Source organism: Barbus barbus, assembly GCF_936440315.1.
Source record: "Barbus barbus genome assembly, chromosome: 30".
Taxonomy (NCBI): Eukaryota; Metazoa; Chordata; class Actinopteri; order Cypriniformes; family Cyprinidae; genus Barbus; species Barbus barbus.
In genome coordinates this window covers 27,620,636-27,692,724 of record NC_136758.1, presented here as the reverse complement: position 1 = coordinate 27,692,724, position 72,089 = coordinate 27,620,636, and the positions used below count along the sequence as shown (strand labels likewise).

Genomic DNA, 72,089 nt, shown 5'->3' with positions numbered 1-72,089 from the left:
ATTACGCATCTCCTGAATGAGTCTAGAATGTGCCAATCAAAAACATAGAAGAAGAGGCAGTCTCATATGTATGCATGTATATGAATAATAGTGCCATCATCAATGCAAACCGCATAACCGTGAAATGTCGATCCAGGAAGAGGCCTGTGCAAGCTTTGGAAGTGCTGATGGAAGCCATCTACTGCATCTTTGCTTTGATCATAGTACTCAATCCGATCCAGAAGTAGAATATGATAAAAATGCAATTTTCTTAGCTTTTTGCTCAAAATGTTGCTTTTTTATGAAACCTACCTACATTCAAGTGGTGATTAAAAAAGAATGCTTGAAGCTTGAATAAAAACAGATTTTATTTGTTTGTTTGTTTAAAAGTAGAGGTCCTGTTCTTTATTTTGGCGCATTGCAAATTCAGATATTGATAGAACAAAATATTCTGGGGGCCATGAAATTTTAGTGAAAATCATCAAAAATGCTGGTGGTGGCTGGCAACTTTACTCAAAAAACATTCTAATAATGAATGTTATTGGAGGAATGTTTGTTCATAGCTTTGAGAGAACCTGGCTAGAAAGTTCTGAAAATATTTGCGCTTTCATAACACCATTCTGAACTAAAAACTGAAAACGTTTTATGTGTTTTGGCTGTTTGTTTACACAACAATGTGTTTTGGGGGCCTAAAAAGCAAACTTTTGAAAACTGTTTCGGTACTGTTATCGTCTCTGTGTAATCTACCAGAAAAATATTTTTTTTAAATAGGATGATGTCATCCGCATCTGTATTACATGTTCAGGTATGTGCGCAGACGTGTATTTTTCCTTTACAAAGTGACTGCCAACTACTGGCCTGGCATGCATAGTATAGTGTTTTTAGTCGTTTTCATGGATCTGTGTGAACAACAAAACTTTTCAAAAACACAAAGAAAAAACTTTTCCGTTTTTTAGTGCATTGTTGCTGGGAAAACATGCCCTTATTTTCAAATCGACAGAATGCCAGAGAAGTTGCAGATGACCCAAAATACTCATTAAAGCCCACGTCTCTCCTGTTTTCCTTACATTTCAGCATATCAGAGATTTCTGAACTCCAGCGAGACTTATGCATGAGCAGTTGTGTGTCTGGATAGTTGTTATACGCTCATTCGGCCTCAGGAAAGTCTCCGTCCCTGAAGAGAAACACTGTTCTGTTCTGTATCTGCAAGCGGTTCTTACTTCAGAGCGAGAGCTGTTCGATAAAAACACCAAAACAACAGCTAACAGTCACAAATGGAAAAACATCTTACAAATGAGGCCAGGTTTACTTACATTAGCAAGTTAAAGGAATAGTTCACCCAAAAATATGATTTCCTCACCATATAACTTAAAAAATAATAATAATAAAGAAAGAAACATTTGAAAATGTTTGCATATATATCTTTCAAAAGCAAAATGGATTTGGAAGAATCTGTCAGGTTCTAGCTGAATGATCTGGAGCGAGCAGATATTACCATAAAACATGAATCTGTCTTACTGCAGGATTAGTGCAACACAAACCCAGATACATCTGAAGATTCTGGGTATTAAAAATGCTATGAGAAATCCCAGACCACTGTGAATGTGGGATAATTCTGAGGCTTTAACAATGCTACTTCTCCAGGCGAGATAAGGCTCGTCTCTCTCAGGCTCTGAGATTAGAGGATGCGAGTTTGGCAGCGGTTCAATCCGCTCCTCCTGATCTCCAGTGCGTCAATACCTCAGCAGGTGGAGTATCGACTTTCACACCAGAGAACCGCCTGAGTTTAGCCGGAGGAAACCTGGAGATGTTGGAGACACAGAATGAGGTTTTTCTGTTTTCAAAACACGCACTGATGTCCGCTGTCAGAAATAAGCACTACAATGCAAAGGATTGTGTTATTCCAGAGCGGTTTGTTCTTTCACAACTCAGGAGACAAGACAAGCAAAAATGCAAAATCTCGAGGTGCGTTTTACAAAAGTTGAACGTCTTTTAACTTGAAATGGCCTTGAGTGTGGAGCTCTTGAGCTCTTGAAAGTGAATTGCAATTTTGTAACACTGCCTCATCCAGCTTCAAAGGTCTTATGAATCTTTTATTTCAAATCAGTGCTTCAGAGCTTGGGTTAAACTCGGCAAGTCATGTGATTTCAGCAAACGAGGTTTTGTTACGTCATACTGTTTCAAACCTTGGTTTTAGGTTGGTTTTTAATAAATACTAATGTGTTTATAATACGAAAAAATTTAATGTACTTAATGGGTTCTGATTGGCCTTGTTGCCAAGCCCTGTCTAATAACACTCAAAACAACCTTCAAACTTGATGGTATTTGATTATACAGTATGTTATATTTAATATATATAATCTTTATTACAGGCTCTAGGCCCAATAGTAGGACATACAACACAAAAAAAAAATTATAATAAAGTAATAGATTACACTTTAATGAAAACATTTGCAGTTAATTACTTGTCACACTTGTTTGAGTTTTCCTTGCATTCATGCCATTTTTACCAGAAGATGCCAGTCTGTGGTGTTTCGAGCTTTATGTAACAGTGAATCATTTCACATTTAATTGATTCAGAGCGTCGAAAAAAGGACAAAGGAACAAACAGAACAAAGGGTGAGCTGGCATGTCCGTTTCCATTCACGCAAACTGATTCTTTTTAATGATTCGGTTCAAATATTCATGAAACAGCTTCAAACTCTTGTTTGCAGTTTGAATCAGACTCAGTTATTGTGTTCACAACTGACTCACTCAGTGAACTATTTCCACATCAAAATGAACCAGGAAGCATATCATTGAGGTTCACCATATTTATGCGGCTTAAGTGGCTTATATGTGGTTGAATGAAACTGGAGAGATATGGTACAGAGGGAAAGCTTTTGCCTGGATAAAAAGTTACCTCGATAACAGACATCAATTTGTACAAATTAATAATGTTAAATCAGATTTAATGAAAGTTACTTGTGGTGTGTTCGGTGCTAGGCCCTAAGTTGTTTGTACTGTACATAAATGATATTTGTGAAGTGTCTAAAGTATTAAAAATGGTTTTGTTTGCTGATGATACTAATTTATATTGTTCTGGGAAAAGTTTGGAACAGCTTCTGAATACAGTGGAAATATAACTGAGGGTTTTCAAAATATGGTTTGATGATAACAGACTGAATTTAAGCAAAACAAAGTTTATAATATTCAGTAATCGACAAAGTAACAATAAAGTGAAACTAACGATTAATAATGAGGGAATAGAAAGTGTACGAAAATACATTTTTGGGTGTTATAATTGAAAATAAATTATGTTGGAAATCATAATCATGTGAAAACAAAAATGTCTAAATCCATTGCAATATTAAATAGAATAAAACATATTTTGAATGAAAAAACTTTATATATATTGTATTGTGTGGAGGTGTGGGGTCACAAAACCAACTTAAATTCAATATATAGGTTACAAAAGAAAGCTATTAGGATTGTTAAAAAGCTTGATTATTACGAACCAACATATAAATTGTTTATTAATTTACATGCATTAAAATTTGTCGATTTAGTACTTTTCAGTTAATGTACAAAGTTTATAATAATTTACTTCCAAAATAAGTACTGTTCAAAATAAGAGAAAGTCAGTATAATTTAAGAGGATTGTATATGTTCAAAAAAGTAAGGGCAAGAACTAATGCAACAAGTAGGTGCTTGTAGGGTAAATCTATGGAAAAAATGTATGTAATTACTAAAAAGTATGTAATTCACTTTTCCTATTTAAGAAAATGTATCAAAACAAGGTGAACATTTATTATATGACTCAGTATAAATAAATTGTGGTTGTATTGTTTAAAAAAGTGTTTATTTTTATGTTTATTTTGAATTATGTTTGTACATTTTGGGAAATATTTTTGTTATATTGTTTATTTTGTGTTATTTAAAAGTGTCGCCCATTCAGTTAATTATGTATAAAGGGTATAATAAGCAAGGCTTCTGCCTACTCCTTTTTCGGTAACAAAGTATTTTATTTATTTTGTGAAAATTTGTTTGTGCTACGAAATGCTTATAGAGACACTTAAGTTAATCACTCTTTAACATTTGACTGGTGGAAAATAAGCATGCATAAGCAAGACACAGAAATTAAATTAGCATTACAAGAAATAAAATCTAATACAAAATTATAGAATATTTTGAAGGTAATAAAAATGAATTCCCAAGTTTGATATAGGAGCTTATTAGATGAGCTTGAAGATAGTATTATATCAGTTTATTTTGTATTAAAATACGTATAACTGAATTTTACTGAATACATTAATAATTTTAAACAAGAATAAATATTCAAAATACAGTGGTATTTATGTGGCACAAATAATATTAATTAGAGTGATAGCATCATTTTGGGATTCATTTATAAAAATTAAAAACCCCTGGTTTATAGAATTTAAATCATTATCTTCATACTAAAGACAATTAATGAAAAGCAGCTGAAATCTTCAGTTTCTATGGAGTTCTGAGGATTTTTCCACCGCATTATGACTTTATATGGTTGCTAAAGTGCTTTTGGTGATTGCAAGTGGTTGCTAAGAAGAGATTAATAAATTAAAAGCTCAGATAATTTGCTGTTGGAAGGATTTGATTGGAAATGTTTAACTTCATATTGAAATCTCAGATTTTTGATTGCAGTTTTTGGCGACGTTTTGGCAGTTTGAGATATTCAGATCTCTTTTGAAACTCTAGAGGAGACACATGTGAGATACATTTTTTTTTTCTCAGACTTCAGCAAAATCTCCACTGGCTCTATCTTGTAGCTGCAGGAGAAACAATTAAGACATTAAAGAGATCTCATTTGTGATTTTTCATTCCTGCAGGAAACTTCATAAATGAAATCAAAACTATTGTTTTGGAGCAAAGTGACCCACTTCTTTTTCAGACGGCTGCATTTTATCTCATTACATCACATAAAGGCTCATCCAGAAGTTTTTATCGAGCATAATTCACCGAGCTAGCGATGCATATTGAGTGAAAGACTTGCTGAAATCTGACCATTTCTTTGTGTTTCTCCAGGGAAATCACATTTCTGGATCCTTTTGCCGAGCTGCTGAGCACATTAAATGTAAATCTTTATGCTTTATACGTCATTTTCTGAAGTCTTTAAAGGCATCGCGGGCATGAACGAGACGTGTAATTACGTCCTGTAGAATATGCTGCTGATTACTTCACTGCCGTCCACTTTGTCAGCACTGCCCATTTAATTACAGGTCTGACAGAATGGATGTCCCAGCACTAAAATTTCATCCGTTTTGCTCGTCTGGAATTATAACGGGATGAATTCTGTCCATGCCGCGAGAGAAATGGCTATTCAGCCGTGGCTCAATAAAGAATCCCAGTATAAAACATGTCAGTTTTTGAGATGATAAACATGTTTAATTCCAGCATGCTTGACAAGATGCGGAGAATATGCATGAGTGAGTATGCATTATTAAAGGTGCTGTGCTGCGGTAAGCGCTGGTTTCTCTGTTAATCTAGCAAGCGTTCCCTTGTGCTGACTGTGCTTGTATCTGAAGTAAAGCGCTGTGATTCCAGTCTTATATCAGAATCGCATGCAGCGCTTGCATATTTCATAGCCCTAAGCGAAGGGGAGAACTGGTCATCTGCTTTGATGCGATGCACTGCCCTGCAGCATAATAACTGACCACTGATCCAACCCTGAAAAGACTCCAGTAATCTCACACACATCTTCTCTAGAGTTTCAGAAGAATCACAAACTGTGCTCAGATTTGCCAAGATGCCACAGTCAGCAAAGGAAACTCAATATGAATTCAAACTTTTCTCAGCAAAGCTGCTCTTTATATCCATTTTATGACTCTAAACTCTTACTGTATGAAAACTTTTGACTCGTTTGTGTCCATTGTTCTTAAGAAATATGCTAAAAATATAGTTTTTCAAGATGAGTTTGTTTCTTCATCAGAAATGTAGCATTACATCACTTGCTCACCAATGGATCCTCTGCAGTGAATGGGTGCCGTCAGAATGCAGCTGATAAAAACATCACAATAATCCACAAGTAATCCACACCAGTCCATCAGTTAACATCTTGTGAAGCCAAAAGCTGCCATTTTGTAAGAAACAAATCCAGTGTTAAGATGCTTTTAACTTCAAACTTACTTTTTTCCTCCAGTGGAAAAGTCCATCTCCTGTTGTCTCTCACTTCAAAATTAAGCCATATACACATTCAGCCATTTAGAGCTGTTTTTGGCTTGTAAACTGTGCTTGATCTGTGCAGATTTATCAGCTGTTCTGACGGCACCCATTCACTGCAGAGGATCCATTGCAGAGCAAGTGATAGAATGCTACATTTCTCAAAATCTGATGAAGAAACAAGCTCATCTACGTCTTGGATGGCCTGAGGGTGAGCACATTTTCAGCAAATTGCTATATTTTTGGGTGAACTATTCCTTCAACATTTACTCATTTTCATGTTGCAGAATGTTCATGGTGCTCTTTTCAGTAAGTTCCCTAAGTTCACTGATTTTGAGGTGTTTTTTCCTCCTTTTTGGAGATTGACAGCATCTGTCGCCATTTATATTCATTGTATGGAAAAGACCAAAAACACCTACTTTTGTGTTTCATATTAGGATGAACTATTATTTTACATTTGATAGATTTTTGGGTGAACAATCTCTTTAAGCCTCGTATTTGCCCAAGAACTACCAAACTAGAGTCATATCAATATATGTGACCCACTATGTGATTATATTCTCCAGACATGCACTAGAGAAACTATAAAAAGCAGATGATATTTCGATTGCACACAGCACAGGTGAAACAGCTTGCAACTTTTGCACTTGCTCTGTGTGTGTGTTCGGAGTTTTAATGACGTCCTGAGACAGCAGATGCTAATGAGACGGAGTTCTGAATATAACTGCATTTCAGGTGAGCACTTGCTACATGAACAAGCTTTACTTTAAGCTTTAGAGTCCTTATCCATTATTTATTAAGGGCCAGAAATTAAAACCTGCATTAGCAATAACCTTTATTAATATTCATCGCAGAATCAGGAAGAATTTAGTGTGCTTTTTAATGCGGCGTTGTTTGGCCAAATCATTTGTGACATCTGGTGACTCCTTTCAAATGAGCATATTCTGCATTGGACTGTTAAATATGAGTCATAAATAATTATTTAATTTGACCTGAAGTCGTATCTAATGACATGCTGGTGGTTTAGAAACTGGGATAAGCTCAATAACGGCTGAACAATGTCTATTCTTTCCTCAATGTTCTTAAACATCTCAACCAGGGTGAGCTGTCTGGACAATCTTCATTTAACATGTTTGATTAGAAGCTTTTCAAAAAGTTGAAAGTGTCTCACGGCGATTTGAGATTCTGTGCACGTCGCTTCTCTTTTTCATAAAAGCCAGCCTTTGAGACTCTTGAACTGCAAAACTGGTTTCATCAGCACCTTTTAAAGAATTCATTAAGGTCCATGGGTCACATTGACTGTCATAGCCCTCCTTTTTTATAATTTTTTGGAATCCCATTAAACTGTTTATCTATTTTCATCCTTAGCCTATCTGTGGTCAATGGATATTTGCAGTTACAGTCCTGAAATTGAGTGTTGTTTGGACACTGAGTGTTGTATTGTCTATCATTGTCACAGTTTTGCATGCGTTTAAATAAAAAATGCCATTAAAACATGTGAATTGGCATGCTTTTATACTTGAGTTGTGCGAAACCCTCTCGTATACGTGAGTGAAACTCTTTGAAAACATATCCATGAGCAGTGCTGGGTAGTAATTGATTACATGTAAACTGGATTACATAATCAGATTCCAATTTAAGTACTTAAAATGCTCATAATCAGATTACAGTTACTTTTTTATGGATTAGCCTACATGATTATATTATTCACACAATGGAAGTAAATAATTCATCCTGGAAGACTTTGGGCATGTAATGTCAATGTTATGTTCATGTTTATTCATGTAATGCAGGGATTCCCAAATGTTTTTGTCAGCCAAATGCCTTAAAATAAATCATTTACTTGAAATATCTCAGAGGTTTATTATTTTGAATAATTAAACAACACACTTGCATGTTTACAGGACTCTGATGTTAGTTAATGGTCACATAGACATGCAAGTAAGCAAAATAAATATTTATATTTTCAAGTGTATAAATGATTTTTATTTTACTTTTTATTTTAAATTTAATTATTCGTTTTTTATCAACTCACTGCAAACCCACTGCAATTCGTACAATAACCCCAGTTTAGGATACCTTTGTGTAATGTAACATGTAGTGTAGGCTATTTTATGATGTTGATATCAAAAGATCAATATACCACATTTAATGGTAAGTTTAAAACCGTTTGATTAAAAAAAAGTAATCAGATTACATAAAACGAGTAACCTAGGTTACGTTACTAAGTACCGTTTTCATCATGTGATCTGTAATCTGTAATGGACTATAATTTGTAAGGAATATACCCAGCTCTGCCCTTGAGTGAACTCTTCTTTCTTTTTGTAAATTAATGGAAAAACAGATATTTGCAAATCACAGGTTTTCCAAAGGAATCAAAAGTCTCAGATTTCAATTAAAATGTGACATACACCTGTCTGAGTTACCGAAGACGTCCCTTATTGAAGGTCTGTCTAATGAAGAGATGACTATTAGCACATCTCCACTGAGAATCCATGAAATTGGTGGAGAAACGGAGCCAAACAAACGGCAGGCGGGCATGTCAGTCAATAACACTAAGCCAATTAAAATCACTCTTCATTTGGGCTGTGATCTCTATTGATCTGCCTTTCAATTCTCATCCATCAGACCCCTGGATTCCGCCAGAAGGTTCTGCGATTCCATCTTAAACCGCTCACAAGCGCTCACGCTCATCAGCCGCTGTTTAGACGCTGAGTTTATGTCCCAAGGTTGTTTTAGGCTTAGGAAAACAGAAGCATGGTGTTGTCCAAGAGTCATTGTAGTTTATTGGCCTTCATTGTTCCAATTTTCTTTGACATTCTTTTGCAAAGTCTTCTAACAAAGAGATGTAGATGTGTGTTTGGAATACGGTATTTTGCAATGGTGCATTTCAATACTGAATCAGGCTGAGAAATTTATATTCTGAGAAATTTATAGTAGTGGCATTTGTAATTAAATGCAAAGTTTGTCAAAGTAATCTTGATCTTGATAGCTAGATAGATAGATAGATAGACAGACAGATAGAAGGATGCATAGGTGGATGGATGGAGATAGTAGGACAGATAGTCAGATGAATGGAAGGATGGATAGATAAATAGTCAGATAGGTGCACGGATGGATGGAAAGTAAGATGGATGGAGATAGATAGATAAATGGATGAATAGATAGTCGGTTAGTCAAGATGGATGGATGGATAGCCAGTTGAATCAGAGGGTCGAATAGATAGTCGGATGGGTGGATGGATGGATGGATGGATGGATGGATGGATGGATGGATGGATGGATGGATGGAAAGATGGATGGATGGACAGCCGAATGGTCAGATATAGAGTCGGATAGATGGATGGATAGATAATCAAATAGGTGCATGGATGGGTGGATAACCAGATGGATGACAGAATGATAGTCGGATGGATGGATGTCAGGTGGAAAGAAGGATGGATGGATGGATGGATGGATGGCCGAATGGACAGATAGATAGTCAGATATAGATGGATGATAGATAGTTGATAGAAAAATTGGATGGATGATGGATAGATAGTCAGATATATAGTTGGATAGATGGATGGATAGATAATCAAATAGGTGCACGGATGGGTGGATAACCAGATGGATGACAGATCGATTGTCGGATGGACGGATGTCAGATGGAAAGATGGATGGACAGTTGAATGGATGGATAGATAGTCAGATAGATGGATGATAGTTAGAAAAGTGATGGATGGATGGATCGATAGTCAGGTGGATGAACAGATAGATATTCAGATAGATGGATGGGTGGGTAAATAGATAAATATATAGATGTTAGAAATTCCACATATAGAAGTTTGACTTCAGTTCAGTACATTCCTCTTCCTGTCATTCCAACTGAAGTTCCTGTAGACTGTTTACATATGAATTGAAAAGGAGGCAATTCTAAAATCTGAATTTTGCCCAACCCTGGTTTATGAATGTATTGTAATAACTGTCCGTTTTTTATTTCTCTGATAAACAAGTTTGTTGCTGTGTTGAGTTGCCAGGTGATGTCCAATGTAAAATTGGATGTCCAGTAGCATAAACACTACTGCCTGCTGTAGCGCCCCTTGTGGCCATGCAGTAAATGCAACGCTTAGTTGTGTTGTTTTATGAATTGTGTTCCGACATCCTGTAATGCGACGACATGTGAAATGAAGCTCGCATAGCTGGAAGCGTTTATGTTCATGTAATTGTGTTCACACGTTTCAGCCTATGATTTTAACATTCAACACTGCCATCTCTAAGAAGATTTATCAGATATATGAAAAGATTACTGGTGTGTGAATTATGAGGGACTGTCGAGGGAAATTATTCAGACGTTGTCTTTAGAGGGTTTGCGAAAGCATGCGAGCGTCATGATTTACAGCACTGCAGCCCTTCCTCTCTTTTTGCTTACAGTTTTTAATACTCCACACCTAAACGTTAATAATCATTTTTTTGCCAATGCCAAGGTCTCAGACTGTCAGTATCTTTCCCTTCAGGCGCGAAAGCAAGTTTCTGCTTCAGCAAGTTTGATAATAATCTGACCTCATCTGGTTTGGTTATCCGAGAGTTCACAGCTGCAGTGGGCAGGTAATGAATTCTGTGCCATTTTAAAATTCTACAGATATCACTTACGTGAACCTTATGAACCGCCTCCATCTGTTCCCATTAAAGGTTGCTAAACTATCAGACCCTGTGAGTTGTCTTTCTGAAGTTATAGAATTAATTTTCATCATGTTGCGACCTGATCTCTTGTTCTATGCAAAGTAGAAAAAAAAACATGTCCAGATGTGAGAGGTTACCGAGTGGAATCACAGTCATCATGAGTGGTTGTGTGCTGAGACTAGCATCACTAGTGGTCATACTGAGCAAACCTCCAACTTTAAGGGAAACCCTCAGGCCATCCAAGATATAGACTTTTTCTTTTTTTATAAGAATTGGAGAAATGTAGCATTCCATCACTTGCTCAGCAATGCAGTGAATGGGTGCCGTCAGAATGAGAGTCCAAACAGCTGATAAAAACATCACAATAATCCACACCACTCCAGTCCATCAGATAACATCTGGAGAAGACAAAAGCTGTGTGTTTGTAAGAAAAAAAAATAATTAAGTTTTTGACTTCAAATTGTCACTTCTAGCCCTTCTGTTCCTGCTAAACTCAGCTCAGGACGAGTTGATGTGTCCCTACAGCTTGGTAAAAAGCTTCCTATGCATCTGAACAGAAAACAGGCCAACATCATACCACAGTGTCACTCGAAACTAAGAGTAATTCAGTTTTTTTTTTTAATATTGTCAGTTTTGCTTTATTTGTAAACGCTTCCTACTGTACTACTTGCACTATTTCTACGCCATACTGTGTTAACAATAGTAGTTTTTACTTCAAACTAATTATTTAAATAAGTAATCCAGTAATATCAGCCATGAAACATCCTTGACTCATTATTTCATCAGGCTACCAAAGTTCAGACTTTTTTTATTTTTTATTGAATATTTATATTTTGTATTTAAAGTGACTTGAAGCATGGAAGCTTGTTTCCGCCACAGAATAAATAAAATAAAAACGATAACTGACTTATCTCAAAATTATGAGGATAAAGACGGTGCTAATTATCTTAATTGTATGACATTGTCAGTTTCCCAGCATGCTGAAAATAAGCATGAATGAAAGAGGCGAGCAGAGGAACAGTGTGAAAGTGGCTAATGAATAAGAATGTCGGTGGAGGTGAGACAGCGTGACACGAGGGCGCCGGATTTGGCGAGGCTTTCACTGGCGCGGCGTCGCGTGGCACAGCAGACCTGGCAGAGCCCGCGTTCTCCTTGTCATGGCCAGCGCATTGTTAGAGGGCTGATTAATTATGGTGCTGATGAAACGTGATGGCGGTGAGATGTCAGCGAGATGACAGCGCTCGAGCCACGGGAGGGACATCTGGAAGGATCCTCGGGATGCGCTCGCAGCCTCCACACCAGCGCTGCTGTCTCTGTGAAGCCCTTCATGTCACGGACAGCAGCTATTTATGTCTCTAATGCAGGAGCGGCCGGTCAGTGTCAAGGTGACACGTGTAATGCGGCTTCATTTACAGTATAATCATGAAAATAGCACTCCTTTTCTCATTTGTCTCATCATGGGACCTAGAGATGATCACCTCCTTACAGAACAGACAGGGGCGTAGATCACGCGGGGGACGCGGGGGACGTGTCCCCCCCACTTTTTATAAAAAGTAAATTTGTCCCCCGCACTTTTTCATTGGACAGTTGTGTTCTCGACATGTTGAGGTTTTAATGGAGCAATGTATATAAATGCAGAATGATTTAAAATTCAAAAAGACAAGATAATTTATACATGACGTTTACGTTTCCATGGCAATCAGTCACTCAGTTTGTGACGTCACGACATACCCAGGCTCGCGCCCGCGGTCCCGCGCTGTATCCATCATTCATTAGAGGTCGAGATGAGTTCAAAGCGGCAAGAAACTCTTCACTCCTTTTTATGAAGAAGTGAAGCAGCGTAAGTTGTTATGTGGGATCCGAATAGTGTTGCACGGTGTTCAGTGACTCTGCCTATTGCTCTTGTTGAATAATTAGCCAGTTTTGATGTTAATTATATGGAGGGGAAAAAGCTGCCTGGACAAACATGCACTTATTTATTTTCAGTGTATTTTTCCGTAACTCTTTTGTAACGTCTTTTATTTTAACACGTATGTATGTTATCAGAACCCTTCAAATAAGAATAAAGATAATGTTGAACTGAGATTTTACATAGTTTGCAGCATTGTGACATGTTTAACTCTGCCAATTCTACATGATGTATTTCAATCAAGTATGCAAGCACTGATCTGATACAGGACCGATCTTCATTTAGGGGTGCTCTGTCATTATTGCACTAATTTGACGTTTTTATGTGTTGTCAAGAATGAACAAGAAACAGTCAGCCTAGGTTTGTTAGGACAGAATCAGGACGACACACAGTGACAGGTGAGAAGAGTGGCTTTTAAAACCTGGCTGTTTTTACATTGTATACAATCTATTAATACATAATCGTTTGTAGGATTATATATGGACCAATCATAGAAAATAATTAGTCAAATATAGAAAAATAAAAAATAACATTAGTATGATGAACAACTTCTCAGCTATCATTTTTAACTACAGTAGGTAATTATTAGCTTGCATATTGGTTGTTTATTAGTACTTAAGCACATATTCATTCTGTATTCTGCATGACCATATTCTGCATCCCATAATCCTAAACTTAACAACTACAACGACTGCCTTACACGCTATTAATAAGCAGTAAATGAAGAGTTTATTGAGGCAAAATTCATAGTTAATAGTGAATATGTGTTTATCATTCTAAAGTGTTAAAAAATAATTTAGGATAAAAATGATTGGTTATTGTCCAGCAGTGTAATTAGTTATTTTCTTCTGTATGTCACTATTCCCTGTATGTATGTTTCAAACACTACTTTATTTGCTGTAGACAGAGGCAGAAGTGAATACAGAGTTGAGAGTGAATGAGGCAGACAGTTTCAGTGAAGCTTCAGAGGTAAAGATTATTTACAGCATTGTCTATGATAAGATATTTCTTTTAACAGACTAATCAGACGAATGTATAATAGAACAGAACAGAATAAAGGAGTATGTGAATGTGCAAGTATCCATTACTGTGTGCCATGTACTGTACATACAACACACACAAAATACAATCTGAAATATGTAAACAATAGTACCCTTATAAGGACATCTTTGTAACTTATACTCAAAAAGGTGCATATTAGTACATTAGAGTACCAATATGTACCGTAATGACTTTTGTACCGTTTGACTTATATTTCACTGCTGGTTATACTCTGTATAATGGTGTATGACGAATAAAAATCTTGAATCTAATGTACAACTATGAAACTTTTTGGGGTAAATAAGGTACAAAGATGTCCTTTTAAGGGTACTGTCCCAGTGACAAGCTGTTGTATTCTTTCTTTCTTTTTATTTTTTCTCTCTTTCTTTCGTTCTGTTTTATAATCGTATATAATAATATAATCATAAAGCATATTAAGCAAAAAGGTATGATTAAAAATAAAACCTGTCAATTAGACAAGGGTTAACTGAAAAAACAAACAAACAGGTATAACACTAGACATTCCGTCCCCCCCACTTTTGAAATGATGGCTACGCCCCTGAGAACAGATATGTACTTTATAGTCAACAATCTTTCATATTCAGCAAGGATGCATTAGTTAAATTGATCAAAAGTCACAGTAGATGCTGATAATGTTATAAAACTTTTTTATTCATCAAAGTGTCCTGAAAATAAAAATGTATCACGGCTTGCACAAAATGTGAAGCAGCACAACTGTTTTCAACATTGATAATAATCAGAAATGTTTCTTGACCAGCAAATAAGCATATTAGGATGATTTCTGAAGGATCATGTGACACTGAAGACTGGAGTAATTATGCTGAAAAGTCAGCTTTAAATAACAAAAATAAATTATATTTTAAGGTATATTCACTTAGAAACCAGCCATTTGAAATTGCAATAATATTTCACAATTTTTACTGTATTTTTGATCAAATTAATACACAAGGGACTTGTTTTCTAAAACATTAAAAAATCTTGCCAACACCCAAATTTAATCTGTAGTATAAATGTGACATGTTTGAATTTCTACCTAAATCGTTTACTCACCCTCATGTCTTTCCAAATCTGTGTGACTTCATTTCTTCTGTGAAACACAAAAAAGATCTTTTGAAAAACATCTGTGTTTTATGTCTGTACAATGACAGTCAATGGGGTCAATGTAATTTTAGTTTGACAGAAGACTGAATGGAATAAGGGTGAATAAATGACAGAATGTCTTTTTTGGGTGAACTATTCTTTTAACTAATCATTCATGTTTAATATAATATAGTTTTACATTTGAGTAAATAAACTCATTTTGGATTCTGACCTCAATTTCTTAAAACCCTTAAAGTCTACAAAATTTTTAACCCAAACATTAAATTCACGAGGACGTAATTGAATATCTTCCTTGATGAAAAACGCAGTAAATTTCCCAGATGAATTGTTCTGTTTACCGAAATAAATGGAATGGATGTTGGAAAACCCAAAGGTGCAGTTGAATCTCATGCTTAAACCTTTCTTTTCCATGCTGTCTGGATCTATTTCTGTCTTAAAGGTGAAGAGAAACTCCAAACCTGCATGTTTATTTATTTACATCTTCAGCCTTGTATCATCTCTTTTTTTTATGCATTAGGAGGACTTTGCACAGACAGAAATGGTGAAAATGTGCATTAAAAAGCTTTGTTGTCTTCAGGTCTGGGGCGAAATATGATTTTCTCAACACTTTACATGAGATTAAGACAGCTGAATATATTTCTGGCCGCAAGTTGAACTCTGTGTCAAACAGCAGGTGAGCATATGGACTGGTGTTGTGCTGCGTACTGTAGCTCCTCGTTGAGTCATTAATTAAGAGATAAGCATTTCTGTCACACGGCGAGTGTCTGTTATTATGCGTGCCGCTGCATTATTTCTGGTGCCATCGCATCATGTGTGGACACTGTGCTAAATCCAGACTGACACTCTGTGTTAATTTTAGCAGCTGTGTTTGTCTAGAGGATCTTTGCAGTGGAAAGCATGGCATTGATTTGGTTTTTTTGGACTTTGAGTGAGTTTGAGTGAAAAACACGCAGGTGTTGCATCAGAAAACAGCAGACAGCTGCCTACACAACACCAGCCCAGAAACTGCTGCTCTATAGTTATGCGATTTTCCAAATGGAAATTCTTGCCCTTCGTTCTTTGCTGTTTTGCTTAGAAATATCTCATGTTATCTTTTTGCACATTGACATGAATCTTTGTAAATATAATATTCTACAACCAAAAAAAAAATTGATTTAAAGGGATAATTCACCCAAAAATGAAACTTTGCTGTCTAGGTGAGCTCAAACTGTGGGTTTTTGGGCCTTGGTGATTCATAAAATGCAAATCAGCAGCTCCCAGCACTTTGAGAGTCAAAAAAAGCATATCAGGCGACACAAAATTAATACCTGTGACTCCTGACGATATATTGAGATCTTATGAATCATGCATGAACCCATTGAAGGAGGGGGCCACGTGAAGGTTTTTATGGTTTCTCATTGTTTATGTAAAAAGATGAGCTAATATTAAACATCTACATTTCACATCATTATTGGGTGCGTTCATGTTTGCTTATGTGTGACGTCATTACGTAATTACGTAAACAGACTAGTGAATTAAATCAGACAAACTGTCCAAAAGAACCAGTTTACAGAAAAGAATTGGATTTCCCTGTTTGCCTGAGGCTCTACATTACAGGTAATAATGTTGTAAATAATGTTCAATTTCTTAAACAGAGCGAATGTTTAGCTTCATAAGACCTTGATATATCATAAAGAGTATTAGGTTTGTGTTCCTTTACATGCTTTTTTTATTCTCAAAAACATGCAGCTGCTGGCTTGCATTTTATGAATAACCAAGAAACACGGATTCAGCTAAAAATCTTCTTTACTGTTCTACTGAAGAAAAAAGTCCACTACATCTCGGATGGCCTGAGAGTGAGTAAATTACATCACATTTAGATTTTTGGCTGAACTACACTTTTTAAGTTGAAGTTAAGTCATGTAAATCTACTCATAGTTGAACTTCTTTTCCTAATTTCACCACCAGAGTGACAACAAATCCTCAACCTTACGCCACACATGCCGCTGGGGTGTTTGGCCCTTAACTGCTGTTTGCAGTTTTGTTTAATATATATAATTGGATATGACTCTCATTAGGGCGTTTATGATGGGTAGAGAGTGAAATCACTAAAGCACCTGCTCCAGGTGTGACAGTGGGATACGAGCAGATGTTATAGGTTGATTGAAGCCCAACTGATGAGTGTGTAACAGAGCATCACACTGCTGTGTGTGTGTTAATGAAACAAACGCTGATTCGTCAAACTGTGTTTTTCCTGATGTCAGGAGGTCATAAATGCTGAATGGTAACATTTATAAAGCATCTCAGGAGAATCGCGCCTTCAGTTGACCATGCATACTTTGCAGTTTTAAGCCACTTTTTTAAAAAGTGTTAATAGAATAATATTTAAATCGCATAGCAACCATTTGGAACACTCTTGTATCCACATAGCAACGCCCCGGCAGCAACCTACTTCATCCTGTTTGGCCAAAAACTTATTTTATTTCAGCTAGTTTCTAAGGCAACATTTATTTATTTAGTTCTCGTTTATTTATTTCATATAATTTATTTAGTTTAATTTGATGCACTTAACTCTTAACTCCGACTACTTAAAGCTCTTTAGCTCTTGACAGGGTTATTATTGTTAACTAAAACTAAAAGCCAAAAAAAAATCAGTTACTTTAAATAAAATAAACATTAACAAATAATATAAAATATATATTAAAACACTAACCCCTGGTTTCACAGACAAGGATTAAGCCTAATCCCAGACTAAAATATAAGTCTGAGCTGTTTCAACTGAAAAAAACTTGCTCTGACTGATCTTAAATATATCAGTGCCTTTATTTTGTCTCAAAATCCCAACCCGATCTCATGAAAGTGTGTATAAATAGTACGCCAAATAAAAATGAAAACTTGTGGTATTGATACGCAAAAATGGACTTTGGCGTGTATATGCTACGCGATTAGGGTTGTGCGGTAGATGCGTATCATATGCACGTGAAAACTGCGTATTATATGCACGCCAAATACATTTGTATCATATATATATATGCCAAAGTCCATTTTTTCATATCAATACCACGAGTTTTCGTTTTTATTTGGCATACTATTTTTATGTATTTTCATGAGACCGGGCTCCAAAAATGCACACCAGTAGTGTTTTTTTCTAAGATATGCTTATAAAAAATACTTAAATGTCCTAATTGAACTATGGCCTAATCTTGGCTTAGTCTAAAAGCAGGCCTTAATATTATTTCAGCTAGTTTTTTTTCTCATTTTCATTTAGTTTAACTTGATATACTAAAATATGTCAAACTAAAACTGAGATAAATATTAAATAGCGTTTGTTTGTTTTTTAAAAGTCCTTTATCTGAACATCTGTAAATAACAACCCAGGCTCATTCGAAATATGTGCCTCTAAATACATTTCTGCATCACCGTTATTATGTACCTTACTGCATGTTTCGCAACAGTTTCAAAGTGAAACATCCAGTGAGTGGTGCTAAAACGCAGGTTCAGTACGTGACCCTGGCACGTATTTCTTACGTTGATATAGGTATGTATTGCAGTGGTTCGTACTTCAAATATCCGAGGAATGTCGCTAAAAATGAATGCTCTATCATGCTGGAAATATCCCCTATACCAAACCCAACCCTAAACCTACCCAATAATGTCAACAAATGCAAAAGTGATTTAAAAACGCATTTGGTGATGCAGTCATGCTATTTTACATACATTACATTACATTTAGTCATTTGGCAGACGCTTTTATCCAAAGCGACTTACAGTTGGGGAATACAAAAAGCGATTAATCTTGAAGAGGCAATCAGACAGAGGAAGTGCTGGTAACACAAGTCTCAGTCATTGTTCAAATAAGTACAAACTAGTAAGTGGAGAGAAAGATAGAGGGAAAGTTTTTTTTTTTTTTTTTTTTGAGTTTAGGATGAAGTCAAGTAGTGCCGAAAGAGATGAGTTTTCAGTTGTTGCTTGAAGATTGCCAGGGATCCGGCGTTCTGGATAGGGGTGGGAAGATTATTCCACCAGCCAGGAATGGTGAAGGAGAATGTTCTGGAGAGTGATTTTGAGCCTCTCTGTGATGGTACCACAAGGCGTCGCTCACTAGCAGATCTCAGACTTCTGGAGGGGATGTAGGTTCGTAATAGTGAGTTTAAGTAGGAGGGTGCTGAGCCTGTGGTAGTTCTGTACGCAAGCATCAATGTCTTGAACTTGATGCGAGCTGCCACTGGTAGCCAGTGCAAGGAGATGAAGAGAGGTGTAACATGCGCCCTTTTGGGCTCGTTGAAGATCAGTTGTGCCGCTGCATTCTGAATCATTTGTAGAGGTTTGACTGTGTTTGATGGCAGACCAGCCAGAAGAGCATTGCAGTAGTCAACAAGGGCCTGGACAAGAAGTTGCGCAGCATGCTCTGTCAGAAAGGGCCTGATCTTTCTGATGTTGTGTAGTGCAAACCTGCAGGATCGAGCAGTCTTTGCAATGTGCTCTTTGAAGGTCAGCTGGTCATCAAAGATTACACCAAGATTTCTGACCGAAGTTGATGGGGTAATCATTGATGAGCCGAACTGAATCGTGAAGTTATGATGTAGAGTCGGAGTGGCAGGGAAGACCAGAAGTTCCGTCTTTGCCAGGTTGAGCTGTAGGTGATGTTCTTTCATCCATGCCGAGATGTCCGCCAGGCAGCTAACATCCTTATGCGGATTTGAGCTGCTTTGTCAAACCGTATAGTTTCACAGGATTCGTAGCGGAGCTCTTCATTGCTCAAGTGCAACGCCGAATCGGGTGAGCTACCGAGCAAACCTACTGAATTATAAAACTCATGCATATGAATCTGTACATGTGACGACACGTTCAGTTTTCAAATCTCGCAGCATGTTAAAAGTGTTTTGAATTCATAACATAATATTCCTCAAGTAATTATGCGAAAATTAGGCTTTATTGATTGAAACTGTGGACCAGCAAATCATACTTTGTGTGAAAAGAAATAAAAGTTGTGGGAGTTTTACTGCCTCTAGTGTTAATTTCAACTAGAAACTACAGAGATTGGTATGCGTAGGTTAGTTTTTTCAGTTTTGCAGAAATGTATTTAGAGTCATGTATTTCCAGTGAGCCTATGTTGGTAAATAAAGCTGTAGTAATGATGCAGAACTTGAACTCTTTCTAGGTTTCTCTTTCATCAGCTGGTTCCCTAGTAATTGACCAAATGGAGAAAAGATTCGTCTGCTGAGCAGGTTATCCAGGTGGGGTCTGTAAACCACGACATGATGAGCAGTAGGTGCTGTTTTTGTGGTTTTAGTTAGAAATCAATGTTCATTAATCACGTCAGAAAACCGCTGGCTACAGTTCTGAGCGCAGGATCGCTGACCAGAACGGCCGTCATCTGGCCCAGCACAGCGTTTGTACACCACAGCACATTAAAACACGCCACCCTTAACCTGTGCTGATGTGCTGATGTGCTACTGTTCATTTAGTTCTGTTCACCAGGATTTACTGGATTAGGCACAGAATAAATCCAGATGCTTTCCAGATATCCAGATATTTGTACACATCCTAATTATCGCTTTGAGTACGCAGTTGAGTCTTAAAAATTGACTATTTATTTTCCTTTGATTTTGACTTTATTTATTTGTAGGGATGGTACAAAAAACATGAGCTTTTTAGCACAAATAAACTAAAAATGATGCATGGAGATTATACCACAGGCTAATTTGCTTCCATTTTGCGCTTATTGTGAATTGAAAAAATATGGCCATTTTCAAAAAAGATAAATGCAAATAAAATGCCATTTCATAGTTGCGTTAACAACGTGCTGGTCTTTTATACTGATTTATGTCACAATGCATTAAAGACTTTAAAACACAACCTGGTTGTGTTGAATCAAATGTCACATGATCTACAGCACTTTAAATGGATTATTCAAAAGGTCATTGTTTTAATTCTCAGTAAGACTCACATTAACAGCTTCAGCTCTGCTTGGGCGTTTAACAGCGTAATGCTAATTGAGGCTGACGTGACACTGTAAAAAACGCAAAGGTGCTAAATTGAGAGTCACATGGAGGGCAAAGTCATAACTGCTCACCTTTACATCAGAGGAACTCTCACAAACAGTCTTTCATGGAAACATTATGGATGTTTAGAGGGGGATGATGCTACAATCACACCCAGAGATGAAAATGTGCTCCCCCTCAGGCCATCCAAGATTAGGAAGAGTTTGTTTCTTCATCAGATTTGGGGAAATGTAGCATTGCATCACTTGCTCAGCACTGGATCCTCTGCAGTGAATGGGTGCCGTCAGAATGAGAGCCCAAACAGCTGATAAAAACATCACAATAATCCACACCACTCCAGTCCATCAGTTAACATCTGGAGAAGACAAGTCCATAATCCATAATAATGATTCCTCCAGTGTAAAAGTCCATCTTCTGCTGTCTCTCACATCAAAATCCAGCCACATATTTGTGACCCTTTCTGTAAAATCCAGGCTAAAGTCTCAAAATCTAATTATGAGATAACAAGCTTCAAGTTTGATTTCAACCATTAATTTCAATCTTTGACATGGCCTTACTCAGTCAATATTAAAAACATAAATGTTACATTATCACAGAACGTTCTTTACCTTGTGAAGTATGATTTTATGTAGAAACTTTAGCTGGGTTTTCACACAGTGAAATTAGTTTTGAGCTGTTTAGAGCTGTTTTGTCTTGGAAACAGTGCTTGATCTGTGCAGATTTCTCTCCTGATTCACACCAGACCACTTTTTCACTGGAAGAAGTGTTATTATGGATTATGGACTATTATTATTTTAGCAGGAAGCAATAGTTTAAAGTTAAAAACATCTTAATGATGGATTTATTTCAGCTTTTGGCTACTCAAGATGTTAACTGGTGGACTGGAGTGGTGTGGATTACTTGTGGATTATTGTGGTGTTTTTATCAGCTGTTTGGACTCTCATTCTGACGGCACCCATTCACTGCAGAGCATCCATTGCTGAGCAAGTGATGCAATACATTTCTCCAAATCTGATGAAGAAATAAACTCATCTACATCTTGCATGGCCTGTGGAAGAGTAAATACTCATAAATTTTTCATTTTTGGGTGAAATATTGTTTTAAGATTAAAAATGCAAAATAACTATATATTTTTAAGATGTTATTAACATAAAACATGCAATACGATTCAACCGTGCACCAACAGTATTATACTGTCAGTATATGCTGTTTGAAATGTTTATTGTTGCATATTGCATACTCTTTCATATGCTATTTTGTAACAATAGCAGGCAGTATGCAGTGAGGTGCAGTATACAAGTAGCCATTCAAAGCACATGGATGCAAACCCTCACACACGCGTCCTAATGTGCTGACAGACAAAAATCAAAAGAAGGCTGAGGCGAGAACACTACATTATATCTAATAACGTCAATATTACATGTCATGCTTGAGAAAAAGGGTTTGTAATAAATCAATGAGGATAAAAATAATAAGTGTGCTCTGCTCCTTCAAATTACCGCTGCCTAGATTTTGTCATGTTCACCATTTTTCCAATGTCATTAAAGCCCGAGTGGAGAGCAGTTAAAAGCTCTTTGCATTTATTTTGACACAAAGGCAGATGGTGTTGCCGGCTCCAGAACAAAGCTGACTTTATTGGAAATTGCTTTCTAAAAAGGCGACGTATATTGCAGAACCGCAGCAAAAATGCAAAGAGGTAACAGCCTTGACAAGATGAAAGACCAGGAGAGAAAAAAAGCTAAGGTAGTTGAAAGCAAAAGAGATAGGCAAGATAGAAAATATCATCAATTAATTTACATATACATGTTGAGTGGTTAACTAAAATGAAAACTAAAACTATTGTTGAGATTTTCATTAATATATTAATTTTAATAAAATAAAATGAAAATGAAAACATAAAATAGAAAAATTGAAACAAATTCTTATTCTTTTTTTTCATCGAGTTGCAAAGGCTAAATTTCTTATTTTCATTTAGTTTGACTTGATGTACTAAAATAACTAAAACTAAACATGAAATGAAAGTTAATAAAAACTAGACATTTTTAAAATAAAAAAATACAAAGATTTGTCTTTTTTTATAAAACAGAAAAAACTAAAATATATCAATAAAATATAATAGTATCTCAATTATACTATAATAACACCTGATATGCAAATTTAAAGATGCACTTAGTGGTTTTTATGTTTTACTGGCTGATATGGCAGTGGTTTTATGTGGATGAAACTTTGTGCAAAAATGTAAAGTTTTTGTTTACTTTGTATACATCTTTTGCAAAGTCAGTATTTTGTTGAGGCTTAAACAGTAGAGCATGGTGCTCGCAACACCAAGGCTGTGGGTTTGATTCCCAGGGAACACATGAACTAATAAAATGTATATGCTGAATGCAATACAGGTCGCTTTGGATAAATGCATCTACCAAATGCATAGTGGTCTCATTACTAATATGCATGGACTAAATGCCTATTTTGATTTAATAGGTTCTTTAAATACTTTTCATTAATGTGAAATTAAGTCGGACACTCCCTAGTGGCGACCTGCTGCTTTAATCAAAAGTGGCTTCCAGCTAACATGGTCAGACCCGAAACAAATCCAGTCTTAGGCAATGAAAGCTATGAGCTTTCTGCTAATTTAACAGCACTGGATCTCAAATGCAAATATGGCAGGGTTTTAAAGAAATCTGGTGTCAGCGGTGTGTCCCTGCAGGTCTGGCTTTCTGAGCGGTCAGCGGCACTGGGAAATAAGAGAAATGTAAAAACAACGCTCTGCGGGAAAGCATTATTGCACAGTTTCAATTAAAGATCGAGTTCTCGACCTCCCATTATTTCAGAGCTCCAGGAACAGAGTGATGATGAAGAAATGAAAGCACAGTATTAATGACTCCAGAACAAGCGCATATACAAGCTTTTGTTATTGCTGAAGTGACAGGCTTCCTCACGGTGCTTTCATATCTGCTGCATGGATGTATTTGACCAGATCCTCAGGGAATCGGTGTGAAGTTTTTGAGATTATATATGATATATTATGGTTCATTGAGAGGCTTGTCTGCAAGAGAGCTGGTTACACTGTTAAATATCCACAACTTTTGATGTTACAGATCAAGGAGGTTTATAATAACTATCTATTAATAGCAGTTGCTCAGCTTTTACTTCATACAGATGCACTACTTTAAGGCTAGTTTTGAATGGTGTCAGTGGAGAAGAATGATGTTGCTAAAGAATCTACCAGCAGAGACTGAAGATAACCAGTCAAGCCATGAGCCCTAGGCACAGATTAAAGACTTACAGGAGAACCCAGGTAAATTAAATAAATATTGTAGCATCTCAGCATAACACTGTACATAGTTCTTATTGGCTGTTCGTGCTGCAACGCATTATGGGAGTGTGCTGTTTTTGTCTCCTCCTCCTCGAAAGCGTAGTGCATTTAATGAGATGCTGCTGTGAAAGTTAAACATAAGCTTGTGTTTTCAGGAGTTCATGTGTTGTTATGGTTTTGAATTTATTTTTTATTTTTTGTATTAAAAAATTATCTATTGATTTAATGCCTATGATATAAAGTAAGAATGTAAAATAAATTATTAACACTGTATTATTAATTAATTAATTAAATCATTATAAACATGATTTATTATATTTATCGTATTATTTGTTTATTCATTATATACTTGTTATTATTATTATTTAAATAATTACTGTTAATACCAGTTATTAATTTATTAATTATTTATTTTTATTTATACATACAGTTTACAGAATTGTATTTATGAAAGATGCATATCAAATAAAATACGTAATACAATATATAACATTATTTGTAAGTCACTTTGGACAAAAGCGTCTGCTAAATGACTAAATAAATAAATATACATCATGCAATTATAATATTTGATCATTATAATTTATTAACACAAATCTTTATACATTATTCAATTATATGTAGGTTGTCTTGAGAATGATAACTTCAATTGCATTGAAAAAACCTTTTAATTTCATTCTGTTGAGCATGTGACCAATTAATTAATAAAAGCTGTCAAAGGGAATCTGACATATTCACACAGACAGATGTGAAGGGCATCGCAGGAATAAGTTATTAACACAGACACATATGAGATGAAGTGATGTTCATACATTCAGAGATTTTATTAATGGCTTGTAAAGAAGACTGTTTGTTCGTCTCACTGTGTAAAAGGCTAATGTGCAATAAAACACATCATGAAAGACCTTCGGCATTTACTCATCAAACCGCTGTTACACAACGTTACATTAAATATTGTTAAAAGAAAATGAATTCATCTCAGGAAAGGTCGATGGCTTCTGTTCTTCATGTATTATCAAATGTGACTTCTATGTGATGACATTTCCAGCCATTTGTTACTAAATCAAACCGATGAATACATGTCGTTTATCACATTTAACATTTTATAACATTCATCAACAGCTCATTAGAATACACCATATGATGCTTAACAGATCAGTTATTAATTTACAATTATATAGATAATTATGCGGTTGCTAAGGTGTCCTGGGTGGTTACTAAGGAGTTGCTAAGGTGTTTTCCAATTCTTTTTAACATTTTTCACCATTTGAATGTAAATAATGATCTTTTGAGGTACTATGGTTGCTAAGGTGTCCTGGGTGGTTGCTAAGATGTTTTCACTTTCAACATTTTTGAATATTTGAATGTAAATAATGAACTTTTGAGGTGTTAATGCAGTTGCTAAGGTGTTCTGGGTGGTTGCTAGGGAGTAGCTAAGGTGTCCTGGGTGGTTGCTATAAGTTGTTAAGGTCTTTTCCACTTCTTTTCAACATTTGTTCACCATTTGAATGTAAATTATGATCTTTTGAGGTACTATGGTTGCTAAGGTGTCCTGGGTGGTTGCTAAGGTTTTTTTCACTTTCAACATTTTTGAATATTTGAATGTAAATAATGAACTTTTGAAGTGTTAATGCAGTTGCTAAGGTGTTCTGGGTGGTTGCTAGGGAGTAGCTAAGGTGTCCTGGGTGGTTGCTATAAGTTGTTAAGGTCTTTTCCACTTCTTTTCAACATTTTTTCACCATTTGAATGTAAATTATGATCTTTTGAGGTGCTAATCCGATTGCTAAATTGTTGCTAGGGAGTTGCTAAGGACATCTGGAAATGTTCTTAATGTTTTGTACATTAACTTTTTTTTTTTAAACATGGAAGTTGATGTGCATTATGTAGCTAGGTAAACGTGTGTGTGTGTGTGTGTGTGTGTGTGTGTGTGTGTCTGCATGTGTTCATTTTCACCAAATTAGCCCTTCATTCAGAGCCTGAGACTGTGAATGTAGTTGTGGCAGGTGCCTCAGACACACTGTGAGTTTGCATGAGGATCTTCAGACCGACTCGGTGTGTGAGTTGGCGTGTGTATTCTCACATGTGAGTTTAATGAATAAATGCAGTCGTCAGCCCTGATGCCTGATGACATGTGGGCTAATTGCAGCGCAGCTCAGCGGAAATGTCAGCCGTACACCTGTGAAGGAGAGTCAGTCGCTCAACTAATAAATGTCACATTTAACACTCCTGAAGCTACAGTATAATATTAGCATGTGAAATAGAAATAATAAAACACAAATCTATCAGTCTCGTCCTGTTGTGACGCCAATGCTTAGAAAACAAGCACACAGAAGTCAGTTTAATGGGATTGATTGAGATCTACTTGAAGCATGTGTGATATGACTATGGTTTTAGTCTATGATGACTCAAACATTTTATGACAGAATATTTTGTGAAAGATTTTTTTGTCTTTCATTTTGCAAAATGACGTATTTGTCCCACTTATTAATTTAACACGTTCTATATTTACAAATAATTTAAAGTTAATACATTAAGCAGATGAGAAGATGATTAAATGAGCAGATGATTAAATGACAAAATTATAAAATACAATACAAATGCTATAATATTCCATGTAATTTAATGCAGACATTTAATTCATTCTAAAAGTGGAAAGGGTTAAGTGTAAATTAATTAAAAAATATAAAAATATTTAATTAATTAATTATTATTTATATAAATGTAATTGTATATAAATAATCAAATATATAATTAATAATAATAATAATATTGCATTTGTTTGAAATCAATTATTTGCAAAAGAGAAAAGTTTTAAAGGAATAAGTGTAAATTAATTAAATATTTGAATCAATTGTTCTTTGTATAAAAATAATTTTATATAAGCAAATTAATAATAATGAATGAATGAATGGTCTGCATTAAATTACACGAAATATTAATTAATTAATTAATTAATTAAAATATCAAACAGGTGCTTCTATTTTTATTAGAACAAGTTTGACAACCTGAACTTGTCATAAAATTATGTGATATTTTTCAGAGACCTGCAGACATTGACACGTAATGTATGATGTCATTTCCTGTTTTATGTTTTGTGTGTGTGTCACATGACACCACAATGTCTTTCTATATGTGAGTTACCAGCTTTTGGCTTGATTTCCCTGGCAATTGATTTTCAAATGTCAAAAAAAAAGAAAGAAGTGAATTTGAGAAATTTGAGAAGACAGGTGTGCTCTGGTAATTATCTCTATGACATGCATTTTAATACATTTATTAACCAATTAATGGATTTGGATACAAAAATAGCTTTACATATATGTAAATATGCCATATGATAACACTATTACACAATAAACAATGCTGTGTATTTGTATTTTACTGCATCTTTTTAGATTTCATTAAAACAAGAACTTAGAAATGCTGGTGGATGATGACTGGATAAAATACAATAATAGTGAGTAGAGTTCAGTTCCAGTGTTGTGAATGAGCAGATGATTTGAGCTCTTCTCTCTAAAGAAAAGATGGAAACACAGCACAGAATAATTCACCAGTGAAACCACTGTGATCTGGATTGGAAGAGCCATATAGAAACTCTAGAAAATACTTGAAAAGATTAATAATCAATGAAACAAACTGGTCAAATATGATGTAAGACGCAGCAGGACAGATGGGAAAAGAGTCTGAGCATGTTCACCTGCAGTCTCTTGATAAAGACACGTTGGACTCTCAAATTAAATGTCAATAATCAACTGATTTATTATTTCGTACATCAGTTCATTGGATACAAGTGATTCTGATGAAATGGAAAACAGCAGCCATGGTTGTTTTCCTATTTTCTCATGTACTTGTCAAATGCATGCGTCATATTTTGGAGCTCATGTTCATGCACTGCAGAAATATTGTGTTTACCCTTTACTGTTACTAATCATTGCTGTCTTTTATACTGTCTGTACCAAGATAATGTAAAAAAAAAAGAACAAAAAAGAAGAGGGGATTAAATTCAAACATCCACACATTATTATTTTCTATATTGAGAGGTCAGATTAATTGTTCAGAGATTGTTGACTGTTCAATGAGCTTTTATAAACTTGTGCACAGCGACATCTACCGACCATTTACCATTAAACATTAAATGAACAAGAAAAAAAAAAATTAAACAAATAAAATAAATAAAAGGGGAAAAACGGAATTATTACAATTTTAGTAAAATACATTTTTGGAAATCTAAAACCAATAATTAATTTCAACAAATATATTAGTGTGTGTGTGTGTGTGTGTGCTTGTGTGTGTGTGAGAGAGAGTGTGTGTGTGTGTGTGAGTGTGTGTGTGTGTGTGTGTGTGTGTGTGTGTGTTTATGTGGTTTATGAGGACACAAATTTGTATAATGACATGGGTATGACAGAGGTATTACAATATGAAGGTGGTTTATGAGGACACTGCCTATGTCCCCGTAATTTAAAAGGCTTAAAAAACATACTAAATGGTGTTTTTTTGAAAATCTAAAAATGCACAAAGTCTCCTGTGAGGGCTAAGTTTAGGTGTAGGGTTGGTGTAGGGCAATAGCACACACAGTTTGTTCAGTATAAAAACCATTACGCCTATGGAGAGTCCCCATAAACCACAAAAACCAACGTGTGTGTGTGTGTGTGTCTGTGTGTGTGTGTGCCCCCTCAATGTTAGAATAATTCACAACATAAAGGCTGAAGAGCTGGAGTGAATATGGTCTATCCCATGATCTCAACACCTTGGTAATATAATATAATATAATATAATATAATATAATATAATATAATATAATATAATATAATATAATATAATATAATATAATATAATATAATAATTTGTTGTAGGAAGCCTCTAATGCAGAAATAAATGGGTTTTCTGACATTTTAGTACGATTCTAGGGAAATGTAATATTGCATCGCTGGGCTGTTGGGTTGCAGAATTTCAGTGTTTCTACTCACTATCTGAACAAATGTAGAGGACATCTAAAGGCTCATTTGCAGGGTGTAATGCTTCTGTAAGCTTATATCAGTGGCCTATATGAATATATACAATAATAATCACACAATAATGATACAATAAGTCATATTTTTATGAAAAGATTATTATATAGATTAAAAAAAAAAAAAATTAAATTCAAACATCCACACATTATTATTTTCTATATTGAGAGGTCAGATTAATTGTTCAGTGATTGTTGACTGTTCAATGAGCTTTTATAAACTTGTGCACAGCGACATCTACCGACCATTTACCATTAAACATTAAATGAACAAGAAAAAAAAATTAAACAAATAAAAGAAATAAAAGGGAAAAAACTGAATTATTACAATTTTAGTAAAATAATTTTTTGGAAATCTAAAACCAATAATTAATTTCAATAAATATATTAGTGTGTGTGTGTGTGTGAGAGCGAGTGTGTGTGTGTGTGTGTGTGTGTGTGTGTGTGTGTGCATGTTTATGTGGTTTATGAGGACACAAATTTGTATAATGACATGGGTATGACAGAGGTATTACAATATGAAGGTGGTTTATGAGGACACTGCCTATGTCCCCGTAATTCAAAAGGCTTAAAAAACATACTAAATGGTGTTTTTTTGAAAATCTAAAAATGCACAAAGTCTCCTGTGAGGGCTAAGTTTAGGTGTAGGGTTGGTGTAGGGCAATAGCACACACAGTTTGTTCAGTATAAAAACCATTACGCCTATGGAGAGTCCCCATAAACCACAAAAACCAACGTGTGTGTGTGTGTGTGTGTCTGTGTGTGTGTGTGCCCCCTCAATGTTAGAATAATTCACAACATAAAGGCTGAAGAGCTGGAGTGAATATGGTCTATCCCATGATCTCAACACCTTGGTAATATAATATAATATAATATAATATAATAATATAATATAATATAATATAATATAATAATTTGTTGTAGGAAGCCTCTAATGCAGAAATAAATGGGTTTTCTGACATTTTAGTACGATTCTAGGGAAATGTAATATTGCATCGCTGGGCTGTTGGGTTGCAGAATTTCAGTGTTTCTACTCACTATCTGAACAAATGTAGAGGACATCTAAAGGCTCATTTGCAGGGTGTAATGCTTCTGTAACCTTATATCAGTGGCCTATATGAACATATACAATAATAATCACACAATAATGATACAATAAGTCATATTTTTATGAAAAGATGATTTATTATAAAAATATATGCACAGATTATATTTACAGAACCTGATGAACTAAATGAAAGCTTTCATCAGTTGTACCAGAGACCATCTCAAAGTCACTGTTCCCATTTTGGACGGCACCAGTGATATCATACACATGTGATGAGACGCTCTTCCCTGGCTGATGGCATTCTGAAATAGAAAAAAAACACTAATTATTTTCTATGCTAAATAATCTCAATTCAAATCAATTCCAATCAAATTTACACATTTTAAAGAATTCACCCATTCCACAGAATTCACAGATTTCAAAGAAATTCACACAATACTGATAACTTATTAATCGTTTTATGATCACTAAATACTGACCAATGCTGACCTCCTGAACATGATTTCCACGTTCCTCAGAAATTAATCAAAAGACTGTCTGGATCTATCTTTATTGCTTCAAGTGAAGTCTATCTTATCAGGATATCTGTGCCTCCATTCGTCACAACAAATTCATTTAGATTAAGATATTTATTTTAAATATTTAGATTTAGATATTTCTTTAAAAAAATTTGTTTGTAAATTATTGTCACCATAGATGTTCCCCCAAATTAAAATATTATTCTCCTCTTCTACAACCAAAATCAATCACCTTCCAAAATGGTGAGCATTAATTTTTAGAATTGTCCCTTTACAGTTACAGTTTGCTCTGCTGAATTATTACTAAACAATGGATTGTCAGGGAACTGTTGTGTGTCTGTCATGTGTTCCTGCCCCTTGTGCCCATATTTGGTTTGTTTCCTGTCCTTGTCATATGTAATCATCAGTTAATTCTTGTCTAGCCGTGTTCGTCTCATTAGCGTGTGTATTTAAGTTCCTGCCTGTTGAGTTTCGTGCTGTCTGGTCTACTCGTTACTCCCCGGTGTTCCTGTTGATGTCTGTGTCTTACCCTGCCTTGCCTTGCCTTGCCTTGCCTTGCCCTGCCTTGATGTCCTCAGTAAAGACATATTTGAGTTTATATCCTCGTCTGCGTGTTCCTGGTTCCTCCCTCGTGTGTGCACCGTGACAGAAGACCAGACCAAAACAGTAAGCGGCGCCCCTTCACCTTGTTTTGTTTTCCGTTTTTGAAAAGTTTTTTGTTTGTTCCTGTTTGTCCCTCGCGGCATGGAAGTCGCCACTCGTCCTTCTGCCCTAGCCCGCGTCAAGTGGGCGTGGGAGTTCGGCAGGATTGCCGCGAGTGCCGCGAGTCCGCTGGCCGCGAGCCCTCCAGTCTGCCGATCGCGGGAGAAGTTCGCCGTTGTCCGCGGCTCATCCAACCCGCCGATCGCGGGAGATATCCGCCGCTGTCCGCGGCTCCCAACCTCGCCGCTCACACCGAGCCCGCCGTTCGCGGGAGTTCACGCCGCCGTCCGCGGCACACCGAGCCCGCCGTTCGCGGGAGTTCACGCCGCCGTCCGCGGCACACCGAGCCCGCCGTTCGCGGGAGTTCACGCCGCCGTCCGCGGCACACCGAGCCCGCCGTTCGCGGGAGTTCACGCCGCCGTCCGCGGCACACCGAGCCCGCCGTTCGCGGGAGTTCACGCCGCCACCTGCGGTTCACCCAAGTCCGCCGTCCGTGGGGAAAGCCAACCCACCGTCGGCGGCTTCACCGTGCCCGCCGTTCGCGGGAGATCAACGCTGCCGTCCGCGGGGAAAGCCAACCCGCCGTCGGCGGCTCCCCCTGTTCACGCCGCCGTCCGCGGCTCCCCTGTGCACGCCGCCGGTCCGCCTCTGACTCAATGCCCGCCGGTCCGCCTCTGACTCAATGCCCGCCGGTCCGCCGCTGACTCAAGCCCACCGGATTGCCGCTGACTCAAGCCCACCGGATTGCCGCTGACTCAAGCCTGCCGGTCGCCGATACCCTCTCCGTGGATCAAGTCCACATGTCACGGCCAGGAGAGCCGTGTTTGTGTTCGTTGTGCCCACAGGAACATTTTAAACTTACCTTGTCGTGTCATGTCTTGTCCATGGAGACTCGTCTGGGGCAGGCGGCTCCTTGAGTTGTGGCCATGGAGGCCAGTCGCAGCCGCTTGCCCCCCCTGTCGCAGAAGTGGAGGAGGTCGCTGAGGGACCCTGTGAGGGCCCCTGACTCCTCGTCAAGCCCAGAGGAAGACTCAGCTTCCTAGCCAGCCCAGGAGGGCTTCGGGTTCCTGTGGGATGTCCTGTCGTGTTTGTCTGACCCTGGAGGGTTTCTGTCGTGTCTTGTACTGTTTTGTCTGTCTAGCCCCGGAGGGCTCCTGATACCCCCTGGATTCCCCATGGAAATTTTGGGGGGGGGTAGTAGAGCTCTGGGTGGAGTGGGTGGGCCGAAGAAGGATGCCATGGCCACAGTTACCACCTGCCATGGCCTCCTGAGCTCCCTGCTCCGCCATGGGTCCTGTCTGTCTGTTCCGCTCTGGAGGTCCCCGTCCTGTGGTCCGTGTCTGTCCTGAGAGGCCTCCAGAGCGCCCACCCCCCCTCCCCGATGGAACTGTTAAGGCTCGGGACGAGCCTTTCGGGAGGGGGGAGTTATGTCAGGGAACTGTTGTGTGTCTGTCATGTGTTCCTGCCCCTTGTGCCCATATTTGGTTTGTTTCCTGTCCTTGTCATATGTAATCATCAGTTAATTCTTGTCTAGCCGTGTTCGTCTCATTAGCGTGTGTATTTAAGTTCCTGCCTGTTGAGTTTCGTGCTGTCTGGTCTACTCGTTACTCCCCGGTGTTCCTGTTGATGTCTGTGTCTTACCCTGCCTTGCCTTGCCTTGCCTTGCCTTGCCCTGCCTTGATGTCCTCAGTAAAGACATATTTGAGTTTATATCCTCGTCTGCGTGTTCCTGGTTCCTCCCTCGTGTGTGCACCGTGACATGGATATGTATTGTATATTATTATTTTTTCATTTCAAATTTGCACATATCAGACCTGTCTTTCTGTTGCACAGAGCTTCTGTCACTATAACAAATTCCTCGTATGTGTAAACATACCTGGCCAATAAAGCTCATTCTGATTCTGATATGTCCTTAGTGCATACTAATAAATATATAATTTTAGCTTTTGGTGTACAGAGCTTTACAAAGAGAAAATTACTTATAGAAATCCCTATGATTATAAGTAATAGGCCTTCTTATTGCTTGTACTACTAAAAAACATCATTATGTAGAAGTTCCACCTCCCTTTTCCTCCTTTATCATTTTATGACCTTGATCTAGTTTCTGATTCTTTGGAACCTCTTCTTTGCATTGAAATTCTACCCTTTTATGAGTAAAACATTCATTGTCTGCTATATTTCACTTTATATTAGTTCTTATGAAGTTATTTTATGAGGTACAGTCTCATAAATGATGATGATACATCATGTGAAGAGGTTTTTCAGCATGTTACTGTTCTGATCTTTGATCTAAGAATCATAAAGTTACATCACACCTGGATGATGGGCGGAGTCAGACGTTTAAAGGCATCCTCTGAGACTTGCAAGGTCAGAAAAGACCGAATAATCTGCCAACTACTATAAGAGAGAAAAGGTATGTTTTTAATCATGCTTTCATTTAAATTTTTACATGCATATGAAAGAATTGTGCAAATGTATTGAGTATCAGTTGCATGCACATGATGGAAAGCCAGTGCATGTTTCCCTGCATGTCTCTGTAATACAAACAAACTTTAACTCGAAATAATACTTGTACTTTGCACAATAAAATTTAATGCAATCTAATGCTGAATATTCAACAGATTTGAGCAGCAATGCCAGCACCTGGTGTGTGTTTAAACATCTTATCGGAGCGTAATCTCAAAGATGGACAGGGATCTCCCAACAATCCTGAGAAGTTCCTGGATCAGGACTTCCACCGGCTCAAGCAGCTCTGCCTGAAGGAAAGACTGAGATTCGTAGACAACTTGTTCCCGCCAGAGATGAAATCAATCGGTCTGGGATCCCTGACACGTGAAGACCTTCAGAGAGTGGTGTGGAGGAGGCCACATGTACGTGAACATCTTCACACACAAACTATTGTGTTTTTTCTTGATTTGCAAGTGATCTGCTGTATAAAGTGTAAAATAATTCAACTGTTTCCTTCAGGAACTGGTGCCAAACCCTGTTTACATTGTTGATGGAGCTTCAAGGTTTGATATCATACAAGGTGTATTAGGTAGGTCTGCTGTGCTGTACATCAATTAGCCCTATTCGCATGGGATTAGTATTACCTGGTGACCTCCAGTCATTTGTAATAATTGTCTGTGATCTTAGTCCTGTGCGAATCGGCATCTCTGTAATTTGGCCAGAATTTGGCGGGTTGTATATCATTTTTCAAAGTTTTTGTTTCCTGTGCACCTTTTTATCCATCTTTCGCAAAGAATGGAGTTGTGTTGGAGTGTTTGATAGTATTTTGGATGCTGTCATATCGCTACACCGTACAATTTGCAGAAAGAGAAAGCTGAAAAGGTTTAATGCGTTACAAATAAATCAAGCTTAAAGCTTGAGGTATTATTTTAACCTGGTGAAATGTAAATGATACGGGCCACAAAACTATATTAGTTTCTTTTTTTTTTAAATCCATCTAATTGGACCATAGAACGGGACTCTCAAAGCCTTGACATCCGGGTATCCGGGAGATAAATCAGTAATTTCGAGTAAAATCACAGGCTTCGCTTATCTCGTGCGACTGCACCACACGAAATTCAGATGTGGGGGAGTAATTTCAAAATCATACATGGTCCCCAGATAATACTAATCCCGTGAGAATAGGGCTATTACAATATAAACTCTGTAAATGAAGAGCTGCATGTGAAATCTTAATCTCTAACCAAATGCTTACCATTGCATTTATAGTTATGTGTCATTAAATATTAACAGAAAAATCCCCAGAGCAAGACACTTAATAGATAACATGGCAGTGCAATAAAGCAATGAATCAAACAGGCATATATTTGGTGAATGCAAATGGAAAATCTAAGTAAATAGAGATGTTTTAAAGAAATTGTTCACAAAATAAATAAAATAAAAAATAATAACAATAAGATAAAAATGTCCTCCCCCTCAGGCCATCCAAGATTAGGATGAGTTTGTTTCTTCATCATATTTGGGTGAACTATTCCTTTAATAAGAATAGAAGTACCCATGCAGCTGTTTATGGAATTTTAATGTTCTTGACTGAAGGTTAATAATATACTGTGAGATATATGCCATGTGTGTGTATGTGTGAAGGTAACTGCTGGTTTCTGGCATCTGTTGGAGCTCTTACATCTCAAAAACAAATCACGAAGAAGGTTATCAATGATGAACAGAATTTCTCTGTGGATTATGCAGGAATCTTTCACTTCAAGGTAAAACATTTATCATTCAAACTGAGATCATTCTTAATGGGATTATTTATTATAAGAGTTAACACTATTATATGATATATATATATATATATATACTAGCAGCCATGCTTCAAAACACATCTAACCAGTGTATTCTGGTTTTTACAACAGGGTATATACAGTATATATAATAATATATGATAAAATATCTTTTTTTTTTTCAGTTTTGGAGGTTTGGATCATGGGTGGATGTCGTTATTGATGACAAGCTACCAACCATTGACGGCCAATTCATCTTTGTTCACTCCAAAACACCAAATGAATTCTGGCCTTCTTTATTAGAGAAAGCTTATGCTAAGTATGTTTTACTTTAATAACAGAGATTTAGGGACACACAAAGGCAGGTGTGTTTGATTAGATTTGGAGCAAAACTTTGCAGGACAGTCGATCGCCAGGAACAGGGTTAGGCACCCCTGGTTTAGTCCATAATTTTTATTTGCTTTTTTTTTTTTTTATGGGAAAAAAAACTTCTGGAAATCATGTCCTACAAATTGTGTCCTACATTTTTCCAGAGTGTGTGGCTCATATGCGGATATGGACATAGGAAGCATATCTGAAGCTCTAATGGACTTCACCGGTGGACCACACGTGACCATTAAACTAAGTGAAGCAACAGGAAAGCTTTGGGACGCCATGAGACGAGCCAGCCAATCAGAATCCCTGATAGGATGTGGTACTCCTGGAGGGGTAAAAATCGAGTCTTTAATATTATTATAAAACAATTCAATTTCAAAGCATGAAGAGTTATATAATGCAGTGGTTTTCAACTGGTGGTTAGCACAGTATTTTTGTTTACATGACAGAATGACTAATAACACCTGTACAGATGCTATTATTCCAGACTAGAATTAACTTTTCACAGCCCGTAGCAACCGGGTAATTGCTACACTTGACCATTAAGTGTTGCTATAATCTTAGATTTCCATAGACGGAAGTTGAATGCACCACATTTAGCACAATTTCAATATCAACCGCGCCTCCCTGATGGACTAGATTTGACAAAATACAATGCACAAAATTAAAGTTAACACAATTGCTGTTATTATGAGCGTATTTAGTAACCAATTTTAAAATATTTAACAAATGCATTCATTTGAATTTTACATTTAATAACCAGAAACGCAATGCATTTATTTGTAATTTACTTGCTAATAATACCCATAGATTTGCATCAGTTTGATTGGATGCACAGCACCAACAACTAGATTTTTCTTTTCAAGTTCAAAAGTAGTTAAGCTTATTTATTTTGCTGTTCTAAGAGGCAGTTCAACCATTTTTTTTTTATTTTAAAAATTATTTTTTTCATTCTAAAGCACTACTTTTCTATAGTTTTTCTATTTAAACGTGCTAGACGGACGTTTTTGACAGTTGCAACTCGCATTATTTGCAGTGTCTCGCGCATGGTACAACATTCTAAAAATGTGACGCTCAAGTCAAAAGAAGTTCCCTATCGATTCGGTCACTCTACATTGCTATGGGAAATACCCTTTCCTCAAAAACTATTGAAGCCTTATTGAATCAGGCCAGTGAAACTGGCCAATGGAAAATACAAAAAAAATGTCCAAACCAAACAACTTAATTGATGTTCAACGAATGAAAAATGTATATAACACAGAGAAACAAATGATAAAGCTTGGCTTATTGAATATCAGATCCCCCTTTCTACTAAAGCGCTTTTTGTAAATCATATGCTCACTGATCATAAACTAGATGTGCTCTGTTTGACAGAAACCTGGCTAAAACCAGATGAATACATTATTTTAAACGAGTCTACCCCCGAGATTACTGTTATAAAAATGAGCCGCGTCCAAAAGGCAAAGGGGGAGGTGTTGCTACAATTTATAGCAATAGTTTCAGTATTTCACAGAAGACAGGCTTTAAGTATAACTCGTTTGAAGTAATGGTGCTTCATACAACATTATCTAGAAAAAAAAAGTATTAATGATAAATCCCCCCGTGATGTTTGTACTGGCTACTGTATACGGGCCACCAGGGCACCATACAGACTTTATTAAAGAATTTGGTGATTTTATATCAGAGTGCTGGCTGCAGATAAAGTCTTAATTGTGGGTGATTTTAATATCCATGTTGACAATAAAAAAGATGCATTAGGATCAGCATTCATAGACATTCTGAACTCTATTGGGGTTAGACAACATGTGTCAGGACCTACTCATTGTCGAAATCATACTCTAGATTTAATATTGTTACATGGAATTGATGTTAATGCTGTTGAAATTCTGCATCAAAGCGATGATATATCAGATCATTATCTAGTCTTGTGTAAACTCCATATAGCTAAAGCTGTAAATTCAACTCCTCCTTACAAATATGGTAGAGCCATCACTTCTACCAAAAAGCTTGCACTGGACACACACAGTTACGCTTTCGCTGGTCAGGCTCCCGAAAGGGAGGAGGACTGAAGGCCTGCAGCACGACCGGCCGTGGAGTAGAAGAGGGGACCTTAGGAACATTACCCGCTCGAGGGTACAGAAAAGCTTTTGCCAGACCAGGGGCAAAGTCAAGATAAGAAGGGGCCACGGAAAGGGCCTGCAAGTCCCCAACTCTCTTTAAGGAAGAGATAGCCAACAGAAAGGCAGTTTTCATAGAGAGAAGGCGATCAGAGATCTCTTCGAGAGGCTCAAACGGCGGTTTACAGAGAGCTTCTTATAGCACCACAGCCAGGTCCCACGTAGGGACACGGGAACGTACTGGAGGCCTCAGCGCACCGCGGAGGAAACGTGTAACCAGGGGGTGTCGACCCACTGTAAGGCCACCGAGAAGGGTGTGGTAGGCCGATAAAGTCGCCACGTAAACCTTCAGGGTGGAGTGAGTTACCCCTGTGGAGAAACGAGCCTGCAGGAACTCCAGCACTGTACCAATCGGGCAGTTAACTGGGTCAAGGTGGCGGTCTCCGCACCAAGAAGTGAAAAGTTTCCACTTCAGGGCATACAGTTTCCTCGTGGAGGGAGCTCTGGATTGGAGGATGGTCGGATTGGATTGGATGGATGGAGACCAGAAGCTATGAGGTGCGCCCCCTTAGAGGCCATACCCACAGCTTCCACAACTCCGGGCGGGGGTGGAAAATAGTGTCCCCTGCCTGTGAGAGGAGATCTCTCCTGACGGGAATCTCCCACGGAGAGCCGTCGAGGAGAGAAATCAGGTCCGAGAACTGTACTCGGCCCGGCCAGAACGGTGCAACCAACAGTAGGCTGACCTCGTCCTGGCGCACTCTCACCAGAACTCCCGGGAGCAGAGCGATCGGGGGAAAAGCGTACAGACGAAGCCTCGGCCAAGCCTGTACCATAGCGTCCAGTCCCAGAGGAGCTGGAGGAACTAGAGAGAACCAGAGGGGACATTGTGCTGACTCTCGAGTCGCAAAGAGGTCCACCTGAGCCTGGCCAAAAATTCTCAATATCTGCCTCACCACCTCGGGGTGAAGCATCCATTCCCCGGGCCTCGGCCCCTGCCTCAACAGGATGTCTGCTCCCACATTGAGATACCCAGGGATATGGATGGCTCTGAGCGAGCGAAGTTTGCCCTGGGACCACACAAGGATCTGGTGCGCCAGCTTGTACAAGGGGCGCGAACGCAGACCTCCCTGGTGGTTGATGTAAGAGACCACCGCTGTGCTGTCGGTGCGCACCAACACATGGTGATCTTTTAGGTCTGGGAGAAAGTGCTTGAGTGCACGAAACACGGCCAACATTTCCAAACAATTGATATGCCACGTTAGATGGCGACCGCTCCACAGACCGCGGGCAGGGTGGCCACTCATGACCGCTCCCCAACCAGTGAGGGATGCGTCTGTCGCTAGCATTACGCGGCGACAAGAGGCTCCCAGCACCGGGCCCTGAGACAAGAACCAAGCTTGCCTCCACATGTCTAAGGCACGTAGGCATCGCCGCGTGACCTTGATCAGGGGAAGTCGTGGCCTAATGGTTAGAGAGTCGGACTCGTAATCGAAAGGTTGCGAGTTCGAGCCCCCGGTTGGCAGGAATTGTAGGTGGGGGGAGGGAATATCCAGCGCTCTCTCCACCCTCAATACCACGACTGAGGTGCCCTTGAGCAAGGCACCGAACCCCCAACTGCTCCCCGGGCGCTGCAGCATGGCTGCCCACTGCTCCGGGTGTGTGTTCACGGTGTGTGTGTGTGTGTGTGCATTTGTTCACTACTCACTGCTGTGTGTGTGCACTTGGATGGGTTAAACGCAGAGCACCAATTTCGAGTATGGGTAACCATACTTGACAATACGTCACGACTTTACTTTTATCATGCAAAGCGGGTTTCCCCTCAGGGAGAACCCCTTGGTCTTGAGCCACCACTGTAGGGGTCTCATGTACAGGAGGCCAAAAGTAATCACGTTGGACGCAGCTGCCATGAGCCCCAGCAGTTTCTGAAACTGTCTGACAGTGAGTGACTGGCCCTCCTTCACTCTCTTGACTGAGGTGAGGACCGACTCGATCCGAGCAGGAGACAAACGTGCCTGCATCATGGTCGAATCCCACACCACGCCTAGATAGGTGATTCTCTGAACTGGAGAAAGTACACTCTTCTTGGCGTTCAGTCTCAACCCCAGCGCCTTCATGTGGGCGAGAACGACATCTCGATGCCGAACTGCCACCTGCTCTGAGCGAGCTAGAATGAACCAATCGTCGATATAATTGAGTATGCGGATACCCTGGAGTCGCAGAGGAGCCAGGGCAGCATCCACACACTTCGTGAAGGTGTGGGGCAAGAGTGCCAGGGCAAACGGAAGAACCCGATATTGGTAAGCTTTCCCCCCAAAAGCAAACCTCAGGAACTTCCTGTGAGGAGGAAAAATGGAGACGTGGAAATATGCGTATTTTAGATCTATAGTGACAAACCAGTCCTCGGACCTGATCTGAGACACGACCTGATTGATTGTGAGCATCCTGAACTTCAGCCGCACGACTGAACGGTTCAACTGACGCAGATCTAAAATGGGACGCAAGCCTCCATCCCTCTTTGGAACAATGAAGTACCGGCTGTAGAACCCGGACTCTCTTTTGTGAGGAGGGACCACCTCGATGGCCTCCTTCCTCAAGAGCGTGTTTACTTCCTGCTCCATAATCAGAGCCTGCTGGGGGCCCACGCACGTGGGAATCACCCCGTTGAAAGGCAGTGGCGGAGCGCCGAACTGAATACGATAGCCTTCCTCTACAGTACGCAGGACCCATCGAGATACATTTGGCAGTAATTTCCACGCTGCCCAATGATCTACTAAGGGAACCAGTCTCTCGAGACTGGCCTCTGATGTATCCAGAGCTGCTGGCTCGGTGCCCTGAAGCGGAGGACCGGCAGGAGACAACCGAACCAGGAACTCTAGAGACCCCCGCAGGGGTGGCGAGCTTCTCAGCTCCGCTACACTTCGGGGCGGAAGAAACTGAGAGTACTGCTCGCTGGAGCCCGCTGTGCCCTGGAACTCTGGCAGGGTTAGCGAACGGGTCTCCCGAGGGCACTGGGGGAAAGCGGGCACCCGCTCTGCCCCAGGGGGGTGTGCCCTCGTCAGCCCCGGGCCACGCCCATCAGGGCTTCTTAGTCGAGGACCTCCTAGACCTAAGAACGGTCCTCAGATCCGGCTTAGCTCTAGAGGTCCCCGGCTGAGAGCGCTTGCTCCCACGACCCCACCTCGGTGGGGTGCGGGTAGTAACGCTCTGTTTCTGAGCCTCCCTGTACGAGGAGCTGGTACGCGACGAGGGCTGCTCCCGCCCAGCAGCCCCCTGAGCTAGAGAACGGCGAGGGAGAAAACGCTGAAATGCCGCCGCTTGCCTACGAGCCTCCTGGTACCTGTCGACAACCGAGTTGACGGAGTCGCCGAACAGGCCAGAAGGCGCAAGCGAGGCGTCCATAAGGGGGACCTTGTCCTTATCTTGTAAATCAGACAAGGTCAACCACAAATGCCTCTCCGCAGCCGCCAGTGCTGCCATAGACCTGCCAATGGCGCGGGCAGTCTCTTTGGTGGCGCGGAGGGAAAGATCAGTGGTTTTTCGGAGTTCAGAGATATCTTCAGGCCCGAACCCCTCTCCCTCATCTAGCTCTTTTAGCAGGTCGGCCTAGTATGCCTGTAACACCGCCATAGTGTGCAGACATGCACCAGCCTGACCCGCAGCCGCGTACCCCTTGCCAAACAACGCTGACGTTGTACGCAGCGGCTTGGAAGGCAAGGAAGGAGCCTTTAGAGACGATGCCGAGCGAGGGGCCAGATAGCTCGCAAGCGTCTGTTCCACTCGGGGCATCGCTCTATAGCCGTGCTCAACCACCCCCGCCACATTACCGTAATTCGAGGCGGGGATGAAGAGACGGGACGAGAATGGTCTATCCCACGATCTCGACACCTCGGTGTGGAGATCGGGAAAAAACGGCAGGCTCCGACGTGGAGGTGGCGGCCTAACACGCAGAAATCTCTCATCTAGCTTGCTAGGCTGCGGTTCGACCGCCTTCTCAGTGGGGCAGCTGATATTTAATTTGGCTGCTGCACGAGTTATAACCTCCACTAGCTCCTCATACTGGGGCGGCAGAGGGTGCGAAACCTCGTCGACGCTCTCCAACTCAACCTCCTCGGAGGAAGAGAGGAGAAGCGTCGAGCCGCGCCCCGGTGGGGAAGAAACCGCAGAACGGGCTTCCGACACCGGAGAACGGCCGCTGGGTCTGATAGGCGGGGAAGGAGATAGGGACTGGCCCGTCTCACCTCCCACTAACAGATCCACCTGCGAACCCCACGAGTGCAGCCGCCGCTCCGCCTCGGCGGAAGAAGGACCAGCACCGCGGGGAACGCTGGCGAAGGCTCCCTCGCGAAAGAGAGCCTTCCGGGAGCGGAGTGCATGCAGAGAAAGAAGCTCGCAATGCAGGCAGCCGGCTCCCTCGAGAGCCGACTCAGCATGACTCAATCCCAAGCAGACCACACACAGCTCGTGAGTATCCCCCGGCGTAATGTAGCGTCTGCACGGGGGAACACACAGTCTGAAAGGTCTGCTCTCGCCCAAGTGCTTTATTTTACCAGCACTCTTTGACATGATGCTTTGAGATCTTTTTTAGGAGGTACAACACTAAATAAGACTCACAACGTGCAAAGACAGTACACACAGACAGAGAGGCGGTTGCTGAATGACGAAAAGCAAACGCCGGCTCCACCACACGTGCTTATATGCTTTCCGGTCAGTGACGTCACCTGCCTATGACGTCTCGCCCTTCCATTGGACACGTTACACTCTGGTTCAGAGCGCGGTCACGCTGTGGGCGTTCCCCTAGCGCTTCGACGCAGCTCGAGTTCCTGGAAGGGAACTTGATGTTACAGAAACTATGGACTCTCTCTTTTCCTTTACGCTTAAGGCAGATTAAGGAAAAGAGTCCAACACTTTTTTTTATACATTCCCTTAGCAATGTAGAGTGACCGAATCGATAGGGAACACTCTCGGTTACTCACGTAACCTTGGTTCCCTAAGATGAGGGAATGAGACATTGCTCTTATTGCCGTGTCACCTAGCTCAGGATCTTAGAATGCAAAGTTGCTTCAGTCAAAGATTCTGAATGGATGACGTACAAGCACTGCCTTATATAGAGTGGGATTCTCGCTCATATTTCGCGCGCTTGAATGCCATTGGCCAGTTTCACTGACGTGATTCAATAAGGCTTCAGTAGTATTTGAGGAAAGGGTATTTCCCATAGCAATGTCTCGTTCCCTCATCTCAGGGAACCAAGGTTACGTGAGTAACCAAGAGCATTCTTCTTTAAAAACAAGCCAACTTGAGACCATGTTTTGGGTTTTTTTCTCATTCCACTGCCCGCATTTCACGTTTTTCACAGCAAAAACAAGTTTTATGTGAACAGCCTCACACTATTAAATAAGTAATTGTATTTTATACTTTTTGCATTTTGTGTAGTTTTTTTTTTTTTTCAGGACAGACCATCCTGTGAATAACCAATCATATAATTTATAATAGCATGCACAATTAAAATGGAAGTCCTAAAATCACTTTGTTTCTTTAGCAGGCAGGTCCACTGAAAAATAAGGTGTTGCCCAATGGTCTAGTGGAAATGCATGCATACGCGATCACAGGAGTTGCAGAGGTGAGACCTTAGTTATTTTTGCTCGATTAAGTCAATAAGGAAGTATTTCCTGGGATCTAATGAGGTGTTCTCTCACAGGTTGTATGTAAAGGTCGTCCAGTGAAGCTGGTGAGGATTTTTAACCCTTGGGGTCACAGAGAGTGGAATGGAGACTGGAGCGACAGGTCTGAATTCTTCTGTTTCAATTCATATTTCTCAATAATATATCAGTTAGGCATCTGACATCTTGTTAATGTGGTCTCTTTAGATCCCCTTTGTGGGACCTTGTGCGTCCTGAGGACCAAAAATACAACGTTGTACTCGACAATGGAGAATTCTGGTGTGCAGAAATAAGAGCCAAATGTTTTACATCTCTTACCTTTTCTTGATTTTTGTGCATAAACTGCATAATTTCAAGTCACTATATTTAGTTTTCTGTCTCTGCAGGATGTCAATGGATGATTTCTGCAGGAATTTTACAGATTTGGATATATGTTGTTCAGATGTGAACTTTCTTGCTGGATCTCATTCATCCTCCTGGAAAACTGAAGTGCACAGAGGCCAGTGGGTGATTGGAACAACAGCGGGAGGCTGCTCAAATGACATAGGTAATCCAACTCGTATTATTCTACAGCTATCTTTACTATGAGGATGCAACTTCAAGTCCCTACAAGCACTGTTTGACAAGATATTTTATTTTTATGAAGTAGATCCTTGTTGACCGCAGTTGCTTTTAACCAAGGTAATGTGTAGATAGATTGTTTGTCTCCAGACTGCGAATAATAATCGAGGTTTTCAATAATTCAATGTTATGTTGTCAAATATTTCTCACATGATTAATGGCAGCTTAATTCGGAGATAAGATGATTTTTCTTGCATTCATAGACAGTTTTTCAAGAAATCCCCAGTTCCGTGTGACTCTTAAGGAGACTGCTGAAGACCCCAAAGATGAAAGCTCTCCAAATCTCCTCGTGTCTCTCATTCAGAAATCTCACAAGAGAAACAGGCACCTGGCCACCAATTTCCATATTGGCTTTAACATTTATAAGGTTTGTAGAAATCTGTTTTGAGTTTGCATAAGACCTTCTTTCCTTGAGTACAATATTTAGTACTTGAACATTTGTATTTGTTGTCTTGCAGGTGCCAGCTCATGTATGTATTGAATATATTCCTCCTGATACACACACAGTTTGTAGTTTGTTTTGCAAGGAGAGAAACACATTTTTGCTTATTCAATAGTTAAAGGACCGGAGGGAAAAACTCCCGGCATCATTCTTCAAAACCAATCCCATTGGAAAAACCAAAACCTTCCTCAATGCTCGGGAAGTCATGGAGTTTTTCCGATTTAAAGCAGGCGAATACCTCATCGTTCCTTCAACTTTCCAGCCAAACGAAGCTGCATCCTTCCTTCTGACAGTCTATTCAAAGACAGAAGCCATCATTGAGTAAGAGCTTGGATTATTAACACTAGAACAGCATTAGCATAAATGACTTTAACAGTCATTTATGCTAATGCTATTTCTGCATACAAAACTGGGATACGAGAAACTACACTCTTAAAAGGTTATTGTCTGGAATTGATTGTAGATTTTGATGTTGTGTTTTCAGAGACAGTTCTGGATATGGCATGACGAGAACAAAGGTATATGACAGCTTAGCATGTTTGTTTTGTACATGTTTCATGTGTTTTGAAAGTCTATGCATTTGTGTTAAAATGGTTTTCATTTTTCTCAGATGTTTCCCCGGGATAATGATGAATCCTTTCAGCTTTTTCTGCAATATGCTGATAAGGTACATGTAACTCTTCAACAGTTCTGGATTATGAGGGAATGTGACTGATTATGATCAGAAATGTACTAAAATTGCAGGTGAAAGAAATAAAAATACCACACATTTAAAACAAACATGTTATCTGATGTTTTGCTGTTTATGTAAGTATGGAGAGGTGGACGCTGAGGGACTACAAAGACTTCTGAATGAGAATCTTTATGCAGGTGATGCTTGTAGAGAAAAGTCACAATATAAAATAATTTTTGAAACTCATATTCCTGTTTTGCTTCCAGCTATCTCTGATTCTGCGTATGTTTTTGGTCTGATCTTTCAGGACATTCACAGAAGACAACAGGATTCAGCTTGGATTTGTGTAAGGGCTTGGTGGCTCTGATGGATGTATCCTCAAATATGAAGCATCAGAGCTTTCAGGGATCTGTGTTTCAGACGTGTGCATACCGTTTGTAAATTATAGAATTAAAAAAAAATCTGTTTCATGATGCTCTTTAACTCAACCACACAGCTCACAGTCACTGGAAGGCTGAGTGAATTTGAATGCCTTCGTTTGTGGAAACGAGTTGTTTTTCAAAGAGTAAATATCCATCGGAAGTGCACAATTTTCAACATTTTTGTCATTAAATATTCTATTTCCAAAATGCACATTTTATAAGTAAAATGGGTTGCAATTGCTCTCTGGTTTTGTCTCAGGACATTTTCTGTGACATGGATGTTTCGCGCACTGGAAGTCTGTCTCTGAATGAACTCAGAAATGCTCTCAAGGTCACAGGTAACTTTAGTTCCTCACACACCATTTGACTGCCTAACGTGCAAAACTATGGTGGCCGAGAGAGCTCAATGCGCTGCAACTTCAGAAAACACATCCAAATAGAAAAAAACACCAGCAAATCAAGAAAACATCTTCATCATATTGACAGCACATGCGCTGCAAATCCTCACAACACATGCAAATTAAGAAACAAGCTGCAAATCCTCACAACACATGCAAATTAAGAAAGGAGCTGCAAATCCTCACAACACATGCAAATTAAGAAACGAGCTGCAAATCCTCACAACACATGCAAATTAAGAAACGCGCTGCAAATGCTCACAACACATGCTAATTAAGAAATGCGCTGCATGGACCACAATGGAAATGTTTCAAGGGGACCCAAAAAAAGTGACGGACCAGCTGGGATTTGTTTATTGTGCAGTGGCTATTGGTTGAGTTGTTGGTGAACTGAAAGGTGAGTGTTTTTTTGTTGTTGTTGTTGTTTATTTTAACACCCTGATTGAATGATTTCTTTGTCTTTTGGATATTATTAGATTAATAATGACAAATTACACGATTAACGTTATTATATAAGATGGCTAACTTAATTTAATATCCTCAACTAAATATAATTTCAAGGTTAATAAATAAATTCGCAATGCTTCATTAATTGTTAAAACCAGGTCAAAATAAAAATGACAGTAAGAATAATATTAAAAAATTTATTCAGGCCCTTTTAGTAGGCTAATGAAAGAAAGGACATTTGCATGTGTTGTGAGGATTTGCAGCGCATGTGCTGTCAAAATGATGAAGATGTTTTCTTGATTTGCTGGTGTTTTTTTCTATTTGCATGTGTTTTCTGAAGTTGCAGCGCGTTGAGCTCTCTCGGCCACCGTACAAAACAATATAAATGAAATGCTGATGTTTTGGATGTGTTCAAGGGTTTGTATTGAGTGACAGTATGCTGAATCTCATGGCTCTACGATACGGCGACTCTAATTGTGAAATTACACTGGAAAACTTTATTGTGCTCGTCCTGCGCATGGATTGCATGGCCAGTGAGTCTAAAACATTAACCTAATTTTGTTGTACTATACATTCTGAATCGGATAAGGAATCGGTTTGTAATCGAGATGAATTGTGTGGTGCCTAAAGAGTCTCACCCTTATATCACATCAAAGATTAATAGATAAGGTAGTAATGAGCTTCATAATGCATATTTTAGCAAGATAATGAAATGACTACCAGTCCTAACCTAATGCACTTACTGTATATAATCTGATATTATCATCACCAGAGACATTCAAGAGACTCGCTGCTGGAGGGCCGGACATGATGCTGGGAGAAAACGAAGTAATGTTTTTCATACAAATTTTTAATTAATCAGAATGTGTAGTAAAATTAAATCATAATCCATAACAGTAGAATTAACCAATGCTCTGTTGTTGTAGTGGATGCATCTCACCATGTACTCATGATCCAGATGAGACTGAGAAAATGGATCCTGGACAGACTTCTGAGACCTCATTGATAATATACAGCAATAAAATACACAAATCTAAGACTTAAATGCAACTTTACCTCCATACTTGATACATTCTAAATTGTAGTCTCTGAGCAATGGACGGTGTACTTATTGAATGAATCCGCTTTTTGAACGAATCGGTTGAATAAATAATTCAGTGATTCACTCATATGAGTCAAATGCTCTGTTCCTGAATGAATCAGCGGTTTGAATGAATCGGTTGAATCTCAATGGCTCACTCATTAATGGTCTCTTTCTGTCACCAAAGTCTTTGCTGTCACCTACTAGCGGTTATAATTTCACATTTTGACTATTTTTTTCATGTTTTAAATTATTTCAAATATCAGTATTCAATGTTTTATGTTAAAAACACAACATTAGGCCTATTTATGCATCTGTAACTGCAGTTTAAATGCATCCATGTCCCCTGTGAGATACATTAAACTGTGTAAATACATTTAAATGCTATTTCAGATGCAGATTCCAGAAATGTTTTCTTATGTTGGAATGAAAGACACTAAGTACTGGATGAAGTGCTTCTTATTCTTACCCAAAAATACAAAATGGAAGAAAGAGTTCAAACTGAACACAATCTTGCTACTAAAGCTGTATGAATATTTTTTTATATATATTTATTTGCTTATTTTCCATTTTGCATTTACTTGTACTTTTACTTTCAATACTTAAGTACGTTTAAAATATTTTTAAAAATACTTTTCGTACTTAAGTACAATAAATATCATATACTTTAAGACTTTTACTCAAGTAATATTCTAAACGAAGACTTCAACTTCTACCAAAGTCATTGTTTGGTAAGATACCTGTACTTTGAGTATGGCTTTCGGGTACTTTATACACCACTGCACACACACACACACACATACACAGGATGCCTTCTTATAGTTTTAAAGGTTCATCCAAGGAGTTAACAAATTTGACTAAGTAAGTTTACAGTTGATGTAATACTATACTATGAGAAACAGTGATCATCTGATCAACAATTTATCATGTCTCTTCCCTTTCTCCCTCAAACACACAGGCACATACACAGGATGTCATAACTATATAGGCCTATAGTTTTAGGATTCATCAGTGTGGATTATAGTTTTATTATATTAATAAATTACACTTTTTAGAAGTTTTTAATGTGTCAACTCTCACTCTTTCCTACCTGTTATTATATGAATTTAGTGCTTTTATGGAATAGGAGCTGGTATACATATTCAAGAGCGTGCAAAGATGGGTAGTATTTTGATCGTATGTAGGTGGGCCGGTCTGGGCCTTAATGCCAGGGCTGATTTTTTGTCCCAGTCCAGCCCTGCTCGTTACTAATTACATACTGTGACACTTGCAAAATATTTTAATATTGACCTGAGAGTCATGTTACATCACACCTGAGTGGGTGGAGTCGGACTTTAAAAGGCTTCTCCTGAAACTTCCTCCTGATCTTTGCTTTGGGAAGGACGGAATAATCTTCCAGCTACAGTAAGAGACAACAGGTAGGTTTTGAATCATTTCATGTTGCTATCATTTCAGTTTTTAACGTTTACCATATCCATGCATGAGAAAGAAACTATTAACTGACATGCAAATGGCTTTGTGTTTTAGTTCAGTCATTTACATGCACATACATTTTCTTCATGCACGTCTCTGTCATTTTAATCAACCTAAACCAAAAACAAATAAATGAGCATAAAGTTAAAGAGTAATGTATTTTTTCATTGTTTATTATATTTCATTGTACAATAAAGTTGATTCTAATTTACTGAAGAGTAAAATGTGAGTAAACAGAAATAAAAGCTATTGGAAACATGTTCATCATAAAGAAAAGCATTGTGCTGTTGTGCTGTCTATTCAACAGATTTGAGCAGCAATGCCAGCACCTGGTGTGTGTTTAAACATCTTATCGGAGCGTAATCTCAAAGATGGACAGGGATCTCCCAACAATCCTGAGAAGTTCCTGGATCAGGACTTTCACCGGCTCAAGCAGCTCTGCCTGAAGGATAGACTCAGATTCGTAGACAACTTGTTCCCGCCAGAGGTGAAATCAATCGGATTGGGTCCCCTGAAGCGTGACGACCTCTGGAAAGTCGTGTGGAAAAGACCACATGTACGTGAACATCTTCACACACAAACTCGATCCATTCATAGCAGAAACCTCAGAAATGAACTTATTGGTCATGACAGATTTTCACCTGAAATCTAAAGTAGCCTAAAGCCACTTTGAAAAATGCAAATACATCTTGTTGACCATTGCGATGCTAAGTTTAGGTTGACGTTAGTGCATGGGTGGTTGTGAAGCCTAACATCCACAACAAAGGAACTGCAGAGTCATGCCTGCTTTTCTATTTGGTTTAGTTTGCATTTTCGGACTAGAATTTAAAACTTAAGGCTCTCTGCTGTTTTTTTTTTATGATTTGTACCCGTGTGATTGTGTCTGATCTGCTGTAAAGAGTGAAATGAATCACCTGTTTCCTTTTAGGAACTGGTGCCAAACCCTGTCTACATTGTTCAAGGAGCTTCAAGGTTTGATTTTATCCAGGGTCGATTAGGTAGGTCTGATACAAATATATATATTATGTGCTTACAAGCTACAAGTGTAGCTTTGGTGAAGGTCATGCAATACTCTCTACTATGTAATTATATGCTGTTTAATATAAATATAACATACAACCAATGTCCATACCAAACCTGCAGTACGTACTTAAAGCATACATAAAAAAATGCATTAGAAACTAAATTATAATGCAGTACATCAATGCAATTAACTAAAGCAAAAGCAAAACATTATATGCAAAAGAGCAAAACATAGAGATGATGAAAATTTAAAAGGTCGCAGGTCTCAACAGCTTAATAGATAAAGTGGCTGTGCAATAAAGCAATAAATCAGTCAAATACGTGTGTCCTGTATGTACAATTTGAATATAAACAAAAAAAACAAGCAATAGAAGGTGAACTCAGTCTTTAGGTCAAATGAAAATGTTGCTGGTTGGAGTAGAGTTTAATAACAAAAATCCAGTTGCATGCAGCTGTTTTCCATTTTATGGAGTTGTAATGTTTTTGACAAATATATATTCCATATGTATGTATGAAGGTAACTGCTGGTTTCTGGCATCTGTTGGAGCTCTTACATTTCAAAAACGAATTATGAAGCAGGTTATCAATGATGAACAGAATTTCTCTGTGGATTATGCAGGAATCTTTCACTTTAAGGTAAACCATTTTTGGGCAACTGTTCCATTAAGAGTTAAAGCTTCTATATTTTCTATAACAGCTGAACTGTCATCTTTTGTTTTCAGTTCTGGAGGTTTGGATCATGGGTGGATGTTGTTATTGATGACAAACTACCGACTATTGATGGCCGACTCGTCTTTGTTCAGTCCAAAACACCAAACGAATTCTGGCCTGCTTTGTTAGAGAAAGCTTATGCTAAGTATGTGTCAGTTCATTTATTCATAAAGAATTTAAGTGAAAAATCTTTTGCCTTTGATTTTTCATCTGACTTGCATATACTTTCTGCTTCAAATGATGTAATATTGTCTTCTTTTGTATCCAGAGTGTGTGGCTCCTATGCAGATATGGATGTAGGAAACATTTCCGAAGCTCTCATGGACTTCACTGGTGGACCACACATGACCATTAAACTAAGTGATGCTTCAGGAAAGCTGTGGGAAGCCTTGAGACGAGCCAGCCAATCAGAATCCCTGATGGGATGTGGTACTCCTGGAGGGGTAAAGATCGAGTCTTTAATATTATTATAAAGCAATGCAATTATTACTATTTATTTTTTAAAACATTAAAATATTGTAATTGATTATTAATTTTTGTTACTTCAAATAGATTGATTCATGTTTTTTTGAAGATGAAGGCATGTCACAACCTGACAAATGGCACAAATGCATGTGTTTGAATGTAATATTTAATATCCAGAAATGTCATGAATTTAATTTTTAATTTGACTCTCATTTACCAACTGAATTTGCACCAAAATACAGTAGAGTTTGATTACACACACAGATTTTAACAAACGAGACATGGGAAGCATGTTATTCTCCTCCCTTTAAAAATGTGTTTAGCCTATTCATATATAAGCTCATTTCCACCATGGAATTCAAATATTTTAAAAGTAAAGGCCATTGCACACTGAGTCTGAATTTTTCGTCCAAAATTTTCGCACGTTGAAAAATAAATACGGATCGGGTTCGATTTTTTGCGTTTTTCGCATCCGTATAAAGCATTTTGAGATGCTTTGAGAAGGTGTTTTGACCATTCAGAGCCAAAATAGTGTCAGACAAATTAATACACTTCGTCTTGCAGCACAGAGCACTTTATGACAAACAAATTGCGGAATACAGAATATAAAGAACTACTGTAGCCTATTTTTTTTATGCCTGGCGCGCACCTTTCCGATGCCACAGTTCGGTGTGTGTGTGTGTCCATACCTCAGACAGTCTCTGTTCAGAATCAATTGGTTCACGGAAATTGGTGGTCTTTTTAATATGTGGATTCAGTATCGCTAGCAAAGTATCAAACTGAGGCACTGACATCCTGAAATAAACTTTGAATCTCTCGAGATAATCCCGCAGCTCTTTGATAAGGAGGTGGAACTCTCCTTCCTTTCTGCGCAATCTAAGGATTGGATGGACCCAATATTTCCTTTTTCTTTTTTTAAAAAGAGAGCGGACAACAAAATCATCCTCACTGCTTTAAGACATTTTGTATAGTTTTGCGATTTTTTTCGCAACGGATTAATTAAAACGCATCGGACTCAGTGTGCAAGGTCTCTGTGCGTGTCGAATTTTTAAGATTGCGAATGCGAAAAAACGCATGCGAAAATTTCGGACTCAGTGTGCAGAGACCTTCATAGTGACTTTTTATATCGCACTTTTGACTTTTCAGAATTACTAAGTATAACCTCGGAAATTTGACAATTTAAAATTTTTCTCAGAATTCTGAGTTTATATCTCACAATTTTGACTCTTGTTTTTTTTCTTTCTTTTTCTTCAGAAGTCTGAGTTTAAAACTTGCAATTCTATTTTTGTCTCCACTATGGAATAAAAAATTAAGTAATTGCTGCTTTTTATCTCACAATTCTGTTTTCTTACCTCACGCATCTTGATTTCTATTTCGTAATTTCGTAAAAAATCCGAACTGTGAGAATTCTAAATTTCTTTGCATTTATTGTTTGTATTTAGCATTGTTTTTCCCTGCATAGAGAACAGAGCAGTCTTCCTGTTAAAACCCATGCAAACATGATCACAAAAGTTCTAAAATCACTTTATTCCTTTAGCAAGCAGGTCTACTGCAAAATGACGTGTTGCCCAATGGTCTTGTGGAAATGCATGCATACACGGTCACAGAAGTTGCAGAGGTGAGAACTAATTTGGTTTACAGTTGTGATGTGTTTAGTAACTTTTGGCTGAATTAAATCGATAAGGAAGTGTTTCCTGGGATCTAATGAGGTGTTCTCTCACAGGTTGTATGTAAAGGTCGTCCAGTGAAGCTGGTGAGGATCTTTAACCCTTGGGGTCACGGAGAGTGGAACGGAGACTGGAGCGACAGGTCTAAATTCTTCTGTTTCAATTCATATTTCTCAATAATATATCAGTTAGGCATCTGACATCTTGTTAATGTGGTCTCCTTAGATCCTCTCTTTGGGAACTTGTGCGTCCTGAGGACCAAAAATACAAAGTTGTGCTTGACAATGGAGAATTCTGGTGAGCAGAAATAAACATGCAAAGTCTCAATTTATTTTAGATCAATGCTTTTTATATATCACTTGTTTTTTATTTCGTTTTATGGATATAATGCATAGTTGCAAGTCACTATATTTACAGCAGGTTTTCTGTCTCTGCAGGATGTCAGAGGAGGATTTCTGCAGGAATTTTTCACATTTGGATATATGTTGTTCAGATGTGAACGTTCTTACTGGATCTCGTTCTTCCTCCTGGAAAACTGTAGTGCACAGAAGCCAGTGGGCGATTGGGACAACAGCGGGAGGCTGCTTAAATGACATAGGTAATCCAACTCTTTTATATCATTCTTATTACATCTATTTTATTATGACTATGACTTCTACAGTTTATTTAAGCATAAGGATCCAAATCATGTCAAAATAAGACAATTTGATGAAAATGTATTATGTATGGCTTTGTTGAAGGTTGATTGTGATTGGTTGACAGCGATGCTTGAAGTGAAAAACATGAGGTGCTGGCTTTACTTGAACGTGCCTGAACGTGATGATACTTTTAGTTCAGAGCGATTTAGATGTTCAGTCAATAACTGATCAGAAAGATTCAGTAAAGAGAATCCTATTAAACAGATAGGATAGGAGTCTGAGTTATGACACTTCTTTAATAGCCTATAGACTAAAAGTCTCTTGTTTTGCGTTTATAGACAGTTTTTCAAGAAATCCCCAGTTCCGTGTGACTCTTAAGGAGACTGTTGAAGACCCCAGAGGTAAAAGCTCTCCAAATCTCCTCGTGCCTCTCATTCAGAAATCTCACAAGAGAAACAGGCACCTGGCCACCAATTTCAATATTGGCTTTAACATTTATGAGGTTTGTAGCAATGTATTCTGACAGCTTATGAATTTGCAAAAGACACTCCTCACTTGAATGAACATTCATATTTGTTTTCTGTTACTCTTGCAGGTGCCAGCTCATGTACGTATTTAACATATTCCTGAAAAACTTGGTTGAATTTTGGGTTTGTTTTGCAGAGACAGAGTAATCAATATTGTTCCTTATTCTCCAGTTAAAGGACCAAAGGGAAAAATTCCCTTCCTCATTCTTCAGAAACACCCGTCTCGTTGGACAAAATGAATCCTACATCAATGTTCGGGAAGTCATGGAGTTTTTCCGATTTAAAGCAGGCGAATACCTCATTGTTCCTTCAACTTTCCGACCAAACGAAGCTGCATCCTTCCTTCTGACAGTCTATTCAAAGACAGAAGCCATCATTGAGTAAGAGTTAATGCATGTTAGGCTGGGATTTGACAAGCTATTTGAACATAAAAAAAATCAGATTTAGTAGTAGCAGCTTTTAGTAGTATAATTTAATGTAGTATTATTGAACTACACAATTAAATATTTTGATGTTGTGTCTTCAGAGACAGTTCTGGATATGGCATGACAAGAAAAAAGGTATAGCACAGCTTGGGCTATATACAAATATAAGCTTTTAAAGTGAATATATTTTCAAATGATCTCCATTTTTCTCAGATGATTCCCAGGGCTAATGATGAATCCTTCCAGCTCTTTCCAAAATATGCTGATAAGGTACATGTAACTCTCTAACTGTTCTGGATTATGAGGGAATGTGACTGATTATGATCAGAAATTTGATCCTAACCCAGATATTTAAAACAAACAGCAAGTTTTTTAACATTTGATATATTACCAAATCATCATTGTCTGTTTATGTAAGTATGGAGAGGTGGACGCTGAGGGACTACAAAGACTTCTGAATGAGAATCTTTATGCAGGTGATGCTTGTAGAGAAAAGTCACAATATGAAATCATTTTTGAAACTCATATTCCTGTTTTGCTCCCAGTGATCTCTGATTCTGCGTATGTTTTTGGGCTGATCTTTCAGGACATTCACAGAAGACAACAGGATTCAGCTTGGATTTGTGTAAGGGCTTGTTGGCTCTGATGGATGTATCCTCAAATATGAAGATTCAGAGTGAGAAAAGGCTTTCAGGGATCTGTGTTTCAGATTCTTTTGCATGTCGTTTGTAAATTATAGAGTTAAAATATCGCATTCATCACATTTTACAAGTTTCATGATACTCTTTAACAACAAACACAGCTCAGTGTCACTGGAAGGCTGAGTGAATTTGAATGCTTTCGTTTGTGGAAACAAGTGGTTTTTCTAAAGGTAAAAGTGCAACACATTTCAATTTTTTTTTAGCATTAGTTACATATTCTGTTTTCAAAATGCACATTATATGAGTAAAATGATTTACAATTGCTCTTTTGCCTGTTTATCAGGATATTTTCTATGGCAAGGATGTTTTGCGCACTGGAAGTCTGTCTCTGAATGAACTCCGAAATGCTCTTATGATTACAGGTAACATTATTTTCGACATTAAGACTATGTTAACACACTTATATGATCTCAAATGATCTTAAAAGTCATAAAGGTTACATCACCATTTAATTACTTACCATACAAAACAATAGAATGAATATGCTCATACTTTTGTGTTCAAGGGTTTGTATTGAGTGACAGTATGCTGAATCTCATGGCTCTACGATACGGCGACTCTAATGGTGAAATTACACTGGAAAACTTTATTGTGCTCGTCCTGCGCATGGATTGCATGGCCAGTGAGTCTAAAACATTAGCTTGTGTACTATTTCAGTTCAAAATATTATGTTCAATAAAAAATCCTAAAAATTTCTAGATAGATGAGTTAGAATTCAACTTAAATGATTCGATTGATGTTTTATAAAGATAATTAAATGACTGCATAACATCCGCACCAAACCTCTGTAGTGCATTATGTCCTTGTCATGTCTGGATTATTTATGTTAATTTATACACCGAGTATAAATTCATATGATCATCACCAGAAACTTTTAAGAGACTCTCTGATGGAGGGCCGAACATGATGCTGGGAGAAAATGAAGTAATGTTTTTAATGCAAATATCTCATTCATCACAATTCATAGTAAGATTAATAAAAATCACAGATCATAATAGCTGTTTAACCAATGCTCTGTTGTTGTAGTGGATGCATCTCACCATGTACTCATGATCCAGATGAGACTGAGAAAATGGATCCTGGACAGACTTCTGAGACAGCACTGATAACAATACAGAAATACAATACACAAATGTAAGACTTAAATGCAACTTTAACTCCATACTTGATACATGTGGCATAATGCAGGCTTGTTATTCATAATTAATTTGATTTTGCATATGGTGATAAATTGTGATGTGCATTTTTTTAAATAGCCTATAGAATGAATTGTGTGGAGAGTTTAGCTTGTTTAAATAAACACTTTCATTCAGATCGCACTAATCTAGTTTGGCTTTTTTAGCTTCAATGACACTTTTTAACGAGATGATCAAACCCCACACTTTCTACAATTAGGAAAATCTGTTTGCTGTGCTACATACTGTATAACAACCAATAAATCAATACTCGGTACATCAGAATTCACTGTTCTATTGTGCTTATATGTTTTGACACGCTACTGCTTTACACTTTAAATAAAGAACTCGAATAAATGGACATTGGAATCCAATCTACTGTAAAGCGCTAACTCATGAATAATAATTAGATACGTGACGTTCGCCTAATAGCACTCACTGATTTGCTGAGTGTCAGAATGACACAATTGTGAACGAATCCGACCAGAACTAGCCTAAAGCTAGTTAAAAACTCTTAATCGTGTTGTATAGCCTGGCCTATATATATATGTACTAATAGAAGTGTAACTTTTCTGAAATCATCTTGTGGAGAGTAGAAGTCAAACTGAGTAAATTAACTTCAAACTCCATGGTAGCCTACTTAAATGTTTGTGTTAAATGTCTAAAAATGCGAAAATACTATGGGGTCCTTTTAGAAGTGTTTGTTGTTCATTAATAATTAGTCACTGGATATTGGTAGGGACATAGCATTTCTATTAAATTCTACACCCTTGAAAATCATAAGCGATGTCCGACTTTGGAAACTGAATCTTTGAATTCGTACCTTTACTTTATCCTGACGGCTTTGTAAATGATTACCTGTGTTTTGTTTTTCTTGTTGTAGTAATAAACAGTAGCAGGCTGTGTACTTAGGGTGGGACATGACTGATAACAAAAGCCTTAGACTTCACCGTGTCAGCGTCGATCAAAAGTTCACAAGGTTATTTGAGATCACTGAACCATCTGTGTCCAAACATAAGTTTCAATAGGCTGCCTCTAACTTGCTCTATAACAGTCTTTTCTGTGTGCCATTCAAAACCAGCTATTCTTGCTGTTTATTTTTATTTTTTATTTGAATTAGACACAAAACATGAATATAAAGCCAAACAGGAACTTCAAATCAGAAACTCAGCAAATCTTCTGTCATCTGTGTGTGGAGCCATCTAAAACAACTGGTTATTATTACTGCTTAATTTAGTCATCTGCAATTAGACAGCATGATACTTATATGTAGGCTAGTTCTGTTTATGCAGTAAAATTACCTGTGGTGATATTTTATGTGACACATTCTATATTGCCATTTAAAGATGTGTTCTCATAACTGCACACTGGAAGTCAGTCTGCCTTTTTAACTTTATTCCTCTAGGAAGTGAAATCATTTTGGTGTAAAATCAATGGATATTTGATAAAAAACCGTGGATGTTTTTTCGGTGTTAGTTGGTTTGTTTATCTCTAAAACATTCATCAAATTAAACCAGTTTGGTAAGGTCAACATTTCAGAAGTTGCTTAAAAAAAATTAAATAAAGCTGTTTTTATCTTTATGAACATCCTGTTTGTTTTCTTGTCATTTTGTAAGTAATTGAAATTAAAGTTTGACCAGAGCAGATTTATAAACTCTTTTATAGAAATACTTCCTTGAATTACAACAAAAACAGCACAGGAATAGTGTAAGTGTAACTTGACATGACTTTTGTTCTTTTTTCTGGCAAGTCACATTTACACAGTGGTTACTCATTTCTGTGTATCCACAAGCAGTTTATTCAGTGATTTTTATATCCCTTTAACATAACAATGTTTAATGTGTGCTACATGAAGGCAGCATACTGATGGCGTTTTTACTTTTTCATGATATGGTATACATATAGGTATAAAAGTGATATGACACAATGTTGATAAATACTTTTGCAACCTTTAGACACAACAGGTAGCAGACCAGAGATATATAGGCTATATCTGGATCGACTGCATGAACAAGATAAAAAAAAAAGTCTTTGGGAAGCTCTAGGCCATTGTTGAGGGTCAATACTTCTTATCAGCATTCAGGTATCATTGGTACTGTAAAACTACTTTGAATGGAGCTTTCATGAGGCTGCACCTTTGTTATGGTAAATGCAAAACTATATTAACTAATCAATAAATGAATGTACAGCTGCATAAAGAAACATATTTTTCCTCTCTTATACTGTGTTTAATTGATCCTTTTAAATTACTCTGATCCATTGCCGTTTCTGGCTAAGTACAAGAGCAGCCGCCAGCTAATATTCAAGCCTATTTGTGTCCGTCTTCACTAAATAATTAAGTCCTTGTTGGATAGTTTGCACACTACATACAAGCGATGTAAAGAAAAGCTTCAACAGTCATACATTCCATTGTAAATTGTATATACGTTTTAAAGGCGTAACATACCAGAGGTTAATAGTTGCATAGCCTGAAATGTGTTTTATGGTTTCCTAAGTGGTTTGAGATAGTGTTGCAAACATCGCCATAATAGTTCATAATTGTACATAATTCTGCCTGATACAGTTAAATCACAATAAAAGTAGAAATAACCCATCATATTTTTCTCGCATACATGAGGAGTGTTCTGACATGAATGTAAACGATACATTTCATGGGCCAATGGAATCCACTACATGAGAGAAACAAAGTAACATTCTTTTACAGATGTTTTGACTGATGTAACTTCAAGTGCAACACTTAAGAAGGTCCATAAAGGTGAAAATGGTCATACTTGTAGAAAAAAGACCAGGTTTTTGCTCTGTGGCGACTGTTCTTTATAGCTGTCAAGAACATGTGAACAAAATCAGCCTGTTTTTTGCTGTCCTAGAGCGCAAGTTAATCAAATTTATTACTTGCACTAAGAACTCCAATGCTCTGTTTGCATTATTGCTATAAATATGTATTACTGGAGTTATTTTTCAATTACTCCATCCATTGTTGGAAGCGTACAGTGTTGTGGACCAATAAATGATTCCTGAGTAACAGGACACATCTGGTATTTTTCTGCATTATCGGAAAGACTCTCAAGTCTTTTGAACTTGTATCGGTGGACAGAGGTCCATCATAAAGACGTCTCCACGCATGAGCCATTCCTATGGAAGGAGCGATGATTGGGGCAACTCTCACTGCAATGGACGATAAGCACCGGGAAATACAGCGCATCCTGGTAGGGCGGTGGGTCTTCCTCGTCAACATTAATCCGTCCGGACAGGCATCGCGTGTTCTCGCTGGGGCTCTCGGGTTCATCCAGACTGCCACTCCCGCTTCTCCAGAAGCAACTGCGGCGGGAACCGTACAGTCTTCCCAAGGAGAAGCGACTCCCACTGAAGGGGATCCGTGGACTGCCGTTGCAGATGCTGAGGGCGCTGCGGGAGAACACGGAGGAGCTGCTGATGGCGCGATGGCAGCGTTCGCAGTTCTGTCTGACGCCTCCTGAGCGTTGCGCCAGGTCCATCAGACCTGCCTCGGAGTAGCTGGGCACCAGCTGCTGGTTGGAGCGAATGTGCCACTCCAGTTCGGTGCTGTCAATAGTGTTGACCCTTGGGATGCGTCTACAGTAAGGTCTCTCATCGCAGGGCGTCACAGGTATGTAGTCGGCACCAAAGAGCTTTTCCACTCGGTAATGGACGTAGGCCGTGCGGTACTCAGTTAGCACCCGTAACGGCCAGGATAAGGTAAGAAAGGCCGCTGTCCAGAAGACGTAGTTGGAGATGTACCAAGGATGGTGGTCGGGGTTGGAGAAGGCAATCATGTACTCTTTGAAGTCTACGTTTTTCAGGTGCATCCCCTCCCGAGCCTCCATATAATCATCTAGTCCTTCGTTGTCGGTGAAGAACCTTGCCCGTTGGGTCAAATAGGAATTTTCGGACTCCACGTTGGCGAAGCAAAAGCACTTGGTGAACCTCAGTTTGGTGATGGCTGACTTTTCCAGACCGACGAGCTGCTTGGAGACATCCTTAACTCCACAGTGGCCGTAGTCTAACTCTGCCTCGGCTACATGCGTGTTCACCCTCTCGTGATACACCTGCGTGGTGGTGTACGCATCTCCGTTGCGGTACCTCGTGACTTGACGCGTCCGCCGCACGTAGTGGTAGCTGATAGCCTTCCACCAGATGCAAGGCTTGGCCTGCTGCATCCTCTGGACTCTTTCGTAAATCCCCTCCACATGCACTTTATACTGAAGCTCATTTCTGGCATGGCAGTGCCAGCACTCCACCAGGTAAACGACATAAAGCATGATGAGGAAGGCCAGGGGGATGTAGATGTAGCCATCAGAGCAGGGACTGTCATGATACATCATGGACTTCCCTTTGTAGGCACTGTCAAAGGTCAAGCGGGTGACCTTGGTGACGTGGCACCACACCATGGCTCCCATGCAGCCGTACATGAGCATGGACAGCAGCAGGCATTTCCAGAACACCTCTCTGCACATGGACTTGCTCAGTGACTGTTTCACAGGCCTCTGCTGCTCGTCAACAACAAAAGAGAACAAAGAGAATGCAGATGAGTTCAAAAGGACATGGAAACTGTGAGTACAGTGAATTATGCAAATGCAGTGTCATGCATGTTGTTGTTTGAAATCAAGATGATGAATTTGCACAAATGTATTCCTTTATTATATTCATACAGCATCTCATCATCATCATAGAGCAGCACATATAGCTAATATATATATAAATCTTTCAGTATCTAGAGATGGATGAAATAATGCTGCCATACACATTACATCATCGCAGATGCATGTGATATTATGTCAGATGCATGCTGGATATAGGAACATTGAAGATGGCTTGTAATGCATCTTCACTTTTTTGTCATATGTCTTCTGTACATTTTTTTGTAATCTATGTCTTTTTGGTATTTCATTGAATCTTGAATGTCTTTTTTGAATCTAAATTAGTTTGTTGTTCAAATTCATTTATTTCTTTTGAGATAAACATATTGAGCTCATTTTAAACTAAAATTATTATTTTTATTTCACTTTTTTTTTTTGTCACTAACTGTATATTAACTTAATTTTTTATTTACATTTTTTTTAGGGAAAGGGAAGTGGTGTGTGGCCAAGTATTGTGACCCATACTCTGAATTTGTGCTCTGCATGTAACCCATCCAAGTGTACACACAGTAGTGAACATACACCCGGAGCAGTCGGCAGCCAATGATGCGGTGACCGGGGAGCAGTTGGGGGTTTGGTGCCTTGCTCAAGGGTCTCACTTCAGTCGTGGTATTGAGGGAGGAGAGAGTGCTGGTTATTCACTCCCCAACCTACAATCCCTGCCAGACCTGACACTCGAACCCACGACCTTCGGGTTACAAGTCCAACTCTCTATCCATTAGGCCACGACTGCCCCTTTATGTAAATTAGTTTGGTGTTCGAATTCAATTTCAAGTTTTGAAATTAAATACTTCATTTGAACAATATTTACAACAATATTCACTAAATACTACACAATTCCCTAAAATAAATTGAAAATGGTCATTATCCATATACAAAGCTGTTTGTAGATTTTGAACCTTGTTTAAGCAAGCCTATAAACTGGTCTCCCAGCATGGTATTAGCTGATTGTAAAAGCTTTTTTGCATGCATTTCATGTTTTAAGCCCAGCATACCAATTAGCAAACCATCTTTGGCTGGTTTAGTCTGCAGTAGGCAGAGCTGGGTAGATTACTTACAAATTGTAATCCGTTACTGATTCCAGATTACATGACAAAAATTGTAGTCAGTAATCTAATCCATTACATTACACATTTTAGGTAATATAATCAGATTACTTTTAGATTACTTTTGATTTAACTCGTTAATCACATTGATTTAAATAGCATTATCTTGTACCATAATGATGTAAAAAATGCGAAGAGTAAGAAAACTTGTTCCATTCATTGTAATTTACAACATAAAGTGCATGAAACATTATATTACATCAAGGTTTCCCAAACTAGGGTTCGTATAGGAACAGCAGGGGGGTTGTGTTTAATGAAAAGATGACAATTAATTAAATCATAAACAAATTAATTAAATCATTTTAAAACAAACTCCCTTTCGAGGAAAGTCTCTTCACTCTGCGGCCATATTCGCAACGCCTTCTAAATCTTAATGAATGGGGGAATCCTGAAATCTCAAAAACTGCTTGCTGAACTCACAATTAAATTACATATGTCAAATCAGCAACAAAAATCTGAAATGAATGGCCCAATGCTTTCTTATGCTCAAATAGCATTTAAAAAGCTTGTTTTTCAGGCTAGACCAGCCAATGTGCATGCTGAATCATAACCTGCTTATACTGTGCATGTGCATTATCTGGTCTAGTCAGGTTTCTATGGGAAATTCGGCCCTTTCATTTAGAAGGTGGGACTATTCCTACATATTGCGCATTGCAATTTCTCCCATTCATAAGTAGGCCTCTAGGAGTGAACTGTCTTTGTATTTCCATAGTCTTTGTTTTAAATAAAACACTTACTAAAAAAGCTGAAATATTTTTATTTACCTGCATGCCATGTGATCATTAATCAACATCAAAGAAACCGTGAAGATGCAAATGTGATATTTAATTATAGAAATATGTATTTTAAAATCTCAGGGGTAATTAAAGCAAATATATTTGATGAATAAGGTTTAGATGACAAAAAGTTTGGGAATGCCTGCATTACATGTAACTAAGAAATAATGTGAATATGTGCATTTTAATTCATTAATTATACATGGTTAAAAAAAACCTACAGAGTAATAATTCAAATAAAAATGAATGTTCATCAGTAGTTGATGCAATGTTGAAACCCTTCTTAAACCAGAAATTATTTTTTTGTAAATTCAGTGGTCAAATGCTGTCCCCACCTGACTAATGACTGATCTCTGTGTGAATGTCCACAAAAATGGACTATAAATACATATATAATATGTATATAATTGCTAGGCTATTTTAGAAAGGAAAATGTAAAAGATGAAAAAGAGAAATTAGTGAGAATCAATCATTTATGAATAATTTATTGCTATTGTGTGAATATGTAATCATGTAATCTATAAAAAAGTAACTGTAGTCTGATTACGAGTACTTTAAAATGTAATTTACTCTAATTACAAGTACTTAATTTTTGGAATCTGATTACGTAATCCAGATTACATGTAATCAGTTACTTCCCAGCTCTGGCAGTAGGCTACTACACCTACTACAGTAATATGCCAAATAAGCATGAGCAAATATTGGCCTGGCCAGTATACTGGTTCATCACTATAATGGTTGATTATGTGATCAATCAGCATTGTTAATGTCTAACTTGACTTTAGGTGTCATGCTGGTTGTCATTTGTTATCATGGATTTTACCTCTACCTCTTATAATAAGAAAGACTGGTCGAACTGTCCGCCTGTTATTTGATAAAGCCAATCTCTGCTCATGCATTCTCACGCAATGATGTCCACATAAGCATGCGTGCTTCTATGTTGTGAACATCGATGCTCATGTTTACATTTTTGTTGTTTCACTATTATCACGCGCCATTCATGCATCGTCATGACTGCAAAATGAAAACGGCATCAGTTATTGAGTACCTCCTCTCTAGTGCCGTCTGGGTCGTCCTCGAACACAGTGGTGGTGCTGCTCTCACTGGCTGTCGCTGCGGATGCTGGAGGGGACATGGCTGGAGCAATGACGGGGTGTGGACCACCTCAAACTCTCCCCAGACTCTTCAGCATCCAGTAATTACAAACGCACACCAATGCAACCAGCGCTTTCAAATCAATCTGTCCATTCCGTCATGCATTTTGAAATTGAACTTCATCGCTTAATCCTGTTTGCAGCAACACCTTCGATTTGATTAGGCTATTTGTGCAACATATGCTCGCATAATATATGCATCTTTTGAATGCCTATTAAGGAGCGGTATTATGCTTTAAATGATCGTATTACAATCACACCAAACGCATGCATTGAAAATCTGACTGATGCGGATTCACAGAGCGTCTGATTAGCCGCCATACCTCCTGTACGATAACGCGAGCGTGAGACGCCATTAAAGAAAGAATGTGGTTTATGCCGCTCAAACTGGGTCCTTTGGCGAGGATTTGCAATTCCAAATTGGGAATGTTAAGAGCTGGATATTGTCGTTCCCGCAGGGAGAGGTTGAGGGGTGGGGAGGATGATGAGGAGGATGATGGTCGTGGTGCTCGGTGAAGCTCCTGAACAGCAGATGTCGACAACCGAGCGCATTTAAATTCACATGCAATCAAAGAAAATTAAATACTGTGTCCAGTATCTAAAAAATGTATATGCAATATACAAATAGTTTAACAATTAATGCAAGTTATTTTACGCTAAAAAGTTGCAAAATGTATTGCACTTTCACCCAATTTTGAATTAAATTATTGGTTTGTAAAATCAAGTTCTGACACGTTATCGTGAAAAGTTGAATGGATAGAAGCAATTATTTGTAGATTTTTTTTTAGATGCAGTATTTCATTTCTTTGATTGCATGTGTGAATTTCACTAGTTTCAATGTCTCTGTCATGTTTTTGTTGTATTTTCTGTTCAATAAAACTGTTGTAATTTATTAGCCACTGCTAACTATTGCACGCTTTACATAGCTCATCGTTTTTCATGATTTTAATAATTGTGTTGGTAGTGATTTTATCATGGTTTGATGAACTGATAAAATGTATAACTTGAATGCAATGTAAGGTGTCAGTGATTGTAAAATGATTGACAGCTGTCTTATCTGCCCATTTCAGATTCAGCACCGTGGACAGCGAGACACTGAAGAAGCTGAACATTGAAGGGGTATGAAAAAGGTGCAATGAAAGAGAGGTTGTTGTTATGCTTAACACCATATTTTATGTTCCACAAAGGAACAAAAGTCGTACAGGTTTGAAACCATTTAAATCTAAGTAAATGACAGTATTTCCATCTTTGGCTTAACTCTTCTTTCAGTAGTACTTTGAGTACCAAATACTTTAGTTGCTTCGTAGGTTTTGGCTGCATGGACATTAATTTGTCAGATGGTCAATTGTTGGTCAATTCAGTGGTTTACAGTGGGAGCATTTTTTCCCAGTCATCTTAAAGACAAAATATCTCAATTTACCCGAATTGTCTTTATATTGTGCATATATACTGTGATTTTTAATGTGCATATAAATTAAATCTAGGGGACTCACAAATGGAAGTGCAGGCACTGTGAATTGTTATTAAAAAATAATCAGCTAGTAATTCTTACAACTATAAGTAATTCAACAGCCAGCAACTCAACAGCTCTGTATAATTTGCCAAATGTCCACCAGATAGCGCTGTAGTCTCTCTTTTTCAGTGTCTATGCACGTTTTGTTCTCTGTAAAGATAATAGATTATATATAGCATTTCTATGTGTTGCAGTATACACATTTATTGAGAAAGTTAATATATATATATATGGAATTAACATGGTTTCATATAGTTTACCAGTATGTCTGTTATTTGTTAGACTTGGATAAATTTGCTTTGACATCAAATTAATTTTACTCTCACAGAGAACATTAATTTTGACATGAAAGGAATTTTTAGCGTAATAAATGCTTATCACATTTTTCAGGCATCCCTCAATCACAGGCAGCTGCATATGATGGATTCCTTCTAAATCTATTATGACAAACATTAGATGACACATCTAACCCCTTTCTAATATCCTCAAGTGTCGTGTTTGTTATAATCCATGTTGGTTTTATAAGTATCTAAAGACTGAAATAGCATGCAAGAAGCAGAAACAGGCCAAACAAACAGTTTACAGGGAGGTTTTAACACTGGTTAAACGTGAAAGTCGCATCTGATGTTCTGTGGCTTCTGAATCTCTGTGTCAGCGCGATGGAATGAACACACTTTGTTAGAATCACAGAGAAGATATCTGAGGAAATCTGCAGAAAAGAGCTTGAGCTGATGTGAGAATCAAAGCAGCTTGATTTACTGAAGGATTTTGATGATTAAACAAAATTATTTTCTTTACTTGAGCGATCATAAATACAGATTAATGAGACTTTAATTGGTTCTGTGTGTTTGTCATTTATTAAAGCTACAGTAAAGTGGCCTGTGATTTAAACCTCGGAAATCATTTTAAAGTAATATTTATTTAAAAGGAAGTGTAATTTATCAATCAAATGTTTTTTGCAGAAAATTACCTGTTAACACGTGTTTAAAACCCATTTTTTATTTGTGGGACCAAAAAATGCTGCATTTTTGGGAATCTAACTATGACAGAATATACTAGCGAAGGCATTTGCTGTGACTGTATAAATATCCATTGCAATTACATGTAGTATTTCGATTTGAAGATACACGACTGACCTTTGCAAAGTCCAGATTTTCTGCCGTGTTTGACGCTGATACACAGAAGTGAGCAGGATTACCAGCCGCGAGCCGCCTCACACTTCAGACCTTTAATTAGCTCTCTGACATGGTTTCTGACTGCTTGTTTGCTGGGCTTGACTCTGTATTTTTGGCTCAACACCATAGAGTTGATGCAGTGAAATTATTCTCTTTTACCAGGGAGTGTTTTCTTCAGCTGGATCAAATCAGTGTCTACAAGGCGAGTTAAAGGAATAGTTTACCCAGAAATCTGCAATGTGCTCACCCTCAGGCCAAGATGGGAACAGATTTGTAGAAATGTAGCATTCCATCACCTGCTTACCAGTGGATGCTCTGCAGTGAATGGGTGCCGTCAGAATGAGAGTCCAAACAGCTGATAAAAACATCACAATAATCCACAAATAATCCACACCACTCCAGTCCATCAGTTAGTGTCTTGTGAAGCCAAAAGCCGCGTGTTTGTAAGAAACAAATCCAACATTAAAACATTTTTAACTTCAAACTGTTGCTTCTGAGAAAAATATAAGTCCATGGTCTGGTCTGAATCAGGAGAGAAATCTGCACATATCAAGCCCAGTGCTTGATATGTGCAGATTTCTCTTAGAAGCCAAAAAAGCTCTAAACAAATAGGTGGCTGGATTTTGATGTGAGAGACAACAGGAGATGGACTTTTTCACTGGATGTAGGATTATTATGCATTATGGACTTCTTAGTCAGAAGCAACGGTCTGAAATTAAGAATGTCTTAAAGATGGATTTGTTTCTTACAAACATGCAGATTTTGTCTTCTCCAGATGTTAACTGATGGACTGGAGTGGTGTGGATTACTTGTGATGTTTTTATCAGCTGTTTGGACTCTCATTCTGACGGCACCCATTCACTGCAGAGCATCCATTGCTGAGAAAGTGATGGAATCCTACATTTCTCCAAATCTGATTAAAAAAACCAACTCATCTATTGGATGGCCTGAGGATGAGTAAATTGTTAATAAATTTAAATTTTTGGATGAACTGTTCATTTAATTTATCATAATCCATAATTTCAAAACAATTTCTTTTTGATTTTTGGGTGAAATAATACCCGAATATATATACACACACACACACACACACACACACACACACAGTGAGGGAAAAAGTTATTTGATCCCCTGCTGATTTTTTATGTTTGCCCACTGACAAAAAGATTGATCAGTCTATAATTTTAATGGTAGGTTTATTTTAACAGTGAGAGACAGAATAACAAAAAATATCCAGAAAAAACGCATGATTTGCATTTTAATGAGTTAAATAAGTATTTGACCCCTTTGCAAAACATGACTTAGTACTTGGTGGCAAAACCCTTGTTGGCAATCACAGATGTTTGGCAACTCGAACCTTCAGCTCCCTCCACAGATTTTCTCTGGGATGAAGGTGTTGAGACTGGCTAGGCCACTCTAGGACCTTAATGTGCTTCTTCTTGAGCCACTCCTTTGTTGCCTTGGCCGTGTGTTTTGGGTCGTTGTCATGCTGGAATACCCATCCACGACCCATTTTCAATGCCCTGGCCCTGACGGTACATGGCCCCGTCCATCGTCCCTTTGATGCGGTGCAGTTGTCCTGTCCCCGTAGCAGAAAAACACCCCAACAGCATAATGTTTCCACCTCCATGTTTGACGGTGGGGATGGTGTTCTTGGGCAGCATTCCTCCTCCTCCAAACACGGTGAGTTGAGTTGATGCCAAAGAGCTGGATTTTGGTCTCATCTGACCACAACACTTTCACCCAGTTCTCCTCTGAATCATTGGCAAACTTCAGACGGGTCTGTACATGTGCTTTCTTGAGCAGGGGGACCTTGCGGGCGCTGCAGGATTTCAGTCCTTTACAGCGTAGTGTGTTACCAATTGTTTTCTTGGTGACTATGGTCCCAGCTGCCTTGAGATCATTGACAAGATCCTCCCGTGTAGTTCTGGGCTGATTCCTCACTGTTCTCATGATCATTGAAACTCCACGAGGTGAGATCTTGCATGGAGCCCCAGTCCGAGGGAGATTTTGCAGTTATTTTGTGTTTCTTCCATTTGCGAATAATCGCACCAGCTTTTGTCACCTTCTCACCAAACAGCTTGGCGATGGTCTTGTAGCCCATTCCAGCCTTGTGTAGGTCTACAATCTTGTCCCTGACATCCTTGGACAGCTCTTTGGTCTTGACCATGGTGGAGAGTTTGGAACCTGATTGATTGATTGCTTCTGTGGACAGGTGTCTTTTATACAGGCAACAAACTGGGACTCCCTTTTAAGGGAGTGCTCCTAATCCTTATAAAAGGTAATTACATGTTTTATAATTTTTTGTACTTACTGTATATATACACAAATACATTTTCCAGTATTCAGTAGCAGTTGGAAACCGCGTGTATAAAATAATTTATGGCTTTTCTTCATTATATGCAGCTCACACTGCACACATGAATGTAAGATGACTTTCATTGTGCAGTGTCTGTCTCCAGTAATCCTCAGTTGTATTTACTGTATTTTTTTTAACTATAATACAAACCCATTCGAGCCCCTCCACATTATTCAAATTGAATTCTTGCATTAACATACAAATTAAATAATGTTTTGAGTTTTTTTTTTTTGTGACAGTGACTGTGTGCCAAGAATCCTATTGAAGTTTCCTTTTGAAATGCCTCGTCTGACACCCAAGATAATAATCTCAACGTCAGGTGGAAACTTCCCGCCACGCAACAGTGACTGTGAAATTAGACTCGCGGCAAATTAGGTAAACTGCATGAGGAGAATAGAGGATGGATCTGTGCCTCTGAAAATGAAGATTCTGAGCTGAGATGCGGCCTGTAAAAGATTCAAGGGTAGGTTTACTCTCTTCAAGGTTTTAATTGTTCTGGAAGGCAGTTAATCAATAATTCTGTAGTGAATGTAACAATAGTAATAGATTCACAGCGGTGGATTTTCACAGCTCACTTGTTCCACACCCAATTCCCTGCAAAAACACACTGATGCCAGAAGAGGCTCCACAGAGGAGAAAGGTTTGCCTGTATTGAATTAGGTCAGAATTGGAATAGATTGGTACATAATACAGTTGGGGATTTGTCAAAAAAATATCCACAATATAACAGACATTCACCACAAATGCATTACTGCTGCATTCATGGCCAACATGATGAATCACATGAGTGTTTCATCATTAATCAGTTATTAGTTCTGCACTGCAGTCGTGGTGTTTGATCTGATGTGTTGCATATTTGTTAGTCTTTGTTTTAGGAGTCATAAGGTTTAAAGTTCCTGCCTACAGACTGCAACGGTGCCGTGGGATCTCACTAATGTCAGGTGGGTAACCTCATCTCCATTGCTTTGCAGTTCCCATGGAAACAGGGCACTTCATGGTTTTCGGAGATGCTATAAATTGAGCTTCCCTAAACTTTCAGATCCTTTGGTGATGCCTGAAACAAAGACGTTTTCAGCCTTTCTTAATATGAATCTGGTTTTTCATGTGTTCTTCACACTAAGAAAAAATGTTCTTTTGAGAACTGTTCACTAAAAGTTTATTTGGAGACCAAAAATGGCTCTTCTATGGCTTCACTGTGAAAACACCCTTTCGGGACTTATATTTTTAAGATTTATTTTGGCTTTCTAGTGAAGTGATCTTGATAGGTTTTCTGAGAGTACATGATCTACCTGAAGTTTCTTCAAAAAATGCAAACTCAATGTTATTTTGAACATGCATTTATGATCTTTGCACTTGACCCAGTCAAAAGCATTGCATTTCACTCTCAGAAATAAAGAGACAATAGCTGTCACTGTGGCAGTACCTTTTCAAAAGACATGCCTTTGTACCTAAAGGGTCCATATTGGTATCTTAAAGATACATATTTGTACCTAAAGTGCACAAATGAGTACCTAAAAGGTACAAAGGTGTATATTTTGAAAAGTACTGCCCCAGTGAAAGCTTTTACCTTTTTTTATGAGAGTGTTGGATGAAGACTTCGTGTTCAAACAAAAAATGTAGGTTCATAAACCAAGTTTATTTGAGCACCCAGTCGACTACTTAACTGATCTCTAGTTTAAGTGCCGTTTATCCAACTAGACAAGCCAAAATATAATTATTCACAGTGAAATATGACCTGGAAGTGTTCTTGGTTTTCTGAAATACATGAATTGTACTTTGCAATGCAAAAATGCAAAATATAAAATTGAGGTTATTTTGAACATAATAACTTTGCACGTCACCTGGTCAAAAGCATTACATTTGTATGGAGATGTCATTATCAAACTAAAAATGTTAAACTAAGTTTCTTTGAATGCTTAGTCATTTAGTTAATACTGACCCCAACCAGTGGAAAAGCAAAAATATCATACAGGCCTTTCTTGTTCCAAGCTTACTATGCAATCAACAACGTAATACTTATAGTATTTATTAATAATTATATAATTATAGTTTTTATTAATAGTTTGAATTTAGTTTCTGTTTTCATTTTAATTTTAGTTTACACTTTTAGCAATTTTGTTGTGTTTGTCTTTTTTAAAATACTATATGTCAGTAGTTTTTAAAAAGTTTTAGTTATTTTAGTACACAGTTATTTTATTGCAGTTACCGTTAATTTTATTTCAAGAAACAAAAAAATGCTTTCAATAACACTTTACAATAAAGTCCCATTAGTTAACATTAATGCATTAACCAACAATGATCAATTCTGTTTCTACACTATTTTTCTTTCTTTTTATATTTGCTAATATTAGTTAATAAATATACACTATTCATTGTTAGTTCATGTTAGCTAATGTCCATTAAATCAAATTAACAGATACAACTTTTGTAAATATATTATTTGAAATGATCATCAACTAATAAATGTTTCAGTGGAATTTTTCATTGTTAGTTCATGTTCATATCATGTTAACTCATGTTAACAAATAGAACCTTACTGTAAAGTGTTACCATGTTTTTTTTTGTTTTTTTTATGGTTTTAGGTAATAACCCTGAGCCCATCCAGTGAAAGATGAGCTGAAA

General features: G+C 38.2%; 3 protein-coding genes across 4 annotated transcripts; 2 read left to right on the top strand and 1 right to left on the bottom strand.

Annotated features, from left to right (window-relative positions):
* Positions 1-34,092: 34,092 nt before the first annotated feature.
* LOC306850327 (calpain-14-like) lies at positions 34,093-47,796 on the top strand (the record flags this gene model as incomplete). Its single annotated transcript, XM_079385898.1, has 21 exons — positions 34,093-34,329; positions 34,427-34,496; positions 35,552-35,670; positions 35,874-36,007; positions 36,222-36,396; positions 43,720-43,800; positions 43,879-43,964; positions 44,048-44,119; positions 44,227-44,387; positions 44,665-44,828; positions 44,920-44,931; positions 45,019-45,224; positions 45,388-45,421; positions 45,514-45,570; positions 45,716-45,773; positions 45,884-45,948; positions 46,073-46,141; positions 46,258-46,336; positions 47,260-47,376; positions 47,616-47,671; positions 47,770-47,796. 21 exons carry the CDS (start codon positions 34,093-34,095, stop codon positions 47,794-47,796), a joined length of 2,079 nt encoding a protein of 692 aa, XP_079242024.1.
* A 1,491-nt stretch (positions 47,797-49,287) lies between these two features.
* Positions 49,288-57,010, top strand: LOC306850250 (calpain-14-like). Its single transcript, XM_079385769.1, has 21 exons — positions 49,288-49,342; positions 49,705-49,953; positions 50,326-50,395; positions 50,938-51,056; positions 51,143-51,276; positions 51,400-51,574; positions 53,134-53,214; positions 53,320-53,405; positions 53,489-53,560; positions 53,701-53,861; positions 54,240-54,415; positions 54,600-54,808; positions 54,955-54,988; positions 55,067-55,123; positions 55,272-55,329; positions 55,440-55,504; positions 55,656-55,724; positions 55,838-55,916; positions 56,060-56,176; positions 56,423-56,478; positions 56,581-57,010. The coding sequence occupies exons 2-21, from the start codon at positions 49,717-49,719 to the stop codon at positions 56,605-56,607; spliced, it is 2,082 nt and encodes a 693-aa protein (XP_079241895.1). The 5' UTR covers positions 49,288-49,342; positions 49,705-49,716; the 3' UTR covers positions 56,608-57,010.
* Positions 57,011-59,830: 2,820 nt separating this feature from the next.
* Positions 59,831-64,401, bottom strand: LOC306850107 (transmembrane protein 151B-like; the record flags this gene model as incomplete). Of its 2 annotated transcripts, none has more annotated exons than XM_079385550.1 (2): positions 59,831-61,237; positions 64,315-64,401. In XM_079385550.1, the coding sequence occupies 2 exons, from the start codon at positions 64,399-64,401 to the stop codon at positions 59,831-59,833; spliced, it is 1,494 nt and encodes a 497-aa protein (XP_079241676.1). The 2 variants fall into 2 exon arrangements, with proteins under 2 accessions (XP_079241676.1, XP_079241677.1); XM_079385551.1 differs by having other exon boundaries at positions 59,831-61,234.
* Between the last annotated feature and the right edge of the window lie 7,688 nt (positions 64,402-72,089).

Bases quoted from the DNA above. Each gene is read 5' to 3' on its own strand.
- LOC306850250 (XM_079385769.1), top strand. From the start codon at position 49,717: ATGCCAGCACCTGGTGTGTGTTTAAACATCTTATCGGAGCGTAATCTC. The intron at 49,954-50,325 runs GTACGTGAACAT...GTTTCCTTTTAG, and splicing joins TCGTGTGGAAAAGACCACAT to GAACTGGTGCCAAACCCTGT. The intron at 54,416-54,599 runs GTATTCTGACAG...CTTATTCTCCAG, and splicing joins TTTATGAGGTTTGTAGCAAT to TTAAAGGACCAAAGGGAAAA.